The 72,089-nt window shown below is 40.0% G+C and overlaps 2 protein-coding genes and 3 pseudogenes across 3 annotated transcripts; 3 read left to right on the forward strand and 2 right to left on the reverse strand.

Annotated features, from left to right (window-relative positions):
* Positions 1–5,736: 5,736 nt before the first annotated feature.
* LOC120094002 (small nucleolar RNA SNORA17) lies at positions 5,737–5,844 on the reverse strand (annotated as a pseudogene).
* Positions 5,845–18,397: 12,553 nt separating this feature from the next.
* On the reverse strand, positions 18,398–19,687 carry Usp12-ps1 (ubiquitin specific peptidase 12, pseudogene 1; annotated as a pseudogene). The gene has a single exon (XR_015624426.1). The product of XR_015624426.1 is annotated as a ubiquitin specific peptidase 12, pseudogene 1 (transcript).
* On the forward strand, positions 23,949–24,893 carry Olr928-ps (olfactory receptor pseudogene 928; annotated as a pseudogene).
* On the forward strand, positions 38,203–50,060 carry LOC148004423 (uncharacterized). The gene is given in 8 exon segments (XM_087559901.1): positions 38,203–38,698; positions 38,701–38,897; positions 38,899–39,566; positions 39,680–41,720; positions 41,722–42,025; positions 42,028–42,352; positions 48,942–49,126; positions 49,129–50,060. Coding segments are annotated over 8 exon segments (5,148 nt in total).
* Positions 50,061–68,574: 18,514 nt separating this feature from the next.
* On the forward strand, positions 68,575–69,537 carry Or10u3b (olfactory receptor family 10 subfamily U member 3B). The gene has a single exon (NM_001000588.1). It carries the CDS (start codon positions 68,575–68,577, stop codon positions 69,535–69,537), a length of 963 nt encoding a protein of 320 aa, NP_001000588.1.
* The last annotated feature ends 2,552 nt before the right edge of the window (positions 69,538–72,089 follow it).

The raw sequence follows: 72,089 nt of genomic DNA on the forward strand, positions 1-72,089 counted from the left end.
CACTGGGATGTGGCTTCCTGGAGTCTTTTTCCATCCTTATAGGACATCATTGCTCATTCTTTAAATGGTGTTTTAACATTTACAAACATAGCCTGTCATTGACTCTCCTAAAATACTCACGTATGCATCATCCAGGCCTTACACAGCTATCCTACTGTGCATCATTTGTGCCTTATACAGCTGTCCTAGTGGGTATCATTCATCCATGCCTTGTACAGCTGTCCTACTGAGCATCATCTGTGCTTTACACAGCTGTCCTAGTGTGCATCACACATATCTTGCTGTCCTAGTGGGCATCATTCATCCGTGCCTTGTACAGCTGTCCTATTGTATAACATCTGTGTCTTACACAGCTGTCCTAGTGTGCATCATCCATGCCTTACACAGCTGGAATCCCTATTGATCTAAACACATTTGAGTCATAAAATATAAAGAAGTCAAGTTTATTCTCACCTGTAGATTTCATATCCATTGTATAGCTGTCAGTACTGTTCTTTTCACACTACTGAGGGAAATTTAATTTCCAGTCCTACCTAGCTGTGAACCCTGTAAGCTATAACAATTACCACCTTGGCAAGACATGTTCATTTATGCAACAGTATCATAAATGTCATGGAAATAACCAAACACTTTCTAATTGGATTTTAACCATGTTCCACCATACCCAGTACTGCTTTCATTGTCAAGAATTTATAGTGAGGCCTCAAGGTAGAAACGAGTAGTATGGTTCTGCTAAGTGAATATAGTGGAAAATTTAGTCCTATTGAGATCATAATAAGCATAGATAAATTCTCATCAAAGAAACTTCATTTTGTAAGAGATAGTGGTCGGCACAGAGACCCACAACTAGTCAAGGTGCAGATAATAGAAGACTACTATTATTATTCTTGAACAGAAAATATGTATGGTATACTATCTTTCCAAGCTTTATTATTATTGTGGAACACAGGGAGGAAAGATTGTAAGAGCCAGAATCATTGGCTGAATATAAGGAAAATATACAGATATGGCTCCTGGTGTAATAGTTACCCTAGAGAGAAGGCTCTACAAGTAAGCACATGTTTTTTTTTTTACAAAAATAAAAATGAGGAAGAAAGATGCATGTGTGTGTGCTCACACTCTCATGTGTTTGTGTATGTGTGTGTGTGTATATATATTTATATGTGTGTGTGTGCATGTGTGTATATGTGAGTATATGTGTGTGTATGTGTGCTTGTGTGTAAGTGGGAATGAAAGTCATGGAAGGGGTGAATATAATCAAAATACATTGCATGTAATCTTCTAAGAATCAATAAGAATGAATAAAAAACAATTAAATTACATTAAATTACTTTATAGCTGTTCTGTGTTTCTATTGCACTTAGGATATACCTGCACATTTGAAACATAGTGGTTGAGAAGTACAGAATAAGAGAAAGGGTAAGAATCCAAGCTTTATTTGTAGGCACTGTTTCTGGAGAACATACCATGTCATTTTTCAAATAGTGAATCATCCACACTAAACTGTAGGAGCTGCATGGAACTGGGACATCAGTGGCTGAATATTGCAGGAAGCTTGAATTTGCTTCTTAGTTTTAGGTTGCTCTGCCTGCAGCTATATTTAATACTTTTATCTATCTTTTCTTCTTTTTCTTCTTCCTTTGTCTGATACAAGAAGTTTTTCGATCTGATGCTAGAAAGAACTAAAAAGAATGTATAGCATAGATCAGTTTCAAATCAGGATGGTGACAATGGATGAAAACATTCTGGCTTTGACTCAAATGCCTATCTAAAATTTAAATAAACTGTCCCTATGACAGTTTAAACGCTGAAAATGATGTAAACATAGTATTTGTATAGGAAATAATAAAAATCAATTTTCAAATTATTCTATTGAAAATAGATTTGTTCATACAATATATTTTTACTATGGTTTCCTTTCCTTCAATTCCTCTAGAACCTCCCAACTTGATTTCCATCTAAATCCACTGTCAATTCCAGGAGTTCAGCCCTGAAACTACATATAAAAATAACATTATATATCCTTAATGGCATTGAGAAAATTCCAATTAAAGCAATGTTTATTTTAGAGAGTCATCTGGGATTGGCCAACCTGCTGTCTCACTCTAACTTGGGATTTTAGAGAGCAGACCCTTCAGGCCTTTTTAAAGTCCTTTCATGAGGGAGAGGCAAAGGTTTATCATTGTGTTTATAGGTTGCAAGAAAATTTGCTGTTAAGGATTGTTAAAAAAATACAGTGAAAGAAGAAGTCAAGGGTATACATCATGTAAATGAGGTCAAAATACGAATGAAATATGTTGAAATGGAAGGAAAAACTTCCAATGAACATGGATTAGTATAACTGATGTTTTGGAAATAGTTATATTGCCAAAAGCAGTCTACCGACCAATACAATCCCGCTCAAAATCCAAATAGCATTCTTTTCAGAACTAGAAGCAAACAAACCCATATACCAAATTGAATTAATAAGACTCCAAATTTGAAAGAGTAGGGACTCTAACCCCCTTCAGTTGTTCTACAAAGTCACAATTATAAATACATACACCCAGTTAAACAACCCCATAACTCCTAAGGAAAACAAAGCAGTCATAAAAGGTCTCCCAACCAAAAAGAGCCCATGTCCAAAAAGGTTTAGTGCAGAATTCTATCAGACCTTCATAGAAGACCTCATACCAATATTATCCAAACTATTTCACAAAATTGAAACAGATGGAGCACTACTAATTCCTTCTATGAACCCACGATTAGTCTTATACCTAAACCACACAAAGACCCAACAAAGAAAGAGAACTTCAGACCAACTTCCCGTATGAATATCAACGCAAAAATACTCAATAAAATTCTGGCAAACCAAATCCAAGAGCACATCAAAACAATCATCCACCATGATCAAGAAGGCTTCATCCCAGGCATGCAGGGAGGGTTTAATATATGGAAAACCTCAATGTGATCCATTATATAAACAAACTGAAAGAACAGAACCACATGATCATTTCATTAGATGCTGAGAAAGCATTTGACAAAATTCAACACCCCTTCATGATAAAAGTCCTAGAAAGAATAGGAATTCAGGGCCGATACCTAAACATAGTAAAAGCCATATACAGCAAACCAGTTGCTAACATTAAACTAAATGGAGAGAAACTTGAAACAATCCCACTAAAATCAGGGACTAGACAAGGCTGCTCACTCTCTCCCTACTTATTGAATACAGTTCTTGAAGTTCTAGCCAGAGCAATCAGACAACAAAAGGAGGTCAAGGGGATACAGATCAGAAAAGAAGAAGTCAAAATATCACTATTTGCAGATGATATGATAGTATATTTAAGTGATCCCAAAAGTTCCACCAGAGAACTACTAAAGCTGATAAACAACTTCAGCAAAGTGGCTGGGTATAAACTTAACTCAAATTAATTAGTAACCTTCCTCTACACAAAAGAGAAACAAGCCGAGAAAGAAATTAGGGAAACGACACCCTTCATAATAGACCCAAATAATATAAAGTACCTTGGTGTGACTTTAACCAAGCAAGTAAAAGATTTGTACAATAAGAACTTGAAGACTCTGAAGATAGAAATTGAAGAAGACCTCAGAAGATAGAAAGATCTCCCATGCTCATGGATTGGCAGGATTAATATAGTAAAAATGGCCATTTTACCAAAAGGGATCTACAGATTCAATGCAATCCCCATCAAAATACCAATCCAATTCTTCAAAGAGTTAGACAGAACAATTTGCAAGTTTATCTGGAATAACAAAAATCACAGGGTAGCTAAAACTATCATCAACAATAAAAGGACTTCAGGGGGAATCACTATCCCTGAACTCAAGCAGTATTACAGAGCAATAGTGATAAAAACTGCATGGTATTGGTACAGAGACAGGCAGATAGACCAATGGAAGAGAATTGAAGACCCAGAAATGAACCCACACACCTATGGTCACTTGATTTTTGAAAAAGGAGCCAAAACCATCAAATGGAAAAAAGATAGCATTTTCAGCAAATGGTGCTGGTCCAACTGGAGGTCAACCTGTAGAAGAATGCAGATCGATCCATGCTTATCACCCTGTACAAAGCTTAAGTCCAAGTGGATCAAGGACCTCCACATCAAACCAGATACACTCAAACTAATAGAAGAAAAGCTAGGGAAGCATCTTTAACACATGGGCACTAGAAAAAATTTCCTGAACAAAACACCAATGGCTTATGCTCTAAGATCAAGAATCGACAAATGGGATCTCATAAAACTGCAAAGCTTCTGTAAGGCAAAGGACACTGTGGTTAGGACAAAACGGCAACCAACAGATTGGGAAAAGATCTTTACCAATCCTACAACAGATAGTGGCCTTATATCCCAAATATACAAAGAACTCAAGAAGTTAGGCCGCAGGGAGACAAATAACCCTATTAAAAATGGGGTTCAGAGATAAATAAAGAATTCACAGCTGAGGAATGCCTAATGGCTGAAACACGTAAAGAAATGTTCACATCTCTCTTCATAAGGGAAATGCAAATCAAAACAACCCTGAGATTTCACCTCACACCAGTGAGAATGGCTAAGGTCAAAAGCTCAGGTGACAGCAGATGCTGGCGAGGATGGGGAGAAAGAGGAACACTCCTCCATTGTTGGTGGGATTGCAGACTGGTACAACCATTCTGGAAATCAGTCTGGAGGTTCCTCAGAAAATTGGATATTGAACTGCCTGAGGATCCAGCTATACCTCTCTTGGGTATATACCAACAAGGTGCCCCAACATATAAAAAAGTCACGTGCTCCACTATGTTTATCGCAGCCTTATTTATAATAGCCAGAAGCTGGAAAGAACCCAGATGCCCTTCAACAGAGGAATGGATACAGAAAATGTGGTACATCTACACAATGGAATATTACTCAGCTCTCAAAAACAATGACTTTATGAAATTCGTAGGCAAATGTTTGGAACTGGAAAATATCATCCTGAGTGAGCTAACCCAATCACAGAAAAACACACATGGTATGCACTCACTGATAAGTGGCTATTAGCCCAAATGCTTGAATTACCCTAGATGCCTAGAACAAATGAAACTCAAGACGGATGATCAAAATGTGAATGCTTCACTCCTTCTTTAAAAGGGGAACAAGAATACCCTTGGCAGGGAATAGAGAGGCAAAGATTAAAACAGACACAGAAGGAGCACCAATTCAGAGCCTGCCCCACAAGTGGCCCATATATATACAGCCATCCAATTAGACAAGAAGGATGAAGCAAAGAAGTGCAGGCCAACAGGAGCCGGATGTAGTTCGCTCCTGAGAGACACAGCCAGAATACAGCAAATACAGAGGCGAATGCCAACAGCAAACCACTGAACTGAGAACGGGACCCCCGTTGAAGGCATCAAAGAAAGAACTGGAAGAGCTTGAAGGGGCTCGAGACCCCTTATGAACAACAATGCCAAGCAATCAAAGCTTCCAGGGACTAAGCCACTACCTAAAGACGATACATAGACTGACCGCGGACTCTGACCTCATAGGTAGCAATGAATATCCTAGTAAGATCACCAGTGGAAGGGGAAGCCCTTGGTCCTGCTAAGACTGAACCCCCAGTGAACGTGATTGTTGGGAGGAGTGTGGCAATGGGGGGAGGATGGGGAGGGGAACACCCACAGAGAAGGGGAGGGGGAGGGATTAGGGTGATGTTTGCCCGGAAACCGGGAAAGGAATAACATTCGAAATGTAAATAAGAAATATTGAAGTTAATGAAAAAATAATTGAAAAAAAAAAAAGAATTAGCCTCTCTCTTCTCTGCCACCTACTGATGCACATGTGACACAGTAGCCATACCTGCAACACTTATAGGGCCAGGCAGAAAATATAAAAAAAATTAAACACAGAAATGCTAAACTCTTACTCTGTGTGGATTACACACTCACACACACACACATATTGTATATATGTATCATATATATTTAAAATAATATTTGCTATAATGACCATTGTCTATGTCTCTTTATACTACTATGTACTATTGTATATACACTGATATCTCATAAATGTTAGTTGAATTTTAATTTTTAGCTAACATATTCCATTTGATGCTTCATTAAAAAATTATAACACCAGTAATTGGTTTCACTATGATATTTTCAATCATAATTTGCATTTTTTTCTTTCTTTTGTTGTTGTATGCTCTTTTTTCTTTTATTGGATATATATTTATATATAAATCCCCTGTCCTGTCTCCATTCCCTTCTTCAATAAATGTTCCCCTCCCAAACTAACCACATTCCTTCCATCTTGACATTCCTCTACACTTGGTTCCAGCCTTGGCCGGACCAAGGGCTTCTCCTTCCATTGGTGCCCCAAAAGGCCATCCATTGCTACATATGCACCTGGAGCCATGGGTCAGTCCATGTACAGTTTTTGGGTAGTTGTTTAGTCCCTCGGAGCTCTGGTTGGTTGGCATTGTTATTCTTATAAGGTTGCAAGTCCCTTCAGCAATTTCAATCCTTTCTCTAGTTCCTCCATCAAGGATCCCATTCTCAGTTCAATGATTTCCTGCTAGCATTTGCCTCTGTATTTGATATGCTCTGTGATTCTCCAGAAACAGCTATATCCTGCTCCTGTCAGCATGTACTTCTTAGCTTCATCAATCTTATCTAGAGTTGGTGACTGTATATGTATTGGCTGTATATCAATGTGGGGAAGACCCTAAAAGGCCATTCCTTCGGTATATGCTTGAAACTTTGCCTCCATATCCCCTCCTATGAATATTTTTGATTTCCCTTTTAAGAAGGAATAAAGCATCTGCACTTTGGTGTTGGGAGCGATGCCCTCGGAACTCTCCATTATTGATGTTATTATTATGGTTAGAATTAAGTATGACTAGGTTCATGGAAAATCTCCAGCCAGCTGCAGAAGACTAATACAAATCTGGTGGTCAGGATCAATAATGATATGATAAAGTTCTGACCTTGCTGAGAAATACATCTGACGTCAAGATGCCCAATGTGATAACCTGTAACCTTTCTGAAAAACCAACATCCTGCTGACTAATAGGTATGAAAAACATGTGATCTTTCTGACATCCTGTCAACATCAGCTGATTCCCTCACCATACAAATATTGTGTCCTTGGCCTGAGTAAATGTTTCTTACTTCCCCCTCCCTCTGTTACTCCTGTTATGGTATAAATTCAGCGTTGGGGAAAAATAAAATTGTCGCCTTGATCAGACTCTTGTCTTGGCGTACTTTTTCGTGTCTCTTGTCCCCCAATTCTCTTCCACGTATTCTCAGCCCCGTCGTTGACACTTTGATCATCCACCTTCTTGAGCTTCATGTGGTCTATGGTTTGTATCTTGTGTAATTTGAGCTTTTATGCTAATATCCACTTACCAGTGAGTTCATACAAGGTGTGTTTTTCTGTGATTGGGTTACTTCACTCAGGATGATATTTTCTAGTTCATTCCACTTGCCTACGAATTACATGAAGTCATTGTTTTTGATAGCACTCAATTTTGTAGATGTACAACATTTTCTGAATCCATTCCTCTGTTGAAGGACATCTGGGTTCTTTCCAGCTTATGGCTATTATAAATAAAGCTGCTATGGACATAGTGGAGCATGTTTCTTTGTTGTGTGTTGGAGCATCTTTTGGGTATATGCCCATGAGAGGTATAGCTTGGTCCTCAGGTAGTACAATGTCCAGTTTTCTGAGGAACCTACAGAATGATTTCCAGAGTGGTTGTACTAGTTTGCAATCCCACCAACAATGGAGGAGTGTTGCTCTTTCTCCACATCCTCACCAACATCTGTTATCACCTGAGTTATTGATTTTAGCTATTCTGACTGGAGTGAGGTGGAATCTCAGGGTTGTTTTGATTTGCATTTCCCTGATGGCTAAGGATGCTGAACATTCTTTTAGGTAATTGTCAGCCATCCGATATTCTACAGCTGAGAATTCTTTGTTTAGCTCTGTACACAATTTTAATAGGGTTATTTGTCGCTCTATTGTATAACTTCTTGAGTTCTTTGTATATTTTGGATATTAGCCCTCTATCAGATATAGGATTGGTAAAGATCTTTTTCCAATCTATTGGTTGCCATTTTGTCCTAATGACAGTGTCCTTTACCTTACAGAAACGTTGCATTGTTATGAGGTCCCATTTGTTGATTCTTGATCTTAGAGCATAAACCATTTGTGTTCTGTTCAGGAAATTTTCCCTACTGCCCATGTGTTCAAGGCTCTTCCCCACATTTTCTTCTATTAGTTTGAGTGTATCTGGTTTGATGTGGAGGTCCTTGATCACTTGGAAGTAAGTTTTGTACAGGATGATAAGTATGGATCGATCTGCATTCTTCTACATGCTGACCTCCAGTTGAACCAGCACCAATTGTTGAATTGTTATCTTTTCCCGTTGAATGGTTTTAGCTCCTTTGTAAAAGATCAAGTGACCATAGATGTGTGGGTCCATTTCTGGGTCTTCAATTCTATTCCACTGATCTACCTGCCACATAGTACCAATACCATAGAGTTTTTATCACTATTGGTTTCTAATACTGCTTGAGGTCAGGGAAGGTGATTCCCCGAGAAGTTCTTTTATTGTTGAATATAGTTTTCCTTTTCCTGTTTTTTTCTTTTGTTATTCCAAATGAATTTTCAAATTGCTCTTTCTAGCTTGATAAAGTATTGAGTTGGAATTTTGAATGGGGATTACATTGAATCTCTAGTTTGCTTTCAGAAAAAATGGCTATTTTCACTGTCTTAATCATGTCATTCCATGAGCATGGGAGATCTTTCAATCTTCTGAGATCTTCTTCAATTTCTCTCTTCAGAGACTTGAAGTTCTTGTCATACAGATCTTTCACTTGCTTGGCTAGAGTCACACTCAGGTATTTTATGTTATTTGGGACTATTGTGAAGTGTGTCATTTCCTTAATTTCTTTTTCAGCCTGTTTATCCTTTGAGTAAAAGAAAGCTACTTATGTGTTTGAGTTAATTTTATACCCAGCCATTTTGCTGAAGTTGTTAATCAAGCTTAGCCTTTCTCTGGTGGAACTTTTGGGGTCACTCAAGTATACTATTATATCATCTGCAAAAAGTGATATTTTGACTTCCATAATTTGCATTTTTAGCTACTTCCCTAACAAACAACCCCAACCTCTAACCTTCCTTCCCTACTAGGCCAGTTTTTCTTTAATGTCTCATATATTTTTTCATCTCTTGTGCCTTTACTACCTCTTTTCTCACCTCTTGTGGTACCTTTTTAATTATATGGTGTTGATGCACATTCACAGCCTCAAATGAATGTACAGATTCATATGTATGTGACTAGACATCTGAATATTTAAAAAAATTAAAATAGGATATGCATGAAAACAATCACTTTGTGCTTTTTTTCTGAGCCTGACTTACTTTATTTAACATAATAATTTCTAGATCAAATTGTTTTCCTACAAACTTTACTATTCAATTTTTTATTTATGGCTAAATAAAACTTTTTTGTGAGAGTACCACAAATGCATCTATTGTTGAACAACTAAGTCGGTTCTAGTTTCTTGGTATTGTGGATTGAGCAAATGCAACACGAATGGTCAAGTACCTTTGTGGTAGTATTTTGAGTCCTTTGAGTATATGCCTATGAATGGGTCACGTGCTAGTTTTAATTTTAGATTTTTGAGAAAGCTCCATAATGATTCCATAACAAATGCAACATGTCATACTCTCACCAGGAGCAAATAAAATTTGCCGATATGTAAAGATATTAAGTTAGTTTTATTTGTTTATTTTTCTGTGCCCTTGAGGTATATAGATGAATAAAATTATAATACTACTCTTAACAAAGCATCCTTTACAATATAGTTCACTCAGTTTCAACCAATCCCCCAGATAATTAAGAATAAATTATGTCCCGAGTGTAGAGTGCATGTGTTTATTAGGAAAGTTGTTTGACTGAAGGAAAAGCGAGTTTATTGCATCAGCTCATTGGCTTACAATGTTTTTATCTTCCTATACAGCCATGATATCTAAACAGGTATGCCATGACTGCATCACCTCTCCTGATTTAACCTTTCCTTGCCTCCTTCCTTTCTTCAAACTAGCCTTTCAGGGATTTATAGTGAAGAGAAGGTAAAGTTGTCTTATCCTTATGTAATAGTCATTCTTTCCCTTCTACAGAGAACTTTAAAATGTGTCACTATACATGTTTCCCTAGATTTAAAGAATTATTGTGATGCAAGACAGAAGCTTTTTTTTATTATCTTAAATCTATTTTTTTAAAGTACAATCATTACCTTCCTCCTAGTCTGCCCACCAGCCATTCCTCAGCCAATTCCTTCTCTCCCATGTCTAAGAGGATGTCCCCCTCACCTCATACCCCCTTACCCCAATCAGGCCTCCTCACTCCCTGAAGTCTCAAATCTCTCAAGGGTTAGATGCACAGACCAGGCAGTCTTCTGCTGTATAATTGTTGGGAGCCTCATAACAGTTACTGTATGCTGTCTTGTTGGTGGCTCAGCAAGACAGAAGGTTTTATAGTGTAATTCCTAGTCATGTTTCTGTTCATACGGAAGGATTTATAATATTATATGGAGAGGCATGCATATCTCCATGAGTTTAAGGCCTGTCTTTTCTACATAGTGAATTCCAGGCCAATAAGAGGTACAAAGTAAGACCCTCCCAATATACATCTATACATACACATATATTCATATATACACATATTAAAGCAATTTATTTTATTTCTATGTGAGACTACTAGAGATCTTTCTTGCAGTTAAGCATGTGCTTAATCTATGTGAGGGGATTTTATGTAGTATATAGACACAAGGTAAAAATTGAATGACAAAAAATAACTGAAGAGTGTCACAAAATATATATCATACTTTGGGACATATAAAATTACATTGCTAATGGGCATTATATGTTTTTAATATATGGTTATACAGTATAGGGAAAAGTTTTTTTAATTTAATTTAATTTTTTTAATTAGATATATTACTTTACTTACATTTCAAATGTTATTCCCTTTTTTGGTTTCCTGTGCATAAGCCCCCATACCTTCCCTCTCCCCCATAAGGGTATTCCCCCTATCCATCCTTCTTACTGCTCCCCCATATTTCCCTGCACTGGGGGTCCAAACGTGGCAGGACCAAGGGCTTACCCTTCTACTGGTGCCCCGACAAGGCTATTCTCTGCTACATATGTAGTTGCAGCCCTGGGTCAGTCCATGTATAGTCTTTCGGTAGTGGTTTAGTCCCTGGAAGCCTTGGTTGTTTGTCATTGTTGTTCTTACTGGGTTGCAAGCTCCTTCAACTCTTTCAATACATCCTCTAATTCCCACAAGGGGGGTGTTTGGTTCTCAGTTTAGTGGTTTGCTGCTAGCATTGACCTCTGTATTTGACATCCTCTGGATGTGTCTCTCAGGAGAGATCTATATCCAGTCCCTTTCAGCATGCATTTTTTTTAATAGCTTCATCAATCTTATCTACTTTTGGTAGCTGTATGGGCCACATGTGGCACAGGCTCAAAATGGCCATTCCTTCAGTTGCTGCTCTAAACTTTGCTTCCATATCCCCTCCTATGGTTATTTTTCCCCCTTTTAAGAAGGAGTAGAAACATCTGCATTTTGGTCATCCTTCTTCTTGAGCTTCCTGTGGTCTGTGGATTGCATCTTGTGTAATTCGAGCTTTTTGGCTAATATCCTCTTATCAATGAATGCATACCAAGTGTGTTTTTCTGTTATTGGGTTATCTCACTCAGGATGATATTTTCTAGTTCCATCTATTTTCCTGTGAATTTCATGAAGTCATTGTTTTTGATAGCTGAATACTACTCCATTGTGTAGATGTACCACAGTTTTTGAATCCATTTCTCTGTTGAAGGTCATCTGGGTTCTTTCCAGCTTCTGAATATTATAAATAAGGCTGCTATGGACATAGTGGAGGATGTATCTTTGTTGTATGTTGGAGCATCTTTAGGGTATATGTCCATGAGAGGTATAGCTGGGTCCTCAGGTAGTGGAATGTCCAATTTTCTGAGGAACCTCCAGACTGATTTCCCGAGTGAAGAAAGAATATTTTGTGTTTAGAATAAACTCATGTTGTTTGTTATTCAAAAAATAACAAAAGAATTCAAGAATTCTTCCAATTATTTTTTTAACATTTATTCTTAGTAGTTACATATTTAATATAGCTCAACAATTTCTCAAATAATAATAAGTTGGCTTTTGACTTACATGTCTGATTATAAATTACTAACAAATATGTATATTGTAAAGAAATATAGCATGGATTATTGAAAATATTATGTGGAAGAGGGAAAAAGTCCATTATCATTTTTAATAGTTACCTCTTGCTAAGTAAGACATCTAGTTCCTGTTATAGAGAGATGGCAATATCACATAATAGTGGAGAACTTATGCCACAGACATTATGTTGTTTACTGGGTATTATTATTAAAGAGAACATGTAGACATCATGTAGCTTACCCCTTACAACTTCAATAAAGTAAAACTAATAATTTTTTATTTATTCTGAATAGTTAGTCTTCCACTAGGGAAGCAAACCAACCAGAGCTTCCAGGACTAAGCCACTACCTAAAGACTATACATGGACTGACCCTGGGCTCCAACCTCATAGGCAGCAATGAATAGCCTAGTAAGAACACCAGTGGAAGGGGAAGCCCTTGGTCCAGCCAAGACTGAACCCCCAGTGAACGTGATTGTTAGGGAGAGAGAAGGGGTAGGATGGGGAGGGGAACACCAATATAGAAGGGGATGGGGAGGGATTAGGGGGATGTTGGCCCAGAAATTGGGAAGGAGAATAACAATCAAAATGTAAATAAGAAATACTCAAGTTAATAAAGATAAAAAAAAAGCTCTACAGCTGGATTTCAAGTGAGACTCCTTTCTCTGTGATAACTCCACCTCATGTCAAGTTGACACACATAACCAGCCAGTACAACTATTTATGTGATAATCATAAAGGCGTTATTTATTATAGTATTATGTTTCTGTCTTCTAGCTCTCTGATTAATATTACCTTTCTTATAATCAATACAAGGACACTTCTTCATTTCTGTAGTTGCAAGTACACATGTACTTGTGGCTATATATATAAAGGATTTTTGTAAGGATATAAATTTTTACATAACTATGTATTATGAATTTGTTCAGTGAATTGTATGAATAAATTCTGTAAGTTTCAAATGGCATCAGAATTTACTTTAAATATTAGATATTTCAGTTTTAAAAGCAGACAATTTCAGAAATTGGAAAGTAATATATGTATTTTCCAGGTAGCTGTTTCATGGCAGTGTTCAAATTACAGGTAAAGTTAATAATTACCATAGAGCAATCTGTTTTTCAACATTGTATAACACATATAAGGTTTCATATAAAATCATTAATAAAGGGATTTTAAATGAAGATTAATGAATGTATCTTTTTCAATGTGTATACAGTCTTCATTACAATGGTAACGAACAAATATTGGCTTTGACCTGCATGCTTTGATGATAAGTTAATGATATCTATATGTATTTATAAAGGAAACTAATACTGATTTTCAAAATGTTATATGAAAGAAGGTGAATGCACATATTAAAAATAAACACAATCCCTTGTTAGTCGACATCTTTGATCCACATGGCAATAGTGGAATCTATTCATCTTAGTGGTAGCTGGTTACAGGGCACCAAGCCATGCTACCTCTAGCTATTCTTTGGTCCATTGGTGGCTACCCTCCTGGTTCTTTGCTGCCCAACTCTGCTCCCATTTCCTGCAACAACCCCCATGGTCACTGTCACAACCCACACCAGTCTGACCAAATCAATATTCCATAGCTTTTAACTTAATAAACAGATTTATCTCAGTAATTTAACTCAGTAAATTTATAATCCACAAAATGTCCACACAATAAACTCAGAGCCAATTGATACGATGTAATTTGCCCACTTAGGCAAGAAACACTGTCTTGTAATAATCCATCCCTTATATGATAGTCATAGCTACCTGTGGTCAATTAAAGCCACATGGAGAATGATCCTCCTTATGCTCCTCTATCTTGCCTCTCTTCTTTTCTTATCCTCTCTCCCTCCTCCATTCAAAACTCTGTGCTTGCCTTGCCTTTTCACTGTCTAGTCACAGGCCTTGCCTTAACTTGTGCCAGCCCTCACCTGCATGAAGACAACGATCTACACACATGTAGTAATTCTTACTGGGAATGGAAATCATTGCATTGTTTTGTTGGAGATGGAAATGTCAATATATAAAATTTCAATTCCAACCCATTAAATAAACTCTCGGTTTCTTTCTCATCAATATATTTTATTATAAGAGAAAATAAGTATGAAAAACTACACTATAATTACCAAGTTTATGTTCTTGAGAGAAAGATGGCTTAAGGTTAGATAGGTGAGGATGTGGGGAGGATCTAAGAAGAGTTGGGAAAACAGAAACCATGACTACATTGTTTAAAAGTTATTTTGAAATCAAAACATAAAAAATAAAATGAAATGAAAAACAAGCAAAAGAGTGTAAAAAATAGTCTTCCCCAGGGAGCAGCATGCCAGTAGTTAGGCCAATATCAAATGGTCATCTCTGCAGAAAAACATAGGCATTTTTTAGTAGCATTATGCAGACTGACAGGTTGCATTTATATATTTGGGAATATATTCATATATATTATTATACATATATGTATATAATAACAACTAATGAAAAACGAGGCCATAAACTTGAAAGAGAGCAAGCAGGGGTATATGGTTGGTTTTGGAGGGAGGGAAGTATAGGGGGCAAATCATATAATTATATTATGATTTCAAAAACTAAAATAAATAATGTAAAAATCCAACAAAAAGCAAGCAAAAGAACCTCAATCAAAATCCCTTAATCATTTTTACTTTAATATTTTGGATGACATTAGCTAAAGTCTTGAACAATATTATTGGTTGTTAATATTATTGTCATAACACTATAATTATAGACTCCCTGTGGAAGATGATTCTAATATATTCAACACATAAATTATAACATTTATCCATTGTCTTTGGGCAATTGAGTGAACAGAGAAAAGAAGCACAAAGTGTTAGAAGTTTTAATGTAGTCAAACCTTTAAAGGTAGGTGGATTTTAAACTGCATGAAACACCATCATGATTTCTTCCAAATGATCTTACTCTGCTTCTCTGGACAGTGTCCCCAAGCTTCTTTCTGTTTTGATAACAATGCAATCAATTATAGTTGATATTCTCTAGTGTTTTGTGCATATTCCCTTGCTGGCAATTTTGATTCAGTGAGTTGGTCCCTTGAGCCAATTTCAGAGTGAATGGATAAACATATAAGTATTCTTTGTCTCATGAGGTAATGAATAAATCCAGATTATTTTAAAACATTTACTGGAACAGTTTCTGTGTCCACCTTAATTCTTTCTTATCTCTCTGCAATCAAAGGAATAAACTCACTTTGGGTAAAATGAGAAAATGTAGATGAAAATAGTTACAATGTATCTTTAACTTGTTACCTGGGGGGAGGAATTTTCAAAGAAATCAGTGGAGGATGCAGCCACTCTTCTAGCGGTTCTGAGAATCTGTATGTAATTGCAGGTAAGTTGAACTTAAAGAGGGCAGTGCACATTTCTAAAACTTAAACATCAATTAAGAACTCAACTTTGTCAGATTTAAGATTTACTGCAATTATATTTAGAAATGTGGCATGACTGCTTATGCTAATTTACATATTTTCTGTTGGTTAAAAGCAAAGATTCATTATCTCCACAGATCTCATTTTATTTATTTTTTTAATAGATATTATTTTGTATTTATATAGCGCCTTCTTCAAGAACCTTTTAAATGCTTTACAGACTTCCTCTCTAATTAATCCCCACAACGACCCTGTGAGGTAGGTATTACTCCCATTTACAAGAGGGAGACTGAAGCACAGAGAGGTTAGGTGACTTGCCCAAGGTCACACAGCTAAGTTCACTGCAGTCCCTTGCCTCCCAGCTCCCAGCCACATCCCTCAGGAGAGACTGCTTATGAAGAACATCTTTACAGAAAGCATCAGGAGGAGCATGTTATCAAAGTGAGGTCTTCTATGGCCATCACGGAAAGAAAACCCCGAGGGACGCTGATGGCTGAGGCCACAGGCCGCTACCTTTCCTTGCCCCTTCCTAAGCCACCGGCTCCTGTCTTGAGTAACCTTCTAAAGGTAAAATCCTCGTGACAGAGGCTGATGATCGCAAGTGGGCTCCACTTAGAATATTTACTTTAGTTATGATAATTCATAGAAACTCTTGTTCTAATATACAAAATTTGGGACGGCTGCCCAAGCAAACATGTACATAATTACAGAGCAACCAGCCTTGTCCAAACTCGCATCTGCCCTCATCATAATCACAGGCAAACAATCACCTGAAATGTGTGCTGGGTGGGTCACCTTTCTTTCTCACTTCCTATACCTGCTATCCCAGTCCCCAACCCAAACCCTATATGTTTTTTTAAATTTACTGAGTTTCTGATAAAATTCAAAATGTCTTACTCAGATCCATCTGCACTAAGGATAAAAAGTAAATTTAGAGCCAACACCCAGGATTCCGTCCCCTGCAAACCGTACAGCACAGACCTGAGCCAAGCAAGGCTGCCTGCCTGGAGCTTGGCCCCCTGCTATAACTTGCCTTGTGGAGAACTTAACTAGGCTTTTCCTGCTTCAAAATAACGTGTGCAAGCAGACACAGTACTTCAGGGCTGCGCACGGCAGCCTCAAGGCCTCAGCCCTACTTTATGCCTTTTCTTTGAACACAAAGCTGCAGAGAACGCAGTTCTGAATTCCAAGACAGTTTGGTGTGGGCCCGACGGGCGTGTGCTCTCTCGCGCAGCTCTAACCCCCGTGCTCTTGGTTGCCGTTCTCTGTGCAATGCTGGCAGATCACGAAACCCAGCCAGGGTAAGGCTTCAGAAACTATCAAAATGAGTTTGCCAAAAGGTCATCTTTTTCTCCCAGCACATCTGTCTACGAAGCCTGATTAGCTAAGTGACCCCGTTGCAAATCTGCTTATGGGATGAATAGATGAAGTCATTTCCTGAGCTAAAGGTAGAAAATAAATGTTAATCATAGCAGCACAAAAAACATTTCTTTTTGGTGTTTTCTTCTCAGTCAACAGTTTTAGTAAAATAGCTTTAGAAAACCAGGGGCTTTATCAACAGGCCGCCACCACACTATGAGGAGGGTGTGTGAGGCTGGCTACCCAGAGTCTGAAGCTGGACTTTGAGTAGAATCCTCAACCACTTACTGCAAGTTACATTCAGCCACTGTCATACACTTGATGCCTGGCCATATGTGGAGACTCCCGTACTGTTCCCTAAACTCCCAACAGATCTAGCTGTAAGTGTCTGAACAGCGCTCTAATAGGACGTTCAGGTCAGGAGGGCGAGGGGCTTCTTTTTGAGATTACTACACTACCAAAATGTAATCTTCCAAAGGGCTTGAGCTGCCCTGGCTGATGGGGTTCTGGCTGCTCTATTAGTCCTTCCCAAGGCTAAAAGGGGACTAAAGACTGCCACAGCTGCACGCACCAATGTCCTGGGGTTCAGGCTGGCAGCACGCCGGCCTCATGCTGGGGCTTCCTTTATCACTCTAGCAACAGGGAACTCCTACTTCACTGCGTTTAAAGCTTTAAAAAAAAGTGACAAACTATAACCAAGGAGCAAGTGCTCAGCCAGAGACAGTCCCTCGGGACAGCACTGACCCCGCTCACTATGATCCTCTCATGATTACCTTAGTGATTCAGTTACAATGTTCAGTTCACCTTGAAAACAGAAACGGACAACAGGACTGCCTCAGCTGACAAGCTAATCAAATACGCCAAGACTAGCTGGTAGAATCACGGGCACTTCATACAATGCTTGGACTCAACCAGTTTAAGTAAAATAAATAAGGAAAAAAGATCATTACAAAGCCAGTCTCTCCCCTTGGGGAATCAAGAAGCCAGTTTTGACCAGCTGTTCCCTCCATGTACATACACTGTATATGATCACACGCTTCTCCAGAGAAGCAGGGTATCTTTGACCTCCTGACACTGGGCTCCGTGTCTGTGCTCTGTGCGTCAGGAAGGCAACTGCAAGTGTTGGGCCCAAAGGTACTTTCCGGGATGCTTGAAGAGACCGTCACTGCTCCATGCACAGTGCACGCACGCATCCCGCGCGCTGGCGCACAGTGCGGTGTGCTCAATCACCCTAGCACATCCTAACTCCTCCACTGCCCTCCCGAGGAACTCACATCATCCTTGGTGCGATGACTACGGAAACCGTGTCGGCAGCTGGCAGCTGCTTCACAAGAGCTGGTATCTCTGATCACGTCCTTGTGTGGAACTGCAGACAGCAGGATTCCTGAGCAAAAAATTCAACTAATGTGACCGGAAGGGCGTGTTAATCCAGCCTTTGCTTTATTGTATGCAAAGTGAGCTACTGCCCTGAGCGTCCTGCGTCTGTCTCTTTCTCTCTTCTTAAACATCAGCTCGATCCTTTCGGAAGCAACCAGAGAAGCAAGCAGAAGCTTCTCCACTGCGGCACCTTTCAGTCCCGAGACTGATAGAAAAGGATGTACCCAGACTCGGAGTTCTTGGAGATTTCAGATGTCAGTCGGTAGAATTCTTCAATAGCTTGTGCGTCTATTTTTTCTACAATGTCGTCATCAAATAACAACCAAAAATCATGACTCTTAACTATTGCAATATAATGGCCTCGATTGGGACCACTTCCACAGTGAACCACAACAGCGACCAGGTCATACATTCTGTCAGGGTTGGTTGCGTCTCCTGAAGTGTTAAACAGACGGAGTTCTAAAGGAAACACCACCCGGTAAGAAAGCTTTGTATATCGATGAAGCTGGTCCATGTACTTAAACCTCTTCAGGTGCAGAGCCAGGATCATGGGTAGTTTCTTAACTTTCATCCGTTTGTGTGCCTCCTGCTTGCTCCGGCATTCTTCACAGTAGTATTTGTATTCACTGCACAGAGTCTCCGTGTTACTGAACCCTCTTAGGCAGTGAGTGATTGATGTGTTTTGTTCCACGTCAACAGAAAGGTCTAAAAAATCTTCATCTTTGCTGCTTATAGTTTCACAAGTAAGACACCTGGTTTCATTAGTTAATGTTCCCTGAAAAATCTCGTGGACCCACGTTGGGTCTGGTGTGCTGTTGTTATCCTCGCTGTCTACATCCCCGTTACGTAATCGGCCATTTTGCTTCTCCTGCTTTCTTTCTTCTTGTAGAATATCAGCAATTGTATTGAGTAGGTAATTTAAGAATTCATGGGCATCTTGTTGCATGTAGTTATCAAACAGCTCGTTTTCCTTCCGCAATCTGGTGATGAACTTGTTGGGCGGGATCACACCGACCTTCTTCTTCTGGGTGGCTATGCTGTGGAAGAGGTCTGCCAGGCAGGTGAGGAGGCTTTCCTTTTTTCTAGGCTGACTCTTGTATGCCAGAACTTTGTCCCGAAACGGACGACAAAAATAAAGTGCTTGGAGAACGGAGTTGCAGTAGCAGGTATTCCCAAAATTGACTAATCCAAAATAGTGCTCGTTGACCGGAAACTGTTCTGGACCAATCTCTTTCTCTAATGCCGAGGCATTGGCGCCCATGGTACAGATGGAGGCGAATTTGGAGACTGTCATTAGGATTTCCATCCGCCCGGCGCCATCTTCCAGACAGTAGCGGCGGGCGGGGGACGCGGGGAGCCGGGCCGCCCGCTCGCTCCGCAACCCGCGGCGGCGGACCCGCGCTTCTAGCCTGCTGGGCCGCCGCTGCTGTCGTCCCTCATTTTATTTTTGACAGGTATTTCATGCTCTTTTGAAGAAACATTCTTTAATTGCAGATATCTGATTTAACTGTAAGATATCTGTTGAAATCTGACATTTGACATTTTCATAAATGAATGAAAGTTGCCTAATCTGAACCTCAATGCTCCTTGAGAATAAGATTGAAAGTTCTACAAATATTTTAGCATGACTAAATGAAAAAAATATACATATGTTTGATGACTGAAATGAACAGGCCCCTTAATAAATTATTACTACTATGAATGTGCTGTCAAAATGAGAATTCATTCATTTTAAATGAATCTACAGTTTATTAGTATATACCTTAAACTGTCTGTCATGATGTATTAGTTATTATTTTTCTAACATTTCTTTGTAAGTTATCCTTACAGTTCAATTCATGTTTTTCTAGAGCATTATTTTCAAAGGCAGTTATGGATGTGAGATTTTGTATTAGATTCAACTTAGTTTACACACACACACACACACACACACACACACACACACACACATACATACATATCCTTCAATGTTAAAGGTTGATCCTTCACTATTATTAAGCTAATTAATCTATTCTATTCATATTTTCCTGGAAAGAAAACCACATAAGTGTAAAAAAGTAAAAAAAAAGGGGGGGGGTTAGTGAAAAATAAGTCTAATCACCCATTCAGTGAATTCTGAGGAGTCTGATAAAGACAAATGAAAAAAAAATCTCAAATGAATCTATGTGGCATGTTTCAGAACATACAATAAGAGTATACTGATATAAGATTACTTTTATGATTTGTTGTTTAGTTATTTGGATATTTAAATCTTTTGTTCATAATACATTTTGATCAAACTCTTTCCCCTTACCCCAATCCTCACTTCTTCACTATCCAACTCCGTGTATATAGAGTGTTTTATTTTCCAATTGAAAACTTGAGGCAGAGCTAGATATAACTCGTACTTCAAATTAAATAATTATCCTTTCCTATCTTCCAATCACAAACATTATGAATGACTCTATAAATTTGAATGTGTAAAGAATGAGGACAGTGTGATCAATAAAATGTATTTGGAGATGTGTTTTGTGTAATTTGTTGAAAACCTTCTACTTAATGAGGTTTGACTGAAGAAAAAAATAGATAAATTTGGGGAAAGTTGAGAAAACGGTGGTCTTCCAAAGACAATGTCTCATAGAGAAAGTTGATCATCCATGGCATCATGTAATATTACTAACATATTCAAACAAACATACCAAAAATAAAATGCAATTAGTCAATCTCCCTTATGTATCTCTCAAAAGAGCATTCTTTAACCTTTCCATCTAATTTAACTTTCAATATAGTTTTTTCCTATGAGTATTATATAAATCACCCATACTTTACCTAGTTTTACTGTAAGAGGCATGGTTTTTCATAATTAGAGAGACTTGGGAAAATCGTGATTTGAAGATATTTTCATAGTGAAAACCCATAAAATTAATTGCATTCAAAAAATTGAACAAATATTATCATCGTTCACTTTTATTTTGAATTGTTCAGAGTATTTATAAAGTAAGTAAGAAGTAATTTTGGTGAAATGAGTGGAAGAAAATGAGATGTTATAACCTATCCTGTGTCCTGGAGTGATGGCTCTGTGGTTAAGAGCATTGGCTGCTCTTCTAAAGATCCTTAGTTTAATTCAAAGCAGCCACATGGCAGCTCACAACCTTCTTTAATGAGGTCTGATGCTTTCTCTGGAATGCAGATATACAAGCAGGCAGAGCACTCATATTCAAACTAAATAAATAAATAAATAAGCAAATATTAAATAGATCTTTAATTAAATAAATAACCTAAATCATTTAACATTCTGAACCTAAAGAGACGAATTAAATGCTTGGACACAATCTTATTTCCTTTCCTTAAAAAGTTATATAATCTTATTTTTACAGTCCAGATTTTATTCCCTCCCAGTCCAACCCCTGACACTTACACATGCCTTAATTCCTCCTGGCCTCCATGTCTCCACAAGGATGTCCCCACCCCCCCAGACCTCTGCATTCCTTGGGAACTCCTGTCTCTTGAGAGTTAGAAGTATCTTTATTACATTGTTACCTGTAAATGTTAAATGTTAAAATCAAAGGACATATAAGAAGAAACGTAGATATAACTTTAAAAGTGGATGAAATATAATGTATTGGTGGATTTTCACATCCAAAATCGTACTAATCTAATGTGTATTTATATAGCTTTAATTTGAAAAAGAATTTTATTCATCAACAAATATACATTTTAGAATTAAGGCATAAAATGGGCAAGTTTCTCAGTCATTTCAAATTTTAGCATGTTACTTTTACAGTTTTAGGAACAATAAATCAGTCAATAAATCAGAAATTTCCGTGTTATGATTATTTAAAACATACTTATAGTACTCTTCTCACATTATGATTTAAATAACTAAAATTTATGTTTAAAGAATAAAATACACTAACTTTAATAGGACTTAAAAGAGCTACAGCATATGGAAAATTAAAAAAAATAAGTCAGTATGTAAAAGTCAGCTCTTCCAGTTCCATAGCAGCTCAAATATAATCACATGTGGACAATGCCCAACTAAGAATTTATTTTATTTGAAAATATTCTATGCCATGGGAGAACATTGGGCTGACATGAAAAAAATATATGTATATGAAGTCATTTGTATCTATATTAACTTTAGTGTCTATTTTAAAATATGAGTCTTAATATCATTATTTTAGTGCGAGAATATCACCTAGAGATTGCAATCAAATCTTATCTATTTGATGATAAGGTAATTTTAGCTAAAGATTTAAGAATTAGCATATAATTTTGATCAAATCCAAACTCAGGTCTACTCAGCATAATGCTACTAAAAACAGTAAAGTAAGCCAAATAATATTTCACAGTTTTTTAAAATTGTTTGTATATATGTATGTATGTATGTATATACATATGTATGTATGAAACTATGTATGTATAGATATATATTTCAGATTTCCTTACATACATTTCACTTGAAAAAATTTCAAAATAGAGATTTTGAAACAAGTGCTTATGGACTCTGAATACAGTAAATAATTGAGAAAACACATCATTATGCAAAGATAATATCCTAAATAATGCACATGCACAGTATAGCCTAAAGTAGAGAATGATGTCAAAAAGTGATTAAATAAAAGCCAATATTAACTGGTCAATTCTCCTTTCAGCCAACATTACACTGAGAAAAAATATAATAAAATAGTATTGATAATGAAATCTTGTCCTTCTCTGAATGCACTAAGTCAGATAGGACTTATGTGAATTGATAGCATAGTCTAGGTGGAAAATATTGACATGCATGAATATAAGGTTTTATGTATGTGAACAGCAAGTGTTACTGCTAATGTCATGGGAAAAAGGAGTAAGAAAAGGTGATTTGGGTGTCATTACACTGAGCTACATGTACTCAGAATCATGCATACACACATACATATATATGACACATAATTTTCAAGTGTCTAACATATATTAATATGCATAACTGAAAATTGTTCTTTAGTAGTGACTTGTCTGCAGAAGAAACTGTATATTTACAAGAAAAGAAAATGAAGCAAACAGGGTTAACCTATTTTCAGGCTAGTAAGGTGTTCAGATTGATCATAGGGCAGCCTTAATATTTCCTGGTTGTATATCAGTTGCTAGATCATCCCACTTTATATGAAAACTAAAAACAAGTTTTTGATAGCATCAATTGGATATAAACCTTGGAACAGGACCACAAGAATGTATGCTAAGTCCTTAAGTCCTATTTGGGGAACCTCTATTTTATTCTCATACTAGATGTACCAAGTTAAATATCACTACTGGAATGTCTTAGAGAACTTTTCTCTCCACATCCCCAACTAAACACTTTCTATAATGTCTTTGCTCATTGACATGAGAGGCATTGCATTATATTTTTGATATGAAACTGTTTTTCAAACTGACTTGAATGTGGAGTTGTTCAAAGAAAGGTAATTAAAGAATCACTAGTATTTAAAAGATTTAAATTTACCTTAAAGATGGAAACAGCATACTTCTTGAACAATGTAGCAGCCCCTTGTTTTGGCTTTCGTGAATCATCAATTCTACTTGATTCTTTCTGGCTTTGCATCCAGATTTGGCAGAAGGAATAATAAGTAACTGCAGAATAAGCAACCAAACAGAAACCACAGAGTTTATTCTTCTGGGATTGTCAGATGACCCTAAGCTCCAGGTTGTGATATTCATTTTTCTTTCCAACACCTACACACTCAGCATCACAGGGAACCTGACCATCATCACTCTCACATTGCTGGATTCTCACCTCCAGACCCCCATGCATTTCTTTCTCAAGAATTTGTCTGTTTTAGAAATATCCTTCACAACTGCCATCATACCAAACTTCTTGAGCTCCATTATCTCAGGGGATAAAACCAATTCCTTCATCAACTGCAAAACACGGTTACTTTTTCTTATTCTATTTGGAGAAATTGAATTTTACCTTCTAGCTGTCATGTCCTATGACCATTACACTGTCATCTGCAAGCCTCTGCATTTCCTGACCATCATGAGTCAGAAGGTCTGCACAATGCTGGTGTTTGCTTGCTGGCTGGTTTCTTTCCTAGTCATCTTCCCCGCACTCATGTTGGTCCTACAGCTTGATTATTGTGGGCCCAATATCATTGATCACTATGCCTGTTATTATTTCCCCCTGCTTCAACTTTCCTATTCAGATTCAAGATTCCTGGAGAGGAAGGGGTTTTCTTGTGATGTCTTTATCCTAATGTTCACTTTAGTGTTAATATTCCTGTCCTACACATACATCATCAGAACAATTGTGGAGATTCCTTCTGCTAGTCAGAGGTCAAAGACCTTTTCCACATGTGCTTCCCACATGATTGTCATCTCCATCTCTTATGGAAGCTGCATTTTTATGTACATTAAACCCTAAGCTGTATATAGAGCATCATTGACCAAGGGAGTTGCCATACTAAATACCTCAGTAGCCCCCATGCTTAACCCCTTCATTTATAGCCTGAGAAATCAACAAGTCAGGCAAGCCTTTATGAACATGGCAAGGAAGATGGTGTTTTTTCACAGATACATGAAATGATGTTGCCTGTAAACAAGAGGTATATTTAAGGCCAAGTAATATAATAAAGTATAAGATTTCAGTGGCGTACTTAACATGGTTGTGTCTCTCTGTCTTTGATCATTTGTTTTTCATAACATTATTAAACTATTTATGTAATTTTTACTCATGCAATTAAAATCGCTTTCCTAAACAGTTCTAACACAATTTTCTAGTATAGTATTACTGCAATTTTTAAACTTTATTAATTTATAGCTCTCAGTTATATTATAATATTGTTCCACAGAATGGAGTTATGTTTATAAACATTTATATATTATTCACTACACATTAAAATGCCACTTTGTAGTTCCTAAGCTTTTTATGTTGATAATTTAGAGTAATTTGTATCATTTTTTCCCTTCTCTATGTTCCTTTCAAATTCACCCATATATACCTTCTCAGTCTTTCAAATTCAGGAACTCTTTTTTCATAATATGAATACATATTCTTAAATACATAAGAACAACCTGCTTACTGTGTATGAAGTCACTTCTATTTCCTTTCTTAAGGATTACCATTTTGTATTGGTTAATCAATTACTGTGTGCCAAATTTTTTAAATAAAATTTCCAAATTTAACTTTGAAAAATGATTGAAATACCACATCACTGTAAGAAACCTAAGTTTTATGTATTATCCAAGCCATGTTCGCTGATGCTCACTCTCATAATTTATGCTCCAGTGACTTGATTGTTGAGATGAGACAGCATAGACCATTCCTCATTTAAACTTTAGTGACAAGTGTAAAGTAGATGTTTACATTATTAAATTTTCTAAGTGCTTAACATATAATTAACATTATTTCTCTGAATGTAATTGATATTCATATATATATGTGTGTGATTAAATTAATAAAATTTTAGACAATGATACACAACATACATGTTTAAAAATCTGTGAAGAACCAGTGAGAATGGCTAAGATCAAAAACTCAGGTGACAGCAAATGCTGGCAAGGATGTGGAGAAAGAGGAACACTCCCCCATTGTTGGTGGGATTGCAAACTGGTACAACTATTCTGGAAATCAGTCTGGAGATTCCTCAGAAAATTGGATATTGAACTGCCTGAGGATCCAGCTATACCTCTCCTGGGCATATACCCAAAAGATGCCCCAACATATAAAAAAAGACACGTGCTCCACTATGTTCATAGCAGCCTTATTTATAATAGCCAGAAACTGAAAAGAACCCAGATGCCCTTCAACAGAGGAATGGATACAGAAAATGTGGTACATCTACACAATGGAATATTACTCAGCTATGAAAAACAATGACTTCATGAAATTCGTAGGCAAATGGTTGGAACTGGAAAATATCATCCTGAGTGAGGTGACCCAATCACAGAAAAACACACATGTTATGCACTCATTGATAAGTGGCTATTAGCCCAAATGCTTGAATTACCCTAGATGCCTAGAACACATGAAACTCAAGATGGATGATCAAAATGTGAATGCTTCACTTCTTCTTTAAAAGGGGAAAAAGAATACCCTTGGCAGGGAATAGAGAGGCACAGACTAAAACAGACACAGAAGGAACACCTATTCAGAGCCTGCCCCACATGTGGCCCATAAATATACAGCCACACAATTAGACAAGATGGATGAAGCAAAGAAGTGCAGGCAGACAGGAGCCGGATGTAGATCTCTCCTGAGATACACAGCCAGAATACAGCAAATACAGAGGCGAATGCCAGCAGCAAACCACTGAACTGAGAACAGGACCCCCATTGAAGGAATCAGAGAAAGAACTGAAAAGCTTGAAGGGGCTTGAGACCCCTTATGAACAACAATGTCAAGCAACCAGAGCTTCCAGGGACTCAGCCACTACCTAAAGACTATACATGGACTGACCCTGGACTCTGACCTCATAGGTAGCATTGAATATCCTAGTAAGATCACCAGTGGAAGGGGAAGCCCTTGGTGCTGCTAAGACTGAACCCACAGTGAATGTGATTTTTGGGGGGAGGGCGGCAGTAGGGGGAGGATGGGGAGGGGAACACCCATAAAGAAGGGGAGGGGAGAGATTAGGGGGATGTTTGCCCGGATACCGGGAAAGGGAATAACACTCAAAATGTAAATAAGACATACTCAAGTTAATAAAAAAAAAAGCTGTGAAGAAATCACTATTATATCTAGGAGTCAAATTTGCTATCACAGAGTCTAACAAGAGAAAATAATATTCTGAATATTTTCAGAAGAAAAACTTTAAATTTATATTTGTATGCATTGCTCAGAACTGTTTTGTAACTTGAGGGTTTATATGTATACATATATATACACATATATATATATAAATCATAAAAACATTAAGTATAGTTTATAATAAATATGGATATATATATATATTTCATAGTTCTAGAGTGGTTAAACTATGGTATGCATTTAACTTATAACAATCTTACAATCGGTTTTTTTATGTTGTTTTTTTTTATATAAATCATTTTTTGGGAGACATATTTCCTTATTTATATTTCAAACGTTATTTCCTTTCTGGGTTTCCTGTCCATAATCCCCCATCACCTCCCCCTCCCCATAATGTGTTTCTATCCCCATCATCCCACCTTTACCACCACACCCCGTGCCCCGACATTCCCCTGCACTGGGGGTTCAACCTTGGCAAGACCAAGGGCTTCTCTTTCCATTAGTGCCCAACAAGGCTATCCTTGGCTACATATGCAGTTGGAGCCTGGGTCAGTACATGTACAATATTTGTGTAACGGTTTAGTTTCTGGGAGCTCTGGTTGGTGGGCATTGTTATTCTTATGGGGTTGCAAGCCCCTTCAGCTCTTTCAATCGTTTCTCTAATTCCTGCATAGGACATCCCATTTTGAGTTCAGTGGTTTGTTGCTAATGTTCACATCTGTATTTCATATGCTGTGGTTATGTCTCTCAGGAGAGATCTATATCTGGTTCCAGTCATCATGTACTTCTTAGCTTAATCAATCTTACCTAGTTTTGGCATATATATATATATATATGTGTGTGTGTGTGTGTGTGTGTGTGTGTGTGTGTGTGTGTGTGTGTGTGTGTTTGTATGTATGTATGTGTATGTGTATGTGTATGTGTATATGTATGTGTATGTGTATGTGTGTGTACACACACACACACACACACACACACACACACACACACACACGTGGGGCAGGCTCTGAATGGCTGTTCCTTCAGTCTCTGCTCTAAACTTTGCCTCCATATCCCCTCCTTTGGATATTTTTGTTCCCCATTTTAAGAAGGAGTGAAGCTTCCACATTTTGGTCATCCTTCTTCTTGAGCTTCCTGTGGTCTGTGAATTGCATCTTGGGTAATTTGAGCTTTTGGGCTAATATCCACTTATCAGTGAGTGCATACCATGTGTCTTTTTTCTGTGATTGGGTTACCTCTCTCAGGATGATATTTTCTAGTTCATTCCATTTGCCTATTAACTTCAGAAAATCACTGTGTTGAGAGCTGAGTAGTACTCCATTGTGTAGATGTACTACACTTTCTGTATCGATTCCTCTGTTGGGCATGTGGGTTCTTTCCAGCTTCTGGCTATTATAAATGGGGCTGCAATGAACATAGTGGAGCATGTTTCATTGTTGTATGTTGGAGCATCTTTTGGGTATATGCCCAGGAGATGTATAACTGGTTCCTCAGGTAGTGCAATGTCCAATTTTCTGAGGAACCTCCAGACTGATTTCCAGAGTGGTTGAACCAGTTTGAAATCCCACCAACAGTGAAAGAGTGTTCTTCATTCTCCACATCCTTGCCAGCATCTGCTGTCACCTGAGTATTTATCTTAGCCATTCTCACTGGTTTCAGGTGGAATCACAGGGGTGTTTTGATTTGCATTTCCCTGATGACTAAGGATGTTCAATATTTCTTTAGGTGCTTTTCAGCCATTCAGTATCACTCAGCTGAGAATTCTTTGTTTAGCTCTCCACCCCATATTTGATTGGGTTATTTGGCTATCTGGAGTCCAACTTCTTGAGTTCTTGGTATACTTTGGATATTAGCCCTGTGTCTGATATAGGATTGGTAAAGTTCTTTTTCCAATCTGTTGGTTGCCGTTTTGTCCTAATGACAGTGTCCTTTGCGTTACAGAAGCTTTGCAGTTTTATGAGGTCCCATTTGTCGATTCTTGTTCTTAGAGCATAAGCCATTGGTGTTTTGTTCAGGAAATTTTCCCTAATGCCCATGTGTTCAAGACTATTTCCCAGTTTTTCTTCTATTAGGTTTAGTGTATGTGGTTCGATGTAGATGTCTTTGATCCACTTAGACATAAGGTTTGTACAGGGTGGTATGAATGGATCAATTTGCATTCTTCTACATGCTAACCTCCAGTTGAACCAGCACCATTTGTTGAAAATGCTATCTTTTTTTTCCATTGGATGGTCTTAGCTCATTTGTCAAAGATCAAGTGACCATAGGTATGTCAGTTCATTTCTTGGTCTTCTGTTTTGTTCCTCTGATCTACCTGCCTCTTCTCTATACCAATGCCATATATATTTTTAAAATCATTATTGCTCTGTAATACTGCTTCAGGCCAGGGATGGTGATTCCTCCAGAAGTTCTTTTATTGTTGAGTATAGTTTTCGCTATCCTGTGATTTTTGTCATTCCAAATGAATTTGAAAGTTGCTCTTTCTGTCTCTATGAAGAATTGAGTTGGAATTTTTATGGTGATTGCATTGAATCTGTAAATTGCTTTTGGCAAAATGGCCATTTTACTAAATTAATCCTGCCAATCCATGAGTATGGGAGGTCTTTCCATCTTCTGAGATCTTTTTCAATTTTTTTCTTCAGAGATTTGAAGTTCTCGTCATACAGATCTTTCTCTTGCTTTGTTAAAGTCACACTGAGGTATTTTATATTATTTGGGATGATTGTGAAGTGTATTATTTCCCTAATTTCCTTTCTCAGCCTATTTATCCTTTGAGTATAGGAAGGCTACTGATTTGTTTGAGTTAATTTTATACCCGGCCACTTTGCTGAAGTGTTTATCAGGATTAGGAATTCTCAGGTGGAACTCTTGGGGTCACTTAAATGTATTTTCATATCATCTGAAAATAGTGATATTTTGACTTCTTATTTTCCAATTTGTATCCCTTTCACCTCCTTTCATTGTCTGATTGCTCTGGCTAGGACTTAGAGTACTATATTGAATGAGTATGGAGAGAGTGGGCAGCTTTGTCTTATCCCTATTTTAATGGGGTTGTTTCAAGTTTCTCTCCATTTTATTTGATGTTAGCTACTGGTTTGCTGTATATTGCTTTTACTATGTTAGGTATGACCCTTGAATTCCTGAGTTTTCCAGAACTTTTATCATGAAGGGGTGTTGAATATTGTCAAATGCTTTCTTAGCATCTAATGACATGATCATGTGGTTTTTATCTTTGAGTTTGTTTAGATAGTAGATTATGTTGATAGATTTCTGTATATTGAACCATCCCTTCATCCCTGGAATGAAGCCTACATGAACATGATGGATGATGTTTGAAGTGTTCTAGGATTTTGTTTGCAAGAATTTGAGTATTTTTGTGTCAATATTCATAAGGGAAATAGGTTTGAACTTTTCTTTCTTTGTTGTGTATTTGTGTGGTTTTGGTATAAGTACAATGGTGGCTTCATAGAAGGAATTTGGTAGTGCTCTGACTGTTTATATTTGTGGGATAATTTGGACAGTATTGGTATGAGTATTCTATGAAGTTCTGATAGAATTGTGCACTAAACCATTCTGGTCCCGGGCTCTTTTTGGTTGGGAGACTTTTAATAACTCTTCAATTTCTTTAGGAGTTATGGGGTTGTTTTTCTGTTCATGATTTAACTTTGGTACCTGGTATTTGTTTAGGAATTGTCCATTTCCTCCAGATTTTTCATTTTTGTTTAATATGGCTTTTGTAGTAGTATCTGATGATATTTTGAATTTCCTCAGATTTTGTTGTTATGTCTCCCTTTTCATTCCTGATTTTGTTAATTTGGATACCCTCTCTGTACTCTCTGCTTAATCTGGCTAAGGGTTTATCTATCTTGTTGATTTTCTCAAAGAACCAGCTCCTGGTTTTGTTGGGTTTTTTTTATAGTCATTTTTGGTTCTACTTGCTTGATTTCAGTCCTGATTTTGATTATTTCCTGCCTTCTACTCCTCTTGGGTATGTTTGTTTCTTTTTCTTCTAGAGCACTTAGGTGTTAAGCTGCTGATGTTTGCCCTCGCCTTTTTCTTTTTGCAGGCACCCAGAGCTATGAGTTTCCCTCTTAGCACTGCTTACATTTTGTCTTATAAGTTTGGGTATGTTGTATCTTCATTTTTATTAAATTCTAAGAAGTTAATTTCTTTCTTTATTTCTTCCTTGATCCAGTTTTCATTGAGTAGAGCATTGTTCAACTTCAATGTATATGTGGGCATTCTGTCATTATTGTTATTGAAGACCAGCTTTAGTCCATGATTGATCTGGTAGGATGCATGGGATTACTTCTATTTTCCTGTATCTTTTGAGGCCTGTTTTGTGACTGATTGTGCCAGTTTTGGAGAAGGTACCATGAGGTCCTGAGAAGAAGGTATATCCTTCTGTATTAGGTTGGAATGTTCTATAAATATCTGTTAAATCCACTTAGTTCATAATGCTATTAGTTTTTGTATGTCTCTTTAATTTCTATTTCCATGATCTGTCTGTTAATGAGAGTGGGCAGTTGAAATTTCCTACTCTTATTGTGTGATGTGCAATGTGTGATTTGAGTTTTAGAAAGGTTTCTTTTAGGAGTGTAGGTACCCTTGCATTTGGACCATAGATATTCAAGATTGAGAATTCATCTTGGTGGGCTTTTTCCTTTCATGAATATGACGTGTTCTTCCTTATCTTTTTTTTTTATTTCCCCTTCCCAGTTTCCCGGCCAACATCCCTCAACCCCTCCCCCTCCCCTTCACTATAGATGTTCCCCTCCCCATCCTCCCCCCATTACCACCCCCCCAACAATCACGTTCACTGGGGGTTCAGTCTTGGCAGGACCAAGGGCTTCCCCTTCCACTGGTGCTCTTACTAGGCTATTCATTGCTACCTAGGAGGTTGGATCCAAGGGTCAGTCCATGTATAGTCTTTGGATAGTGGCTTAGTCCTGGAAGTTCTGGTTGGTTGGCATTGTTGTTCATATGGGATTTCAAGCCCCTTCAAGCTCTTTCAGTCCTTTCTAAGATTTCTTCAACGGGGGTCCCATTCTCAGTTCAGTGGTTTAATGATGGCATTCGCCTGCTGTATGCTGACTGTGTCTCTCAGGAGAGAACTACATCCGGTTCCTGTCGGCCTGAACTTCTTTGCTTCATCCATCTTATCTAGTTTGCTGGGCTGTATATGTATGGGCCACATGTGGGGCAGGCTCTGAATAGGTGATCCTTCAGTCTCTGTTCTAAACTTTGCTTCCCTTTTCCCTCCCAAGGGTATTCTAGTTCCCCTTTTAAAGAAGAAGTGAAGCATACCCATTTTGGTCATCCTTCTTGAGTTTCATGTGTTCTATGCATCTAGGGTAATTCAAGCATTTGGGTTAATAGCCACTTATCAATGAGTGCATACCATGTGTATTTTTCTGTGATTGGGTTACCTCACTCAGGATGATATTTTCCAGTTCCATCCATTTGCCTACGAATTTCATAAAGCCATTGTTTTTGATAGCTGAGTAATATTCCATTGTGTAGATGTACCACATTTTCTGTATCCATTCCTCTGTTGAAGGGCATCTCAGTTCTTTCCAGCTTCTGGCTATTATAAATAAGGCTGCTATGAAGATAGTGGAGCGTGTGTCTTTGTTAATTCATCTTGGTGGTCTTTTTCCTTTCATGAATATGACGTGTCCTTCCTTATCTTTTTTGATGACTTTTGGTTGAAACTCAATTTTATTCAATATTAAAGTGGCTACTTCAGCTTGTTTCTTCTGACCATTTGCATGGAAAGTTGTTTTCCAGCCTTTTACTTTGAGGTAGTGTCTGTCTTTGTATCTCATGTGTATTTTCTGCATGTAGCAAAATTCCGGGTCCTCTTTATGCATCCTGACTGTTAGTCTGTGTCTTTTTATTGGAGAATTGAGCTCATTGATTTTGAGAGATGGTAATTGTTGCTTCCTGTTATTTTCATTGTTAGAGGTGGAGTTATGTTTGTGTGTCTCTCTTCTTTGGGTTTCTTCGCAAGAAGATTACTTTCTTGCTTTTTCTACTGAGTAGTCCCCCTCTTTGTGTTGGGCTTTTCCATGTATTACCCTTTGTAAGGCTGGATTTGTAGAAAGATATCGTGTAAATTTGGTTTTGTCGTGGAATATCTTGGTTTCTCCATATATGTTAACTTAGAGTTTTGCTGGATATAGTAACCTGGGCTGGTGTTTGTCTTCTCTTAGGGTCTGTATGGCTTTCATAGTTTCTGGTGAGAAGTCTGGTGCAATTCTTGTAGGTCTGCTTTATATGTCACTTGACTTTTTTCCCTTACTGCTTTTAATATTCTGTGTTTATTTTGTGCATTGGGGTTGTGACCATTATGAGATGGGAGGAATACCTTTTCTGTCCCAATCTGTTTTAGTTCTGTAGGCTTCTTATATGTTTATGGGCATCTCTTTCTTTAGGTTAGGGAAGTTTTCTTATATAATTTTGTTGAATATATTTACTGGCACTTTAAGTTGGGCATCTTTACCCTTTTCTATATCTATTATTCTTCGGTTTGATCTTCTCATTGTGTCCTGGATTTTCTGGATGTTGTGGGATAGGAGCATTTTGTGTTTTATCTTAGACAGTTGTGTTGATGTTTTCTATCATATCTTCTGCCCCTGAGATTCTTTCTTTTGTCCCTTGTATTCTATTTGTAATGATTGCATCTCTGACTCTTGATCTCTTCTCTAGGTTTTCTATCTCCAGGGTTGTCTCCTTTTGTGCTTTCTTTATTGTTTCTATTTCCATTTTTAACTCCTGGATGGTTTTGTTCAAAATTCTTTTTCCTGTTTGGTTGTGTTTTCCTGTAATTTTTAAGTGATTTTGTGCTTCCTCTTTAAAGGCTTCTATCTATTTACTTGTGTTGTCCTGTATTTCTTCATGTCCTTCTTTAAGTCCTCCATCATCATCATAAAATGTGATTGTAAATCTAAATCTTGTTTTTCCAGTGTGTTTGGATATCCAGTATTTTCTTTGGTGCTCTGATGATGTCAAGTAGTCTTGGTTTCTGCTGCTTAGGTTCTCCTGTTTGCCTCTTGCCATCAGGTTGTCTCTGGTGTTCGCTTGTCTTGCTGTTTCTGACATTTGGTTGACTCTCCTGTAAGCCTCTGTGTCAGCATTCTTGTAGAATGGTTTTCCTGTTTTCTTTCAGCAGTTTCTTGGAACAGGTGCTCTGCTCTCAGGTGTGTAGGTGCTCCTGGTGCCTATCTTTCAGCTCCTGGTACAGGCAGGAATCAATAGGGTTCCTGACCCTGACTGCTCCTAGGTCCCTTTGACAAGGAGGCACAGATGGCAGTAGGAATTCCCTCTTGGGTCAGGAATGCGGACAGAGGGTAGTCTCCTCTGATTCCTTGGGAGTGTCTGAATTTCTGAGGGTTGAGCTCTCTCCCCCATGGGATTTGGGTGCATGGAGTTGTTTGACCAGTTCAGTTCAGTTCAGTTCCAGGTGCAGACCAGAACCACAGGTACCTGCTGATGGCTGTTCCTATATTCCTGTGTCCAGAGGTACTATGCAATTTCTTCTTGGACCAGGGATATGGGCAACTGTGGGCAGAAGTAGCAGTTTGTCCTGCAGTCTCAGTATGGTCATCACTCTTGGGTGTTCAGCTCTCTTCTCCATGGGATTTGGGAGCAGGGAGCTGTGGGATGGGACCAGTTCAGTTCCAGGCACAGTCAGCAACTTATAACAATCTTAAGTATTTAAGTGTGTGATTTATATAAATAAATATTTAGGAGCTAAAATGTTTAAGAATTCAGTGCTTCCAGGAGTGGTGTGTTCAGTTACCAGTAACCATTTCAGATGGGTCATAAACACCTGTAGTACTGGTTCCAAAGATACTCAACTACTATATCTTCTATGGCCCCTGAGTTCATGCACTCACAAGCATACCAACACATGTACATAATTAAAATGACAAAAATATATCTTAAAATATCTACAAAATTTTCATATGTATGAAGTTATTGTTCCAGTTTTGATATAAGTAAAAGCTTGGCACAGGACACAAGAACTGCGCAGCAACCAGGGACAGGATCCTTCTGGTCTCCATCTGGAGCCCAGATCTAAGGCTGTGCCACAGCCCTCCATACCCAAATACTGCCTGGAGAGAGCTGTACTCCCAGGAGTGCTGTCACTCCTAAGCTCACAGGTGAGACCACCACTTTTGCTCCAATAACTGCCCAAGGAGGGACCCGATAGGAGCACACAGGGCACAGAAATCAAAGAGAAGCCTGGGACTGGATCTTTAGCTCTCCATCAGTGCCCCAGACCTAACCCTGTGACACAGGACTTCACACCCCAATCCCACCTGGAGAGTGCTGCACTCGTTTATTCCCCTTCTTTTATTGGATATTTTATTTATTTACATTTCAAATGTTACCCTGTTTCCCAGTTTCCCCTCTGGAAACCCACGTCCGATACCTCCACCCTCTGCCTCCATGAGGGTGCTCCCCTTACCCATTCCTTCCTGCCTCCCTGCCCAGGCATTCCCCTACTCTGGGCATCAAGCCTTCATAGAACCAAGGACCTCTCCTCCCATTGATGCCTAACAAGGTCCATCATCTGCTACATATGCAGTAGGAGCAATTTGTCGCACCCTGTTTTCCTTTGGTTGGTGGTTTAGCCCCTGGCAGCTCTGGGGTATCTGGTTGGGTGATATTGTTCTTCCTATGGGGTATCACACCCCCTCAGTTACCTCATTGCTTTCTTAACTCCTACAGTGGGGATCCCATTCTCAGTCTAATGGTTGGCTGTCAGCTTATGCCTCTGTATTTGTCATTTTCTTGCAAAACTTCTCAGGAGACAGATATTTTAAGCTCCTGTCAGCATGCACCTCTTTGCATCCCCATTAGTGACTGGGTTTGGTGACTTCATGTGGGATGAATCCCCATGTGTGGCAACTCTGAATGGCCTTTCCTTCAGTCTCTGCTCCACACTTTGTCTCAGTATTTCCTCCTGTTCTGTATTCCTTTGTTCACAAGCAAGATGAACACTTCAGCTCAAATAGCTGCACAAAGCGAGGTGATAATCAAAATTCTGTAACACCTTTCTGGGGGATAGTCAGGAAGACCAAGACAAAAGGACTGCCATACGTTTCCAATGAGCCTGCTCTGAGCTTTGCATTAACTCAAATGTAAATATTCTCAATCAAGGTCCATTTCCTGAGTCCACACCCAAAGGCAGATTCCTGCCCTGGGCTTCTTTCTTTTGTCCCAATAAGGTCAGATTCCTGCCAAGTGTCTAGAAACTAAGCAAGTGGCACCAAAAGGCTCTCTACAGCTAATATCCAATATATACAAAGAACTCAATAAGCTAGACTCTAGAGAATCAAATAATCTTATTAAATGGGCTACAGAGCTAAACAAAGAATTCTCAACCAAGGAATATCAAATGCTGAGAAGCACATAAGGGAATGTTACAGCCTGTGTCTAGAGCTGAAAGCCAGTCCCCAGGATCGCTGACACATCTGAAAGTAGAGGTAAGACAACCACTTCTGTTCCGAGGGACCCACCTGGAGCCTTCAAAGACACAGGAATGCAGGAGCCCTCTGAGACAGGGCCCTTGCAGTTTCTGCCTGTGCCCAGTCCTGGTCAGGCCCCACATCTCTCTGTACACAAATCCCTTGATGGAGAGAGTTGGACTTTCAAAAATGTGGAAAATTCTGAGATATCAGGAGAGACCATTCCTTCTGCTTACATTCCTGGCCTGAGATGAGCACACCTAGAGCCCTCTGGACACAGGAATTTATGATCATTCAGGAACAGAATCCTTCCAGTCTCTGCCTGATCCCAGAGCTGAAAGCCAGTCAACAGGAGTGATGGCACACCTGAGAGCAGAAGTAAGACCACAACTTCTGCTCCACCCGACTGGAGCCCTCAGGACAGAGGAACAGAGGAGCAGTCTGGGACAGGATCCTTCTGCTTTCTGCCTGGCCTAGAGCTGACCCAGTCCCATAGCACTCTGTACCCAAATCCTGCTGGCAGAGGCCAGTCTCCAGGAGTGCTAACACACAGACTGACAAGAAGGTCAAGCCACTGTCACAGACAGCAAGACCAGCTAACACCAGAGAAAACCAGATGGGGAGATGCAGGTATGGGAACTGAAAGAAAATTATACGAATTTAAGGTTTAAAAATACAAAATTAAAAGAGTAAGCCCTGCCACGAGGACTAGCAGCCATAAAGATAAAGGAACACAGAAAACACTGTCCAGGCAGGACTAGCAAGCCATAAAGATAAGGAAAAGGAATGCAGGAACCAGTCCGAGTTAATGGGACTGATTCATGGGACATCTGGCAGGAAGACATCTCCCCCCAGCTCACTCAGGGCCATATTTAACTAGGTGTCCTTCAGATCCTGGTAAGCCCCTGACATCCAGCTCGTACTCTTTCTGCTTTGTTCTCACTGCTATGTTTGAATGAGCCAGTTGTATGTAACCGCGCCAAAACCCCATAGCTTTCTCTATATTAACCTCTGACTTTTGAGTTTCGGGGTCAACCCCTCCGTCTTCTGCGTGAGACACGTGTTGGCCCGGAGTTTCGTTATTATTAAACGACCTCTTGTAAAACATTAAGACCGGTCTCTCGTGTTTCCTGGGGTGCGCCGTGCTGAGACTAGAGCAAGGGTCTTTCATTTGGGGGCTCGTCCGAGATCTGTGCGTAGCCCCTGGGGACCCGAAGACCCCTTGGAGGTACGTTAGTGTGAGTGCTGAATGTGAAGGGGTGGCCGCCATGTGTATGTGTGCATGGTTCTGTCTTGATACCGGTCAGTATTAAGAAGCTGGATGAGTATCCCCACCTGGGTGGATGAGTATCCCCACCCCGTGCTAGGAGAGTGGCTGCGGAAGGGGAGACGTCCCAGTCCCACATGCTGCATCCCTGGAAGACGTTCCACGGGAGGAGAACGGTCGGGAGAGTCTGACTGTGGGCAGTCAGGAAGACCTGACTGTGGTTTTCTGGAACCAAGGAGACAGAAGGCTCCTTCTACCCAGGCGGGAGCAGACGCAGGGTCCCACCCTATCTGAGGTAGCATTTGGCTGGCTATATAAGTCCAAACGGGGGCGAGAGTGTCTGAACACGTTGGTGATTAGTATCTCTGTCTTTCTGCTGTCCCTGTATTTGTTCTTCATTATGGGTCAGACTGTGACGACCCCTCTGTCTTTGACTCAGGGCCATTGGACAGACGTTAGGGCGAGAGGACGGAACCTATCAGTGGTAGTTAAAAGACAACCTTGGCTGACTTATTGTTCCTCGGAATGGCCCATGTTTGGAGTGGGATGGCCATCTGTGGGGACTTTTGATTTACCAACTATCAGGGCCGTGAAGGCTATTGTTTTTCAGGAAGGAGCAGGGTTCCACCCGGACCAACAGCCATACATCATAGTATGGGAAATTTTGGCATGATCCCCACCCCCATGGGTCCGCCCATTCATCCCGCCCCTTTGTACCAGCACTAAAATCCTGACAATCTGGGAAGATGATGTAAAGGAGAAAACAACACCGAAATCTGATGAGGAGATCAAGCGTAGCCCACCGCCTGCGTGCCCCCCTAAGATCTACCCCGAGATTGAGGAGCCCCCTACGTGGCCAGATATCCCCCGGCCCCCTCCCTACCCGCAAGCTCCCCAACCCTTGCCGCTCCCATGGCTCTGCCCTCTGCCCCTCCTACAGCTCAAGCCCCGGGGATTGGGGGGGTGGGGCCCTCAGCTGGAATGAGAAGCCGACGAGGAGCCTTCCTGGAGGGATCAGCAGATTCAACTGTAGCACTCCCTCTCAGAGCAGTCGGAGCTCCCCCTACTGACCAAAACGATTTACAGCTATTACAGCTATTGGCCTTTTTCCTCATTTGACCTTTATAATTGGAAAACTAACCACCCCTCTTTCTCTGAGAACCCCACAGGGCTCACAAGCCTAATTGAATCACTGATGTACTCCCACCAGCTGACGTGGAACGACTGTCAACAGATTTTACAAACCCTTTTCACCACCAAGGAGGGGGAGGGGATTCTCCTCCAGGCTCGAAAAAATGTCCGAGACAAGGCCGGACGACCAGTCCAGACCCCAGTTGATATAGAAGAAGGATTCCCATTGACCTGTCCCCTTTGGCATTATAACACCACACAAGGTAGGGAACGGCTATCCAATTATCGCCGGGCTCTGGTGGCGGGTCTCAGAGGTGCTGCACGTCGGCCCACCAATCTGGCCAAGGTAAAGGAAGTCATGCAAGGGGTAACAGAACCCCCTTCAGTTTTTCTTGAGAGGCTTATGGAGGCATATAGGAGATATACCCCGTTTGACCCTACGTCTGAGGGACAATGGGCTTCAGTGATTATGACTTTTATTGGACAGTCAGCCCCAGACATTAGAAGGAAGCTACAATGGATCGAGGGGCTACAGGACTACACCGTAAGAGACGTGGTAAAGGAGGCAGAGAAAGTGTATCATAAGAGAGAGACAGAGGGAGAGAAGATAGAGAGAGAAAGAAGAGAAAAGGGGTTGGGGATTTAGCTCAGTGATAGAGCGCTTGCCTAGCAAGCGCAAGGGCCTGGGTTCGGTCCCCAGCTCCGAAAAATAGAAAAGAAAAAAAAAAAGAAAGAAGAGAAAAGAGAGAAGACGAAGTTAGAAGGGATCAGAGACAAGAGAAAGTTTTGACTAGGATTCTGGCCACAGTAGGAGAGAGAGACAGGAGAGACAGGACTAGACAGCTAGGGAACCTGGGAGACAGAAAAAGGCAGGAGCCAAGGAGGCCGTGAGGAGATCGACCGAGTCTGGAACGAAATCAATGTAGGCTCTGCAAAGGTATTGGCCATTGGGCATTTGAATGTCCCAAGAAGAAGCAGGAGGTGAAAGCATTGTCCCTAGGAGATGATGAAGACTAGGGGAGACGGGGCTCGGTCCCCCTCCCAAAGCCTAGGGTAACTTTAGACGTGGAGGGGACTCCCATACATTTCCTGGTCAACACAGGTGCTGAGTTTTCTGTTCTGCGAACGCCTTTGGGAAAGTTAAGAAGGGGTGAAAAGACTGTAGTAATTGGGGCCACCGGACAAAAATTGTACCCATGGACCACCTCTCGAACAGTGGGTCTAGGACGGAGCAGAGTGACTCGTTCATTCCTAGTCATACTGGAGTGCCCTATGCCCCTGCTAGGAAGAGACTTGCTAACTAAACTAAAAGCAAACATATCTTTTGCCTCTCACCAACCAGAAGTAACCTGGACAGGAGGAGAGCCTCGGGCCCTGACGTTGTCCCTACAATTAGGAGAAGAATACCGGCTCTACCAAAATAAACCAAGACTTCCTGAGGGAATCCAAGACTGGCTTGACCAATTCCCTAGTGCATGGGCAGAGACGGGGGGTATGGAGATGGCAAAACAAGTTCCCCCAGTGGTAATTGAGCTTAAGTCCGGAGCCACCCCCATAAGGGTCCGACAATACCCCATGAGTAGGGAAGCTAGGGAGGGCATACGCCCTCATATTACCAGACTTATTCAACAAGGAATTTTGGTTCCATGCAAGTCTCCATGGAACACCCCCCTCCTCCCTGTAAAAAAATCAGGGACCAATGACTATCGCCTGGTACAAGATCTCAGAGAAGTTAATAAACGAGTCCAAGACATTCACCCGACAGTGCCAAATCCCTACAACTTACTCAGCACACTACCACCTGAGCGAATCTGGTATACTGTCTTAGACCTTAAGGATGCTTTCTTTTGTCTGAGATTACATCCCAACAGCCAACCTTTGATTGCCTGTGAATGGCGCGATCCCGAGAGTGGACAAGTTGGACAGCTGACATGGACGAGGCTGCCCCAAGGATTCAAAAACTCACCTACACTGTTTGATGAGGCCCTGCACCGTGACTTAGCCTCTTTTCGAGCCAAAAATACACAAAAATACACTCTCTTGCAGTATGTTGATGACCTCTTAGTGGCCGGGAAAACCCGTAAAGACTGTGAAATTGGGACTCAAAACCTCCTAGTCGAGCTAAGCAAACTGGGATACCGGATCTCCACCAAAAAGGCACAGTTATGCCAAAAAGAGGTAACTTACTTGGGATACACCCTAAGAGATGGACAGAGATGGCTCACAGAGGCCAGAAAGCAGACGGTGATGCAGATTCCAACCCTGACCACATCTCGCCAGGTGAGAGAATTTCTGGGCACTGCGGGGTTCTGTAGACTGTGGATCCCAGGGTTCGCGACTATGGCAGCCCCACTATACCCCTTAACTAAAGAAAAAGGAGAGTTCACCTGGACTAGAGACCATCAATTGGCTTTTGAGAGTCTCAAGAGGGCACTGCTACAGGCCCCGGCACTAGCCCTACCAGATCTAAGTAAACCTTTTATCCTATATATTGATGAGAGAAGTGGCGTGGCCAGAGGAGTCCTAACCCAGGCCTTAGGGCCTAGGAAACGACCAGTGGCCTATCTATCAAAGAAACTGGACCCGATGGCTAGTGGGTGGCCTTCTTGTAGTGTAGCAACAGCTACACTGGTCAAAGGTGCTGACAAGCTGACCATGGGACAGAATGTTACGATAGTGGCCCCACACTCGCTTGAGAGCATTATCCGACAGCCACCAGACCGCTGGATGACCAACGCTCGGATGACTCACTACCAGAGTCTATTGTTGGCTGAACAGGAAACTTCGCCCCCTCCCCCCCCCACCAGCTATCCTCAATCCTGCTACCCTGTTACCTGAGGCTGATGACGCCCCTATACACAAATGTGAGGAGGTGCTGGCAGAAGAAACCAGAGTCTGGTCAGACCTCATAGATCAACCATGGCCAGGGGCAATGACTTGGTACAATGACGGAAGCAGCTTCATGGTAGAAGGTAAGAGGAGGACTGGGGCAGTGGTGGTGGATGGAAAGGCCGTCATATGGGCCAACAATCTGCCTGAGGGCACATCGGCCCAAAAAGTGGAGCTCATCGCACTGATCCAGGCCCTAAAGTTGGAGAAGGAAAGACTATTAATATTTACACAGACAGTCGATATGCCTTTGCTACAGCACATATCCATGGGGCAATATACCGGCAGCGTGGACTCTTAACATCTGCTGGAAAAGATATTAAAAATAAAGAAAAGATCCTTAGCCTGCTAGAGGCTGTTCACTTGCCCCATAAAGTGGCAATAATACAATGCCCAGGACACCAAAAAGGGACCAGACCCATAGAAAAAGGAAATCAAATGGCAGACTAGGAGGCAAAGAAGGCAGCTCAGGGACCTATGACTTTGACAATAAAAACTCAATCTCGAGCAGCTCTCTGCCCCCAGACCCTGTGAGAGAGACCCAACGGCCTGGTCAGGTGGGCACTCCTGAGGCTGCAGAGCGGAAGAGACCACCAACACTGCTCACCCCTGCCCACATCCCTGGCCCAAGAGGAAACTGTATAAGGCCTCTGGGCTCCCATAGGGGAGGGCCCAGGAGCGGCAGGACCCCTGTGCCTGAGACACCACCAGAACCAGAAGGAAACAGACTGGATAAACAGTTCTCTGCACCCAAATCCCGTGGGAGGGAGAGCTGAACCTTCAGAGAGGCAGACAAGCCTGGGAAACCAGAAGAGACTGCTCTCTGCACACACATCTCGGACGCCAGAGGAAAAAGCCAAAGACCATCTGGAACCCTGGTGCACTGAAGCTCCTGGAAACGGCGGCACAGGTCTTCCTGGTTGCTGCCGCCCCTGAGAGCCTGTGGGCAGCACCCCACGAGCGAACTTGAGCCCCGGGACCACAGGTAAGACCAACTTTTCTGCTGCAAGAAAGCTGCCTGGTGAACCCAAGACACAGGCCCACAGGAACAGCTGAAGACCTGTAGAGAGGAAAAACCACACGCCGGAAAGCAGAACACTCTGTCCCCATAACTGACTGAAAGAGAGGAAAACAGGTCTACAGCACTCCTGACACACAGGCTTATAGGACAGTCTAGCCACTGTCAGAAATAGCAGAACAAAGTAACACTAGAGATAATCTGATGGTGAGAGGCAAGCGCAGGAACCCAAGCAACAGAAACCAAGACTACATGGCACCATCGGAGCCCAATTCTCCCATCAAAACAAACATGGAATATCCAAACACACCAGAAAAGCAAGATCTAGTTCCAAAATCATTTTTGATCATGATGCCGGAGGACTTCAAGAAAGACGTGAAGAACTCCCTTAGAGAACAAGTAGAAGCCTACAGAGAGGAATTGCAAAAATGCCTGAAAGAATCGCAAAAATCCCTGAATGAATTCCAGGAAAACATAAATAAACAAGTAGAAGCCCATAGAGAGGAGACACAAAAATCCCTGAAAGAATTCCAGGAAAACATAAATAAACAAGTAGAAGCCCATAGAGAGGAGACACAAAAATCCCTGAAAGAATTCCAGGAAAACACAATCAAACAGTTGAAGGAATTAAAAATGGAAATAGAAGCAATCAAGAAAGAACACATGGAAACAACCCTGGATAGAGAAAACCAAAAGAAGAGACAAGGAGCTGTAGATACAAGCTTCACCAACAGAATACAAGAGATGGAAGAGAGAATCTCAGGAGCAGAAGATTCCATAGAAATCATTGACTCAACTGTCAAAGATAATGTAAAGCGGAAAAAGCTACTGGTCCAAAACATACAGGAAATCGAGGACTCAATGAGAATATCAAACATAAGGATAATAGGTATAGAAGAGAGTGAAGACTCCCAGCTCAAAGGACCAGTAAATATCTTCAACAAAATCATAGAAGAAAACTTCCCTAACCTAAAAAAAGAGATACCCATAGACATACAAGAAGCCTACAGAACTCCAAATAGATTGGACCAGAAAAGAAACACCTCCCGTCACATAATTGTCAAAACACCAAACGCACAAAATAAAGAAAGAATATTAAAAGCAGTAAGGGAAAAAGGTCAAGTAACATATAAAGGGAGACCTATCAGAATCACACCAGACTTCTCGCCAGAAACTATGAAGGCCAGAAGATCCTGGACTGATGCTATGCAGACCCTAAGAGAACACAAATGCCAGCCCAGGTTACTGTATCCAGCAAAACTCTCAATTAACATTGATGGAGAAACCAAGATATTCCATGACAAAACCAAATTTACACAATATCTTTCCACAAATCCAGCACTACAAAGGATAATAAATGGTAAAGCCCAACATAAGGAGGCAAGCTATACCCTAGAAGAAGCAAGAAACTAATCGTCTTGGCAACAAAACAAAGAATATGAAAGCACACAAACATAACCTCACATCCAAATATGAATATAACGGGAAGCAATAATCACTATTCCTTAATATCTCTCAATATCAATGGCCTCAACTCCCCAATAAAAAGACATAGATTAACAAACTGGATACACAACGAGGACCCTGCATTCTGCTGCCTACAGTAAACACACCTCAGAGACAAAGACAGACACTACCTCAGAGTGAAAGGCTGGAAAACAAGTTTCCAAGCAAATGGTCAGAAGAAGCAAGCTGGAGTAGCCATTCTAATATCAAATAAAATCAATTTCCAACTAAAAGTCATCAAAAAAGATAAGGAAGGACACTTCATAGTCATCAAAGGAAAAATCCACCAAGATGAACTCTCAATCCTTAATATCTATGCCCCAAATACAAGGGCACCGACATACGTAAAAGAAACCTTACTAAAGCTCAAAGCACACATTGCACCTCACACATTAATAGTGGGAGATTTCAACACACCACTCTCATCAATGGACAGATCATGGAAACAGAAATTAAACAGTGTTGTCGACAGACTAAGAGAAGTCATGAGCCAAATGGACTTAACGGATATTTATAGAACATTCTATCCTAAAGCAAAAGGATATACCTTCTTCTCAGCTCCTCATGGTACTTTCTCCAAAATTGACCATATAATTGGTCAAAAAACGGGCCTCAACAGGTACAGAAAGATAGAAATAATCCCATGCGTGCTATCGGACCACCACGGCCTAAAACTGGTCTTCAATAACAATAAGGGAAGAATGCCCACATATACGTGGAAATTGAACAATGCTCTACTCAATGATAACCTGGTCAAGGAAGAAATAAAGAAAGAAATTAAAAACTTTTTAGAATTTAATGAAAATGAAGATACAACATACCCAAACTTATGGGACACAATGAAAGCTGTGCTAAGAGGAAAACTCATAGCGCTGAGTGCTTGCAGAAAGAAACAGGAAAGAGCATATTTCAGCAGCTTGACAGCACACCTAAAAGCTCTAGAACAAAAAGAAGCAAATACACCCAGGAGGAGTAGAAGGCAGGAAATAATCAAACTCAGAGCTGAAATCAACCAAGTAGAAACAAAAAGGACCATAGAAAGAATCAACAGAACCAAAAGTTGGTTCTTTGAGAAAATCAACAAGATAGATAAACCCTTAGCCAGACTACCGAGAGGACACAGAGAGTGCGTCCAAATTAACAAAATCAGAAATGAAAAGGGAGACATAACTACAGATTCAGAGGAAATTCAAAAAATCATCAGATCTTACTATAAAAACCTATATTCAACAAAACTTGAAAATCTTCAGGAAATGGACAATTTCCTAGACAGATACCAGGTATCGAAGTTAAATCAGGAACAGATAAACCAGTTAAACAACCCTATAACTCCTAAGGAAATAGAAGCAGTCATTAAAGGTCTCCCAACCAAAAAGAGCCCAGGTCCAGACGGGTTTAGTGCAGAATTCTATCACACCTTCATAGAAGACCTCATACCAATATTATCCAAACTATTCCACAAAATTGAAACAGATGGAGCACTACCGAATTCCTTCTACGAAGCCACAATTACTCTTATACCTAAACCACACAAAGACCCAACAAAGAAAGAGAACTTCAGACCAATTTCCCTTATGAATATCCATGCAAAAATACTCAATAAAATTCTGGCAAACCGAATTCAAGAGCACATCAAACAATCATCCACCATGATCAAGTAGGCTTCATCCCAGGCATGCAGGGATGGTTTAATATACGGAAAACCATCAACGTGATCCATTATATAAACAAACTGAAAGAACAGAACCACATGATCATTTCATTAGATGCTGAGAAAGCATTTGACAAAATTCAACACCCCTTCATGATAAAAGTCCTGGAAAGAATAGGAATTCAAGGCCCATACCTAAACATAGTAAAAGCCATATACAGCAAACCAGTTGCTAACATTAAACTAAATGGAGAGAAACTTGAAGCAATCCCACTAAAATCAGGGACTAGACAAGGCTGCCCACTCTCTCCCTACTTCTTCAATATAGTTCTTGAAGTTCTAGCCAGAGCAATCAGAGAACAAAAGGAGATCAAGGGGATACAGATCGGAAAAGAAGAGGTCAAAATATCACTATTTGCAGATGACATGATAGTATATTTAAGTGATCCCAAAAGTTACACCAAAGAACTACTAAAGCTAATAAACAACTTCAGCAAAGTGCCTGGGTATAAAATTAACTCAAATAAATCAGTTGCCTTCCTCTATACAAAAGAGAAACAACCCGAGAAAGAAATTAGGGAAACGACACCCTTCATAATAGACCCAAATAATATAAAGTACCTCGGTGTGACTTTAACAAAGCAAGTAAAAGATCTGTACAATAAGAACTTCAAGACACTGAGGAAAGAAATTGAAGAAGACCTCAGAAGATGGAAAAATCTCCCATGCTCATGGATTGGCAGGATTAATTTAGTAAAAATGGCCATTTTACCAAAAGCAATCTACAGATTCAATGCAATCCCCATCAAAATACCAATCCAATTCTTCAAAGAGTTAGACAAAACAATTTGCAAATTCATCTGGAATAACAAAAAACCCAGGATAGCTAAAGCTATCCTCAACAATAAAAGGACTTCAGGGGAAATCACTATCCCTGAACTCAAGCAGTATTACAGAGCAATAGTGATAAAAAACTGCATGGTATTGGTACAGAGACAGACAGATAGACCAATGGAATAGAATTGAAGACCCAGAAATGAACCCACACACCTATGGTCACTTGATTTTTGACAAAGGAGCCAAAACCATCCAATGGAAAAAAGATAGCATTTTCAGCAAATGGTGCTGGTTCAACTGGAGGGCAATATGTAGAAGAATGCAGATCGATCCATGCTTATCACCCTGTACAAAGCTTAAGTCCAAGTGGATCAAGGACCTCCACATCAAACCAGACACACTCAAACTAATAGAAGAAAAACTAGGGAAGCATCTGGAACACATGGGCACTGGAAAAAATTTCCTGAACAAAACACCAATGGCTTATGCTCTAAGATCAAGAATCGACAAATGGGATCTCATAAAACTGCAAAGCTTCTGTAAGGCAAAGGACACTATGGTTAGGACAAAATGGCAACCAACAGATTGGGAAAAGATCTTTACCAATCCTACAATAGATAGAGGCCTTATATCCAAAATATACAAAGAACTCAAGAAGTTAGACCGCAGGGAAACAAATAACCCTACTAAAAATGGGGTTCAGAGCTAAACAAAGAATTCACAGCTGAGGAATGCCGAATGGCTGAGAAACACCTAAAGAAATGTTCAACATCTTTAGTCATAGGGAAATGCAAATCAAAACAACCCTGAGATTTCACCTCACACCAGTGAGAATGGCTAACATCAAAAACTCAGGTGACAGCAGATGCTGGCGAGGATGTGGAGAAAGAGGAACACTCCTCCATTGTTGGTGGGATTGCAGACTGGTAAAACCATTCTGGAAATCAGTCTGGAGTTTCCTCAGAAAATTGGACATTTAATTGCCTGAGGATCCAGCTATACCTCTCTTGGGCATATACCCAAAAGATGCCTCAACATATAAAAGAGACACGTGCTCCACTATGTTCATCGCAGCCTTATTTATAATAGCCAGAAAATGGAAAGAACCCAGATGCCCTTCAACAGAGGAATGGATAAAGAAAATGTGGTACATCTATACAATGGAATATTACTCAGCTATCAAAAACAATGAGTTTATGAAATTCGTAGGCAAATGGTTGGAACTGGAAAATATCATCCTGAGTGAGATAACCCAATCACAGAAAGACATACATGGTATGCACTCATTGATAAGTGGCTATTAGCCCAAATGCTTGAATTACCCTAGATCCCTAGAACAAACGAAACTCAAGACGGATGATCAAAATGTGAATGCTTCACTCCTTCTTTAAATGAGGAAAAAGAATACCCTTGGCAGGGAAGTGAGAGGCAAAGATTAAAACAGAGACTGAAGGAACACCCATTCAGAGCCTGCCCCACATGTGGCCCATACATATACAGCTACCCAATTAGACAAGATGGATGAAGCAAAGAAGTGCAGACCGACAGGAGCCGGATGTAGATCGCTCCTGAGAGACACAGCCAGAATACAGCAAATACAGGGGCGAATGCCAGAAGCAAACCACTGAACTGAGAATAGGTCCCCTGTTGAAGGAATCAGAGAAAGAACTGGAAGAGCTTGAAGGGGCTCCAGACCCCAAAAGTACAACAATGTCAAGCAACCAGAGCTTCCAGGGACTAAGCCACTACCTAAATACTATACATGGACTGACCCTGGACTCTGACCCCATAGGTAGCAATGAATATCCTAGTAAGAGCACCAGTGGAAGGGGAAGCCCTGGGTCCTGCTAAGACTGAACCCCCAGTGAACTAGACTATGGGGGGAGGGCGGCAATGGGGGGAGGGTTGGGAGGGGGACACCCATAAGGAAGGGGAGGTGGGAGGGGGATGTTTGCCCGGAAACTGGGAAATGGAATAACACTTGAAATGTATATAAGAAATACTCAAGTTAATAAAAAAAAATAAAAAATAAAAGAAAAATGCAGGATAGAAACTTCAAAAAAAAAAAAACTCAATCTCAACCAGAGACCAAAGAGACTGACAAAAGGACCCTCAAAGAAGAAGATTGGCGAGAATATTTGGCTGATATACATCGCCTTACCCATCTGGGGGTTAAAAAGTTAATAGAATTAGTTAAGAGGTCCCCTTACTATATTCCTGGATTAAAGAAAGCTGCTGAAAATCTAGTAAAAAACTGCCATGCCTGTGTGTTTACTAATGCTGGGTCCAACAAGCTCCTAGCAGGAAGCGTTTGAGAGGAGATAGGCCTGGAACCTATTGGGAAACTGATTTTGTGGAGGTAAAGCCTGCCCGGTATGGGAATAAATATCTACTAGTTTTTATAGACACTTTTACAGGCTGGGTTGAAGCATTCCCTACAAAAAATGAGACTGCAAATGTGGTGACCAAGAAGATCCTGGAAGAAATCCTACCCCGTTTTGGGGTACACAAGGTAATTGGGTCAGACAACGGGCCTGCTTTTGTCTCCCAATTAAGTCAGGGAATGGCCAGACAACTGGGGATCAATTGGAAATTACACTGTGCATATAGACCCCAGAGTTCAGGACAGGTAGAGAGAATGAATAGAATATTAAAAGAGACCTTGACAAAATTAGTCTTAGAGACGGGCGGAAATGATTGGACAGCCCTTCTCCCTTATGCTTTATTTAGGGTCCGAAACTCCCCTGGCCCTTTTGGTTTGACCCCTTTTGAATTGATGTTTGGAGCCCCACCACCCATTTATATGTCTGTAACTGATAAATTTAGCCCCAACGTATCTTTCTCTCCCTCTTCCAATCTCCTGATTCGGCTCAAGGCCTTAGAAACAATAAGAAAAGAGATATGGTCACAATTAAGAGGAACCTATATTGCTGGTGATACACAGGTGCCACATCAGTTTGAAGTGGGAGACGTCGTCCTGGTGAGGAGACATTGAACAGGAAACTTAGAACTGAGGTGGAAAGGACCATATCTGGTATTGCTGACTATGCCCACTGCGATCAAAGTTGAAGGAATTCCCACCTGGATCCACGCGTCTCACGTTAAGAGAGCACCACCTGAAGCTGATCCAGATAGATGGACGCTAGAAAAGACTACTAATCCTCTTAAGTTACGCCTATGTCGAAGAGGCGACCTTCCACCAACCGGACAGGAGAAAGCCTTTTAACTGTGCTTGATTTTCAGACAAAAGGAAGGATGCTTTTTCTGTGGATGTTTTCATGTTTTACAGTCATGAGTGCTTCCCCGTATCAAGTCTTTAATTTTACCTGGGTTATTACTAATCAGGCAGGAGACATTGCAAACTCCTTCTCCACAGTTTCTGCTACTACACCCTGGCCTAGTTTAGAAGTAGATCTCTGTCGACTGGCCTTGGGAGCACATGAATATTGGGGTACTGCTGATCTCTTTGCCCCCTTGGACCGGGCCCCAGAGTTGAGCGACCCGGCCACAGACCCAGGTTTCAGTAACGCTGTGAGATGGGCAATAGTAGCGCTCCAGACCGGTGGAGTCTATGTATGTCCAGGTCCACATAGGGATCGCTCTAAGGCTAGAAGTTGCAGCTATGAAACTGACTTCTATTGTCACAATTGGGAATGTGTGACCACCGGGGACACTTACTGGGCTCCCAGGTCCAGCTGGGATTATATTACAGTTAAGAGAAAATACCCCAATGCAAGAGTTACAAAAGCAGGTAGACAGCCCCTAAATGCTAAGTGCCATGCCACTTCCGATCTCAAAGGATGTTGTAACCCCCTTACTATTGCTTTTATTGAGGCAGGAAAGAAAGTAACCCCAGAACAGTGGGAGAGGGGATTCCGATGGTGGATGCGGCTCTATAAATCCAACTGGGACCCTGGACTAACTTTTAAAATAAGATTATTTAAATCTATTCCAAATCAACAGAACAACATTGCTGTAGGTCCTAATTCAGAGTTACACCGGAATAACCCAGCCTAAAGTCCTAGAAAGATATTTGCTGGCCTTGTCACCCCTCAGGCTCCCCCTCCTCCCCATCCCATCTTTCAACCTACACTCCCTGAAGGCCCCCCTTCTACTGCTAATCTTATTTTGACCTTAGTTAATACCTCAGTACAAGCCATTCATGGTGCCAGCTTTACACTGTTAGAAGAATGCTGGGTCTGCTATTCCTCCACCCCACCATTTTATGAGGGGATTGCCAATTTTAAAAGATTATTGTTTACTAATGATACCTCTAGCTTACGGTGGAGCCCACCAGAAAAACAGGGTTTGACTCTCAGCAAAGTCTCAGGCCTAGGGTTATGTGTCATTGGGCCCAACATGTTACTTCCTAAAGCTCTGACAAAAGTCTGCAATCAGTTTCTGGTGGTAAATAGCTCCTCTCAATATATTTCAACTTCTAACAACACCTACCTTACTTGCTCGTCAGGACTGACCACCTTTATAGTTACCCACATTTTTCTCTTAAAACGTGATTATTGTGTACAAGTTGCCCTTCTTCCACACCGAATTTTTTATGAGGTTGAAGAGTTTTTAGGACTATGGGAAAAAGGGGCCGGAGCTCTGTCTAGAACTCAGAGAGAGCCCATAACCGCAATTACTTTGGCAGTCATTATTGGATTAGGAGCTGCAGGAGCCGGGACAGGGGTTGCCTCCTTGATCACTTCTAACCAACAATATAATTAGCTTAGCACTGCAGTTGATAAAGACATCCAGGAGCTACAATTGGGCCTAAAAAATCTTAAGGATTCAGTTACTTCTCTCTCTGAGGTAGTCCTACAAAACAGGAGGGGACTAGACCTCCTTTTCTTACAACAAGGAGGATTATGTGCTGCCCTTAAAGAAGAATGTTGTTTTTATACAGACAAAATGGGGTTAGTAGAAGACAGCCTACAAAAGGTCAGAGAAAGACTTGAAAAAAGAAAGAGAGAGAGAGAGAGGCACAAAAAGGGTGGTTCGAGTCTTGGTATTCCCAGTTACCATGGATGACTACATTGTTCTTAGCCCTGGCCGGACCTGTGCTTTTTGTCTGCCTAGCTCTAATTTTTGGTCCCTGTATAATTAACAAAGGCATAGCATTTATCCAAAACCGGATAAACGCAGTAAAACTCATGATCATACAGAGACAATACCAACCTATAGTTCAATATGAGGCAGAACTGAGAGATACTGGTGTTTAAATTCTAAGATTAGAATTATATAGTAGAAGAAGAAGGGAATGAAAGAAAATTATATGAATTTAAGGTTTAAAAATACAAAATTAAAAGAGTAAGCCCTGCTGCCAGGACTAGCAGGCCATAAGATAAAGGAACACAGGAAACACTGTCCAGGCAGGACTAGCAAGCCATAAAGATAAGGAAAAGGAATGCAGGAACCAGCCCGAGTTAATGGGACTGATTCATGGGACATCTGGCAGGAAGACATCTCCCCCCAGCTCACTCAGGGCCATATTTCAACTAGGTGTCCTCCAAACCCTGATAAGCCCCTGACTTCCAGCTCATACTCTTTCTGCTTTGTTCTCACTGCTATGTTTGAATGAGCCAATTGTATGTCACCGCGCCAAAACCCCATAGCTTTCTCTACATAAACCTCTGACTTTTGAGTTTCAGGGTCAACTCCTCTGTCTCCTGCATGAGACATGTGTTGGCCCAGAGCTTCGTTATTATTAAACGACCTCTTGCTTTTACATCAAGACTGGTCTCTCGTGTTTCCTGGGGTGCGCCGTCCTGAGACTAGAGCTAGAGTCTTTCAGGAACCTAAAAACAGAAACCAAGACTACTTGGCATCATCAGAACCCAGTTCTCTCACCAAAGCAAATAATGGATATCCTAACACACTGGAAAAGCATGATTAGGATTTAAAAATCACATGTCATGATGATGATGATAGAAGACTTTAAGACAGACATACAGGAAAACATAGGAAACAAGTAGAAGCCCTTAATGAGGAAACACAAAAATCCTTAAAATAACTGCAGGAAAACATAACCAAACAGGTGAGGGACTTGAATAAAAGCATCTAGGATCTAAATATGGAAATAGAAACAATAAAGTATTCATAAAGGGAGACAACCCTGGAGAGAAAAAACCTAGGAAAGAGATCAGGAGCCATATATGGAAGAATCACCAACAGAATACAAGAGATAGAAGACTGAATCTCAGGGGCACAAGATATCATAGAAAACATTGACACAACGATCAAAGAAAATGTAAAATGCAAAATCATTAAGGAAATTCAGGACTCAATGATAAGAGCAAACCTAAGGATAATAGGTGTAAAAGAAAATGAAGATTCCCAACTTAAAGGGCCAGTAAATATCTTCAATAAAATTATAGATGAAAAGTGCCCTAGCCCTCAAAAAGAGATGCCCATGAAATTATAAGGGGTATACAAAACTCCTGTCACATGCTAGACAAAACATCAAATGCACAAAAGAAAGAAAGAATATTAAAAGCAGTAAGGGAAAAAGGTCAAGTAACATATAAAGGCAGACTTATCAGATTTATACCAGCCTTCCCACCAGAGACTATGAAAGCCAGAAGATCCTAGGCAGATGTCATACAGACTCTAAGAGAACAGAAATGCCAGCCCAGGCAATTATATCCAGCAAACTCTCAATTAACATAGATGGGGAAACCAAGATAATCCATGACAAAACCAAATTTAAACAATATTATTCCACAAGTCCAGCCCTACCAAGGGAAAAAAATGAGAAACTCCAACACATGGAGGGAAACTACACCCTAGAAAAAGCAAGTCAGTAATTTTCTTGCAACAAAAGCAAGAGAGCCACACAAACATAATTCTCCCTCTAAAACTAAAATAAAAGGAAAAAACAATCACTATTCCTTAATATCTTTTAACATCAATGGATTCAATCCCCCAATAAAAAGACATAGACTAACAGACTGGATACATAAAGAGGACCCAGCATTTTGCTGCATTTGTCACCACAGTGACAAATAGAGACATTACTTCAGAGTAAAATGCTGGAAGACTAATTTCCAAGCAAATGGTCCCAAGAAAAAACTGGAGTAGCCATTCTAATACCAAATAAGATAGATTTCCTCCAAAATTTATCAAAAAAGATAAATAAAAACACTTCATATTCATCAAAGGAAAAATCCATCAAGATGAACTCTCAATCCTGAATATCTATGGTCCAAATCAAGGGCACTTACATTAATAAAAGAAACCTTACTTAAGCTCAAAGCATACATTTCTCCTCACACAATAATAGTGGGAGACTTCAACATTCCACACTCAGCAGTGGACAGATCATAGAATCAGAAACTAAACAGAGACACAGAGCAAGTAACAGAAGTTATGAACCCAATGGAATTAACAGATATTTATAGAACATTTCATCCTAAGACAAAAGAAAATACCTTCTTCTCTGCACCTCATGGTACCTTCTCTAAAATTGACTATATGTTCAGTCACAAGACAGGCCTCAAAAAATATGAGAAGAATTGAAATAATCCTGTGCATATTGTCATATCACCATGGACTAAGGCTGGTCTTCAGTAACAATAAAAAAAGACACGAAACCCAAATACACATGGAAGCTGAACAATGCTCTACTCATTGAGAACTTGGTCAAGGAAGAAATAAAGAAATGGAAGACTTTTTAGAATTTAAGGAAAATAAAAGCACAATATATCAAAACTTATTGGACATAATAAAAGCAGTGCAAAGAGGAAAACTCATAGTTCTGAATGCCTCCAAATAGAAACTGGAGAGAGCATACACTAACAGCTTGACAGCACACTTAAAAACTCTAGAACCAAATGAAGCAAATACACTCAAGAGGAGTAAATTTCAGGAAATAATGAAACTCAAGGCTAAAGTCAACAAAGTAGAAATAAAAAGAACTATACAAAAAAATAAAAAAAAAACCAGGAGCTGGTTCTTTGAGAAAATCAACAAGATATATTAACCCCTAGCCAGTCTAACCATAGGATACAGAGAGAATATCCAAATTAACAAACTGAAAAAGTAAAAATAACAACAGATTCTGAGGAAATAAAAAAAATCAGATCCTATTAAGATCGAGAGATATTGATAGAATGAATAGTGTAAAAATGACCATCTTACCAAAAGCAATCTTCAGATTCCTGGCAATCCCCATCAAAATTTCAACTCATCATAGAGTTAGAGTAATTTGCAAATTCATGTGGAATAACAAAAAACCCAGGATAGTGAAAATTATCCTCAATAACAAAAGAAGTTCTGGGAGGAACACTATAATTGACCTCAAGTAATATTACAGAACAATAGTGATAAAAAACTGTATGGTATTTGTTCAGAGACAGGTAGGAAGATCACTGGAATAGAATTGAAGACCCAGAAATGAATCCATACTTCTATGGTCATTTGCTCTTTGACAAAGAATCTAATATCATCCAGTTGAAAAAAGATAGCATTTTTCAACAAATGGTGCTTATTCAACTGAAGGTCAGCATGTAGAAGAATGCAAGCAAGTTGATTCATTTTTATCACCATGTACAAAGCTTAAGTTCAAATGGATCAAGGACCTCCACATCAGTTTGGGAGAATGACACCCTTCATGATAGTCACAAATAACATAAAATACCTTGGTGTGACTCTAGCCAAGCAAATAAAAGATCTGTATGACAAGAACTTCAAATTTATGAAGAAAGAAATTGAAGATCTCAGAAGATGGAAAGGCCTCCATTGCCCATGGATTAGCAATATTAATATAGTAAAATGGTTGTTCGGATCTCAGACTTGGTTCCATTGCCTGTCAGTTGTTGAGAGAAGAATGGCTGATCCTAAACTGTCCTCGGAAAGACTGAAAGGTAAAAGTTTTAAAGTTGACCCCCTAGACACAATGTTTAGAGCAGAAGAAAAAAACAGGTTAAGCCCCAGAATTGTATGTTCCAGGAAGCCTCTCCTAGGGTTATAGAATGGGTAATTACATTGGCCAGCTCAACAGCTTTCTCCTAGAAACTAGCTGACCATAAATCTTAGAGAACAATCTTGAGAAGCAAGCAGCTTCTCCTAGGAACTAGTGAACCATAAAGTTAAACAATCTTGAGACCCAGGAAGCAGCTTCTCCTAGGAAACAGAGTTTCTCCTTGTGATTTTTTCACTGGTATTCTTCACACTTTCCAATGACACCATCCCTGCCCCCTTGGGTTGTGGTTTCTTCCTTTAAATACCTCTTTTCCCAGCCTTTTGGGGTCGAACTCCCCTGCTCCTGTGTGGGATATGAGAACCAGTGCACTGGTTCCTATTGATAAACCTCATGTGATTACAGCAAGGATGGTCTTGTGTGAGTTCTTGGGGGGTCACGTCATCCTGAGACTTGAGTGAGGGTCTCTCTGCTCCTGGTGTCTTTCAAGACTGTGGCATTCTTGCTGCTATTGTAGCAGCTATTGCTGCTGCAGCCATTGTGTCTGCAGTGTCTGGAGTTACCCTCCCCCAATCTATTGTTAGGCAAAGCACAGTGGGTAAACCTTCTAGAGTAGTTGTTGACAATTGGGAATTTTAAATTTTATTGCAGGAGCAATGACAGCCCTTGTTGTTATGGCCCTTACAGTTAAGCCCTCAGGCCCTTCTGGTTCTTATCACATGCACAAACAGCACTTCCAGTCCTGGGCAGCAACTAAGCAGGTGTTGTTCTCCTTGGTAGGAGGCAAACCTTCTTCCCAAATTGGGCTCAGCCTTCACAAGAAGCAGTTAGCTGACATTGGGCAACTCTTTGGGACCAGGCCTCGCCTAAGGCAAGAAATTCTGAGGCTGGCAAAATATTCCAATGACAGGAAAGAGGCTTGCTATCTGAAAGTGACCTAAGACAGGCTGCTGCTTGAAATTATTATAGGGGGACTTGCTTAATAAAAAAAAATAAAATAGGGGGACTTGTCAGAGCCTCCTGGGTCCCTGCATTGTTTCACCCCACTTGTCAGACCCTTTTGGGTCTCTTGCAGTGTTTGACCCCTGTTGAGACATGCTGATGCATGTGGAAGCCTTTTGTTCCTAATAAAGGAGCAGTCTGGCCTGGTACCGACACACCTGGTCAGTGGTCAATTCGTTCTTGCCTTTTGTCTTCTCAGCCTTTGTCTTTAAGATTTAGGTTGGTCTTCCTGGATTTCTCCCTAGTTAATTCAGGGCATATAGTCAGTTTTTTGTTACTGAAGTCTGGAGCCAGGGTTTCCCAGTCTGCTTCCCAGATATCTTCTACCTGGTGAACTTGGGGTATATATTTGGTGGATAAAGCTACAGGAGCCCCTTCCTCCTCTGGCTTGACACAAATAACCTCTCTCTCTCTCTCTCTCTCTCTCTCTCTCTCTCTCTCTCTCTCTCTCTCTGTGTGTGTGTGTGTGTTTGTGTGTGTGTGTGTGTGTGTGTGTGTGTGTGTCTGTTCCTTTAATCCCACAGGCTTTCGCCTGATTCGAGGTACTGTGTTGGTGTGGGTATGGGGCATCTACACTTTGCCTGGCCTTTTCCTAGCATTTCAGCCTTCCTGGGCCCCTGTTCGAACTTCCTGATGTCAGCAAGAATCAGTTACAGAAAAAAAATCTGATGTTCATTATCCCAATTTACAGGCTGAAATGCTAAGTCAAAAAGGATCTTCCACCCCAGAAGGGCTCACACTGAAAAGGACCCTGTCTTGTGATCATGGCCACCCAGATGGCCATGCCAATCTGGATTCATCACTCTCATCTGAAGTTTGCCTCTGGAAACATTGGGACCCAGCCTGCAATGAGTCATCAGATTAACCCCCACAGGACTCATTAAAATTCAGACTGGTAAAAGACTCTAGAGACTAGTTTTCTATTTTGTGTTGCCTCAAGCTGCTGAGGCATACACTCCAGTACAACACATATGAACTTTGATTAGAATTATAGCTGGGAGCCTAATTATTAATATAATATCATTGCCTATGGTTCTTCCACCCTAACCTTGTAAATTATTGGGGCCAAAATGGAATAGGCATTCAAAGGCTGCAAACGTATACATTCCCTTATTTTCTAGGTCTTTTGGATATGGGATTCAGAATATTTGTTTGTCCCTCAAATGGAGACTCAGATTTTGGGGACAAGATATGTACCATTGTGCTATATGGGGCTATCAGCTCCCTGAGTAGCTGATAATGATAATCATTCAGTTACAGAGGGTTGAGAGCTACTTTGAAAAACTGGGAAAAATCAACCCTATTAAATTAAGATAATAAGAATGATATAAGTAATGTATAGGATACATGAGAGACTCTGCATCCGTATGTCTGGTAAGGGCTCTGGAATGATTTTCATCATCCAGAGATTCTAGGGTCTTAAACATCTTGGAACCCAACAAAGTGTCAAAGTCTTCAAAGAAAGAGCTAACCACCCACAGCAGTCTGCTTCTGCCACTACATTGCTGGCAGGCCTCTCCTCAACCCTGGACATCTCTCCCTCTCCCTCTATCTCAAGAGTTCTTTATCTTAACTTATACTATCCAAAACCTAAGTATGGAGGAAATGGGTATACAAGTAGATGAACTACGCTCTTGGGAGCATGAGCCCATCTTGACTGTGGAAGTGATGGAAGGACAAGTCCTCTGCTTATAAGCAGGGTCATATAAAATATCAGACCCACAGTACCTTCAACACTACAATGTCACAATTCATTTATAGATGTTAACTGCAGGAATTTCCCCTTATTATATAGCACCTCCAAAAGGCACTTGCTTTGCTTGTGCCTTGGGACTAACTCCATGTCAGTCCCTTTATCCACATTGAAACTTCTGACTTTAGATTACTTGTACATCTGTTGCTTCAGGTATAATATTATTCTAGAAGGGGGGAGGCTGGGAATACCTGGGACTTCTATTTTGATCCAGAATGAAAAGGGGAGCTCTAATACTAGTGCTCCTCCTAGCAGGCATTGGCATGGCAGTGTCTCCCAACATGGGAGCACAGGTTGGTATAAAAGTTTGTTTAACTGGTACCCCTGGCCTCAGAGAAAGATTAAGAATCAATGATTTGACTTACCAGAACAACTCAAAAGGGAGGAGGGAGATTGAAGTCTACTCCTTTTAACCTAATATTAGGTATTTTGTATTCGATTTCTATTTTGTTCATAAGGTGAAATTAAGTTCACTTTCTCAGAACTGACACTGACGAATGCTATTAAGACAAAAATTATGGTTGAATTTCTTATATGCTGTTTTCTCAGTGTACTGGATCTCTCCTGTATATGATTTGTATACCTACCTTCTTATCTCACTTTGGACCAATCAGTTTAAACATTAGGTAATAATACTCTAATAAGCCAAGATGTTGTGCTACTCCCTTGCTTGCCGTTTAATCTTTTGAACCTGTTTTTTCCTATAAAAATCCTGCTTTCAGGACAAACAGGAAACACAATTAGGCTTTTAAGTCTTTTTTATGGTTCTGAATGTTCAGCTTTGGGGTGTACATTCAATAAACTAGTCTTGCTTAACTGAAATGGAAGATCTTATGATTTGTATAGGGATTCCCGAACTCAAACACTAACCAGACATACATCCTCCCTTCTTGATTCATTCTCTCTCTTGAGACCTCTCTTTTAAGAACTCCAATATTTAATTGAAGCTGGTAGCTGTTGAAGAAGTAAAAATAGTTCTGTAGGTTGATGCCATTATGCAGATAAAGGCAGGTACAGGATAGAACCAGGCCTGTCAATGGATGAGAAAGAATCATGTATGGAAAAGTTTTGGAGAGTCAGAGGAAGCCAGAGTGAGGAGAAGGGGGAAGCCAAGAGAACATGGTGGCAGATGTTAATATTCCTCTCTGAACATTTACAGGTTGTTACAACTATTCTTAAGGGGTGCATGTATAGAGGATTTTCTGTTGTCTAGATGGGGAAATTATATCCTGTCTAGGTGGGTGATATTTTATCCCTATCACATGGTTGTAAATTTCTTGTGTGAATGTATTGTGCATTGAGAATTTAGCTTGTAAACTTGATTGTTGGGTTACAGTTTTCCGAATCTTGATTTTACCAGGTGGCTGGAACCAAATTGTTCATGGCTAACAGAGAGCGGCCTGGAGAGAAACTAATCTGAGATGAATTAGCCATAGTTTCAATGGCCCTCTGAAGCTGGTACTAGAAGGGGAGTGAGAATGCCAGAGAATATGTGGTAACCATTCCATCACATTTTTAGTTTTATGGGAACAATCTACTTAAAAAATGGTATTTTCAACACTCCTTTCTCTTGCAGAATATTTGACCAAAATGTGACCCCTGAGATTGTGTTATTTACTGAAAAAACTGTTTCTAGTTGTGTGGCAAGCTTTACCATACCCTTAATCTCTCTGGCTGGAAAATAAACACACCCTTAGTACACACCTTTAATTCCAAATAATGAAGGTAAAGTTAGTTTGCAGAAGGAAGCACTCCTGTTTGAAAGTGATACCTAACTGAGTGGCAGACAAAGTGATGATTCAAAGAAAGATTTGACAGAGTAGGATATGTACAACTCTCATGAGAAGAGAGAGGAAAGAGAAGCTACTTCAGGGACAGTGCAGATAAGAAAGGAGGAAGTTTTACAGAGACAGGCTGAAGAAAGAACAAGCTACACACAGTTGGATACAGAACCAACCAGAGAATGAGAAGGAGCCAGAAAATTTGAAAAGATTATTAGTATGAGGCCAAGCATAACAATCATGGAGGAGCTAAGGGAAGCCAGATGAAATCAGTTAGTATGAAGAGGAGTTTGAGCAAGAACGCTGAGTTGAACCAGCCAGCCAGAATTTAGAAAGAACTAGAGAGAGGAGAGTTCACTTAGCAGTAAGTCTCAGAAACTGAAGAAGCTTCCAGGACTAGGCTTAGGTTAACAGATTGAAGCAGTAGGCCTATAGACAACAATTATTTCAGAAGAATAAAAGATGATTTTACACCTTTTTTTTGCTTTTAGTTCTTATGATAGGAACTGAAAATGCTGTCAGTGATAAGATGTGCTTTAACCAAACATAAGCTTTGAAATAAAAATAATGTAATATATTATTTATTTATTTATTTATTTATTTATTTATTTATTTATGTGTGTGTCCTTGTGTTAATGTCTGTTCTGTGTACATACAAACATGTGTGGTTACTTCCTTTCTTTTACCATATTAGTTGAAGGATTCAACTTAAGTCATAAAGTAGTTACAGCAGTTGCTCTTATCTATTGAGACACGAAGCCTGACTCTCAGCTGTTCATTTCTTTTTTTTTTTTTTTTTTTGTCATAGAAATAAGGGATTTATTTTCTTTTTTTTTTTTCTTCCTTTTTTTTTTTTATTAACTTGAGTATTTCTTATATACATTTCGAGTGTTATTCCCTTTCCCGGTTTCCGGGCAAACATCCCCCTCCCCCCTCCCCTTCCTTATGGGCGTTCCCCTCCCAACCCTCCCACCATTGCCGCCCTCCCCCCATAGACTAGTTCACTGGGGGTTCAGTCTTAGCAGGACCCAGGGCTTCCCCTTCCACTGGTGCTCTTACTAGGATATTCATTGCTACCTATGGGGTCAGAGTCCAGGGTCAGTCCACGTATAGTCTTTAGGTAGTGGCTTATTCCCTGGAAGCTCTGGTTGCTTGGCATTGTTGTACTTTTGGGGTCTCGAGCCCCTTCAAGCTCTTCCAGTTCTTTCTCTGATTCCTTCAATAGGGGACCTATTCTCAGTTCAGTGGTTTGCTGCTGGCATTCGCCTCTGTATTTGCTGTATTCTGGCTGTGTCTCTCAGGAGCGATCTACATCCGGCTCCTGTCGGTCTGCACTTCTTTGCTTCATCCATCTAGTCCAATTGGGTGGCTGTATATGTATGGGCCAAATGTGGGGCAGGCTCTGAATGGGTGTTCCTTCAGTCTCTGTTTTAATCTTTGCGTCTCCCTTCCCTGCCAAGGGTATTCTTTTTCCTCATTTAAAGAAGGAGTGAAGCATTCACATTTTGATCATCCGTCTTGAGTTTCGTTTGTTCTAGGGATCTAGGGTAATTCAAGCATTTGGGCTAATAGCCACTTATCAATGAGTGCATACCATGTATGTCTTTCTGTGATTGGGTTAGTTCACTCAGGATGATATTTTCCAGTTCCAACCATTTGACTACGAATTTCATAAACTCGTTGTTTTTGATAGCTGAGTAGTATTCCATTGTGTAGATGTACCACATTTTCTGTATCCATTCCTCTGTTGAAGGGCATCTGGGTTCTTTCCATTTTCTGGCTATTATAAATAAGGCTGCGATGAACATAGTGGAGCACGTGTCTCTTTTATATGTTGAGGCATCTTTTGGGTATATGCCCAAGAGAGGTATAGCTGGATCCTCAGGCAGTTCAATGTCCAATTTTCTGAGGAACCTCCAGACTGATTTCCAGAATGGTTTTACCAGTCTGCAATCCCACCAACAATGGAGGAGTGTTCCTCTTTCTCCACAACCTCGCCAGCATCTGCTGTCACCTGAGTTTTTGATCTTAGCCAATCGCACTGGTGTGAGGTGAAATCTCAGGGTTGTTTTGATTTGCATTTCCCTTATGACTAAAGATGTTGAACATTTCTTTAGGTGTTTCTCAGCCATTCGGTATTCCTCAGCTGTGAATTCTTTGTTTAGCTCTGAACCCCAATTTTTAATAGGGTTATTTGTTTCCCTGCGGTCTAACTTCTTGAGTTCTTTGTATATTTTGGATATAAGGCCTCTATCTGTTGTAGGGTTGGTAAAGATCTTTTCCCAATCTGTTGGTTGCCGTTTTGTCCTAACCACAGTGTCCTTTGCCTTACAGAAGCTTTGCAGTTTTATGAGATCCCATTTGTCAATTCTTGATCTTAGAGCATAAGCCATTGGTGTTTTGTTCAGGAAATTTTTTCCAGTGCCCATGTGTTCCAGATGCTTCCCTAGTTTTTCTTCTATTAGTTTGAGTGTGTCTGGTTTGATGTGGAGGTCCTTGATCCACTTCGACTTAAGCTTTGTACAGGGTGATAAGCATGGATCGATCTGCATTCTTCTACATGTTGCCCTCCAGTTGAACCAGCACCATTTGCTGAAAATGCTATCTTTTTTCCATTGGATGGTTTTGGCTCCTTTGTCAAAAATCAAGTGACCATAGGTGTGTGGGTTCATTTCTGGGTCTTCAATTCTATTCCATTGGTCTATCTGTCTGTCTCTGTACCAATACCATGCAGTTTTTATCACTATTGCTCTGTAATACTGCTTGAGTTCAGGGATAGTGATTTCCCCTGAAGTCCTTTTATTGTTGAGGATAGCTTTAGCTATCCTGGGTTTTTTGTTATTCCAGATGAATTTGCAAATTGTTCTGTCTAACTCTTTGAAGAATTGGATTGGTATTTTGATGGGGATTGCATTGAATCTGTAGATTGCTTTTGGTAAAATGGCCATTTTTACTATATTAATCCTGCCAATCCATGAGCATGGGAGATCTTTCCATCTTCTGAGGTCTTCTTCAATTTCTTTCTTCAGTGTCTTGAAGTTCTTATTGTACCGATCTTTTACTTGCTTGGTTAAAGTCACACCGAGGTACTTTATATTTTTTGGGTCTATTATGAAGGGTGTCGTTTCCCTAATTTCTTTCTCGGCTTGTTTCTCTTTTGTATAGAGGAAGGCAACTGATTTATTTGAGTTAATTTTATACCCAGCCACTTTGCTGAAGTTGTTTATCAGCTTTAGTAGTTCTCTGGTGGAACTTTTGGGATCACTTAAATATACTATCATATCATCTGCAAATAGTGATATTTTGACCTCTTCTTTTCCGATCTGTATCCCTTTGATCTCCTTTTGTTGTCTGATTGCTCTGGCTAGAACTTCAAGAACTATATTGAATAAGTAGGGAGAGAGTGGGCAGCCTTGTCTAGTCCCTGATTTTAGTGGGATTGCTTCAAGTTTCTCTCCATTTAGTTTAATGTTAGCAACTGGTTTGCTGTATATGGCTTTTACTATGTTTACGTATGGGCCTTGAATTCCTATTCTTTCCAGGACTTTTATCATGAAGGGGTGTTGAATTTTGTCAAATGCTTTCTCAGCATCTAATGAAATGATCATGTGGTTCTGTTCTTTCAGTTTGTTTATATAATGGATCACGTTGATGGTTTTCCGTATATTAAACCATCCCTGCATGCCTGGGATGAAGCCTACTTGATCATGGTGGATGATTGTTTTGATGTGCTCTTGAATTCAGTTTGCCAGAATTTTATTGAGTATTTTTGCGTCGATATTCATAAGGGAAATTGGTCTGAAGTTCTCTTTCTTTGTTGTGTCTTTGTGTGGTTTAGGTATAAGAGTAATTGTAGATTCGTAGAAGGAATTCGGTAGGGCTCCATCTGTTTCAATTTTGTGGAATAGTTTGGATAATATTGGTATGAGGTCTTCTATGAAGGTTTGATAGAATTCTGCACTAAACCCATCTGGACCTGGGCTCTTTTTGGTTGGGAGACCTTTAATGACTGCTTCTATTTCCTTAGGAGTTATGGGGTTGTTTAACTGGTTTATCTGTTCCTGATTTAACTTTGATACCTGGTATTTGTCTAGGAAATTGTCCATTTCCTGAGATTTTCAAATTTTGTTGAATATAGGTTTTTATAGTAAGATCTGATGATTTTTTGAATTTCCTCTGAATCTGTAGTTATGTCTCCCTTTTCATTTCTGATTTTGTTAATTTGGACGCACTCTCTGTGTCCTCTCGTTAGTCTGGCTAAGGGTTTATCTATCTTGTTGATTTTCTCAAAGAACCAACTTTTGGTCCTGTTGATTCTTTCTATGGTCCTTTTTGTTTCTACTTGGTTGATTTCAGCTCTGAGTTTGGTTATTTCCTGCCTTCTACTCCTCCTGGGTGTATTTGCTTCTTTTTGTTCTAGAGCTTTTAGGTGTGCTGTCAAGCTGCTGACATATGCTCTTTCCTGTTTCTTTCTGCAGGCACTCAGCGCTATGAGTTTTCCTCTTAGCACAGCTTTCATTGTGTCCCATAAGTTTGAGTATGTTGTATCTTCATTTTCATTAAATTCTAAAAAGTTTTTAATTTCTTTCTTTATTTCTTCCTTGACCAGGTTATCATTGAGTAGAGCATTGTTCAATTTCCACGTATATGTGGGCATTCTTCCCTTATTGTTATTGAAGACCAGTTTTAGGCCGTGGTGGTCCGATAGCACGCATGGGATTATTTCTATCTTTCTGTACCTGTTGAGGCCCGTTTTTTGACCGATTATATGGTCAATTTTGGAGAAAGTACCATGAGGAGCTGAGAAGAAGGTATATCCTTTTGCTTTAGGATAGAATGTTCTATAAATATCCGTTAAGTCCATTTGGCTCATGACTTCTCTTAGTCTGTCGACATCACTGTTTAATTTCTGTTTCCATGATCTGTCCACTGATGAGAGTGGGGTGTTGAAATCTCCCACTATTATTGTGTGAGGTGCAATGTGTGTTTTGAGCTTTAGTAAGGTTTCTTTTACGTATGTAGGTGCCCTTGTATTTGGGGCATAGATATTTAGGATTGAGAGTTCATCTTGGTGGATTTTTCCTTTGATGAATATGAAGTGTCCTTCCTTATCTTTTTTGATGACTTTTAGTTGGAAATTGATTTTATTTGATATTAGAATGGCTACTCCAGCTTGCTTCTTCTGACCATTTGCTTGGAAAGTTGTTTTCCAGCCTTTCACTCTGAGGTAGTGTCTGTCTTTGTCTCTGAGGTGTGTTTCCTGTAGGCAGCAGAATGCAGGGTCCTCGTTGCGTATCCAGTTTGTTAATCTATGTCTTTTATTGGGGAGTTGAGGCCATTGATATTGAGAGATATTAAGGAATAGTGATTATTGTTTCCCTTTATATTCATATTTGGATGTGAGGTTATGTTTGTGTGCTTTCATTCTCTTTGTTTTGTTGCCAAGACGATTAGTTTCTTGCTTCTTCTAGGGTATAGCTTGCCTCCTTATGTTGGGCTTTACCATTTATTATCATTTGTAGTGCTGGATTTGTAGAAAGATATTGTGTAAATTTGGTTTTGTCATGGAATATCTTGGTTTCTCCATCAATGTTAATTGAGAGTTTGCTGGATAGAGTAACCTGGGCTGGCATTTGTGTTCTCTTAGGGTCTGTATGACATCAGTCCAGGATCTTCTGGCCTTCATAGTTTCTGGCGAGAAGTCTGTTGTTATTCTGATAGGTCTCCCTTTATATGTTACTTGACCTTTTTCCCTTACTGCTTTTAATATTCTTTCTTTATTTTGTGCGTTTGGTGTTTTGACAATTATGTGACGGGAGGTGTTTCTTTTCTGGTCCAATCTATTTGGAGTTCTGTAGGCTTCTTGTATGCCTATGGGTATCTCTTTTTTTAGGTTAGGGAAGTTTTCTTCTATGATTTTGTTGAAGATATTTACTGGTCCTTTGAGCTGGGAGTCTTCACTCCCTTCTATACCTATTATCCTTAGGTTTGATCTTCTCATTGAATCCTGGATTTCCTGTATGTTTTGGACCAGTAGCTTTTTCCGCTTTACATTATCTTTGACAGTTGAGTCAATGATTTCTATGGAATCTTCTGCTCCTGAGATTCTCTCTTCCATCTCTTGTATTCTGTTGGTGAAGCTTGTATCTACAGCTCCTTGTCTCTTCTTTTGGTTTTCTATATCCAGGGTTGTTTCCATGTGTTCTTTCTTGATTGCTTCTATTTCCATTTTTAATTCCTTCATCTGTTTGATTGTGTTTTCCTGGAATTCTTTCAGGGATTTTTGCCATTGCTCTCTGTAGGCTTCTACCTGTTTATTAATGATTTCCTGTGTTTCCCTAAGTGTGTTTTTGTCTTTCTTGAAGTCCTCCAGCATCATGATCAAATATGATTTTGAAACTAGATCTTGCTTTTCTGGTGTGTTTGGATATTCCATGTTTGTTTTGGTGGGAGAATTGGGCTCCGAGGATGTCATGCAGTCTTGGTTTCTGTTGCTTGGGTTCCTGCGCTTGCCTCTCGCCATCAGATTATCTCTAGTGTTACTTTGTTCTGCTATTTCTGACAGTGGCTAGACTGACCTATAAGCCTGTGTGTCAGGAGTGCTGTAGACCTGTTTTCCTCTCTTTCAGTCAGTTATGGGGACAGTGTGTTCTGCTTTCGGGCGTGTAGTTTTTCCTCTCTACAGGTCTTCAGCTGTTCCTGTGGGCCTGTGTCTTGAGTTCACCAGGCAGCTTTCTTGCAGCAGAAAATTTGGTCTTACCTGTGATCCCGAGGCTCAGGTTCGCTCGTGGGGTGCTGCCCAGGGGCTCTCTGCAGCGGCAGCAACCAGGAAGACCTGTGCCGCCCCTTCCGGGAGCTTCAGTGCACCAGGGTTCCAGATGGTCTTTGGCTTTTTCCTCTGGCGTCCGAGATGTGTGTGCAGGGAGCAGTCTCTTCTGGTTTCCCAGGCTTGTCTGCCTCTCTGAAGGTTTAGCTCTCCCTCCCACGGGATTTGGGTGCAGAGAACTGTTTATCCGGTCTGTTTCTTTCAGGTTCCGGCGGTGTCTCAGGCGCAGAAGTCCTGCCGCTCCTGGGCCCTCCCCCACGGGAGCCCAGAGGCCTTATACAGTTTCCTCTTGGGCCAGGGATGTGGGCAGGGGTGAGCAGTGTTGGTGGTCTCTTCCGCTCTGCAGCCTCAGGAGTGCCCACCTGACCAGGCGGTTGGGTCTCTCAGCTGTTCATTTCTTAAAAGAAACATTTCATTAAATTTTTCAACTAATGGGAAATTCAAAAGTTATTGTCTTCCACACCTTTTATGCTCCATCAAATGAAAAATTTATAGTGAAGGGATGGGAATATCTATGTGGGTTGTTTGGACTCCATTTATGCTCTAAACTAAACTTTATTGTATTACAGAGATCTGAGTGGTAGCTTTGTAATAGAGCTTCATAAAGACTGCTATAGCATAGTCCTTAGAGTCTCCAGACAATCTTGGGCATCAATTAGAAACTTTTAGATTATAGTATGTATCTTTAATGAAATAATTAATAACAATATCTTATGTTTGGAAATGTCTGTTTCCAAACAAAAGCCAAGTTGCATAAGAAACATGGTTATGTGTTGTTTTTGAACATATTCCTCCTGAGAATAACTATACAATATTGGGATGTAATCCCTATGGTCTTTCATGAAAATAAAAATGCTGCTTCATGTTGCTACTTGACATTGAAGAACACTTACAATACCAACACCAGGAAGAAGCTGTTCTTCTTAGATAGCCATCATAGCTACAATATCTGGAAAAAGGGTCATTAAAGTTGAAAAAGAGATCCTATATGCTTTTTATTTCTGTGAGTCTTACTTGTCCAATCATTAAAGTATTCAATTTAGGTCAAAATTAAATTGTTATTCAGATAAATGTTAAATAAGTGACAGGAATATCCTTTCTTTCTCCTGGATACTTAAATGGAGCATTAAGATGATAGCAGAGTTCAGAGATGAGAACATGACACTTTCTTATTCAATTTTCTGTTTTGTAATTGAAACACTTTTATATGTCAACTCTAAGAGAGCTTGTATGCATTATAAGGTAAAGGTGAATTCTTAATTTAGATGCATTTGTCTCCAAGTTTCTATAAAAATAGAAAAACGAAAATGTGCATCTGTTCAAATGGGTTGTTTGCCTCACAGGGGTTTTGAGGTCTCTAGCACACTGATAGTGGGAGATTTCCTTTGTGGAGAGTAATTAACATTTGTGGCTGCTGAGTGTGTTCTGTGCAACCCTCTGCCTGCACTGTTGTCTTCACAGATGTCTAATTCTGGCCTCAGGAAGAATGGAAGCCTGTCTTTCTGCAGTGAATTCACATTGGTAGCCTTTTCTTCTCTAGCAGAGCTGCAGCCTGTCCTCATTTTGGTGTTCTTGGTTACCTACTTGTTTACTGTGGGTGGAAACCTCACCATCATCTGTGTGATCTGGGTCACCCGTTCTTTGCACACACCCATGTATTACTTCTTGGCCAACCTCTCCTTTCTGGAGATGTGCTATATCAGTAGTGTGGTGCCTCAGATGCTGGTGCACTTGCTGGTGCAGATCAAGACCATAAGTGTGAGAGGTTGTGCAGTTCAGATGTATGTATTCACCATCTTGGGGCTGACAGAATGCTGCCTTCTGGCAACTATGGCTTATGATCGCTTTGTGGCTTTTTGTCATCCACTGCATTACCCTCTGCGGATGGGCCCTTCTGTCTGTTTGAAATTGGCTGGTGCATCCTGGATGACTGGGATCCTCGTAGAATCAGCCCAGACCACCTGGATCTTCACTCTGCCCTTTTGCGGAGCAGGAACAATTCAACACTTTTTTTGTGACATCATGCCTGTGGTAAAATTAGCTTGTGTGGATACTTCCCAGAATGAAATTGTGATATTTATTATTTCTCTTATCTTCATTATGAGCCCCTGTCTCTTCATTCTGTGCTCCTATATCCACATTATTCTGACCATCTTGAAAATGCCCTCAGCAGCAGGCAGACACAAAGCTTTCTCCACCTGCTCTTCTCATATCCTGTTTGTTTCTCTTTTCTATGGCACTGCCTTGTTTACTTATCTCCAACCCAAGTGTTCACACACCCCAGACACCGACAAGGCTACTGCTCTCATGTACACTGTGGTCACTCCTGCTCTGAATCCTGTTATCTACACTTTGAGAAACAAGGAAGTGAAAGAAGCCTTTCACAAGGTAACACAGAGGAAACTTCATAGACAAATAGACTAGTTTAGCCTCAGCAGCTGAAATTTTTACCACTGTGCAGGTTCTTCTCATGACTCCTTTATTACATGTTGTTATTGAATTGTTGATAGTCTAATAACCAGAAGATAATTGTGTTTGTTTTGTAGTTTTCAACGTGAACAACTAAAAATAACACATTCATTCAAGTATTTTAATGGCACTTGGAATTGAACTCAACCAACTCTATCAAACTAAATCTGGTCTTTTTTTTTCCCTTGACTTGAACTTTCAGATAAATATTGAACTCACTCTATATTCCAGTTAAGACTTGGATCATGGTTTTAACATCTCAGTTTCAAAAATCTGGGATTACAAAGCAGTACTAAATTTGCTATATTCAAATTTATTCAAATTTTCAACCTCACATCTGTGTCACATTGCTACGTTCATTTAAGAATTGTTAAGAGTATTGTAACCGTAATACAAAAAATATATTTTCCTTTAGATAATGATTGGGTATATTCCTCCTGCCATGAAAATTTGTTTAAAGCTTGATACTGAAGGTTAAGGAATCTCATCCCATCACTTGTTCACTCTTGACTAGTACAGATTTATGGAACTAGTCAGGAATTCTTGTAAGTGTAAAGCATTTGGATTTGAGCTTTGGAAATGGTAAATTAAATTGGAGAGATATAGAAGGTACAGTGTCAGTTAAAAATGGAAATAAACTAATTGATACAATTGATATGCCTGTATCTATTATTCGCAACATTCCACATCTGGAAGTAACTAAAACCCCAATCTATTGGGTATGCCTATGAGGTTTGCTTGTTCGGATGTTTGTTCTAAGTTAATCAGTGTAGAAAGACACAGTTGAAATACAGATCAATTAAGGTTGGTAAGACCCACATTTAGTCACACAACTTCTCATGGCATACTATATAAAATACAAGAAGAAAGAAGCTTTTACTCGTTGCTTGCTTGCCTGGCTCTCCTCCAGGTTCAGTTATTCACTGACCTTAGAACTTCTTTGTGATTCTAGTCTCCAGCTGAGACTTCCAGGCTTGAAGACTGAGTAGGACTAGATTCTTGACTTTCCTTTGGGAGACAGCCATTTTTGATTTGCTGGATCCCAACCTATGAGACACTTATAAATCAAGTATATGACCAGATGCAGAATGCAAATTTAGACACTTTATGCATAATATCTGATTGTCAGTCACTGCATGCTCTCCCTTCTGTTGCTAAAGGAATCCTCTCTGATGATAACTGGATAAGGTACCAGTCTATAATATAATATTATTAAGAGTCATTTAATTTATTTTTTTTCCAGTTGTGTTTGACCTACTCTAGGTGTCTAAGCTATTCAGTCTCTGGTTTCTGGCAATCTGGGCAGCGTGGAATATGGGCTTCTTCTAGTGGTCTAGGCCTCACTTTAAACTAAACATTGCTGGCCACTCCCACAAGTTCTATACCATCATTGTCTCGGCAGAAAAAATGTAGGTAAAGAGTTTTGTTTCTGGATTACTGTCCAGGTTTGGTTTTCTGTGTCCTGCAGAGTACCTTCCACTGTCAATGAGACTAGAACTAATGAGTGAAGGCTTCAAGTCTACACCAGTTCTACCTCTCTACTTTCAATGAGCTATATGGAATCCTCAGAATCTATCCCATTTCTTCTTCTCATGGAATCCATGCATCCCCTTTATAACCATCCTTTCTCTAACCTCTCTAGGTCTGTGGATTGTAGTAAGCCTATGATTTACTTAGCAGATATTATCCAGTTATATGTGAATACATACTAAATTTGTTTTTCTGGGTCTTAGTTACCTCACTTGGGATGATTTATTTTTCTACTTGCATTCATTTGTCTGTAAATTTAATGAGATAATTTTTAACAGTTGAGTAAATCACCATTGTGTAAATCTACCACATTTTTATAATTCATTCTTCAATTGATGGGCATCTAGGTTCTTTCTAGTTTCTGGCTATTGTGAATAATATTGCAATGAATAAAGAAGAGAAAATGTCCTTGTACTAGGGCAGAGAATCCTTTGGGTATATACTCCTAAATGGTGTAACCAGATATTGAGATAGATTGAACCAATCCCCCATTTTCTGAGGATCTGCCACAATGATTTCTATAGGGGCTGCACAAGTTGGCACTCCCACCAGCAATAGAGGAGGCTCCCATTGTTTCACATCCTCACAGCATGAACTGTCACTTGTTTTATTGATCTTAGCTATTCTGACAAGTGAAAAATGAAATTTGAGTCATTTTGATTTGCATTTCCCTGATGACTAATAATGTCGAACATTTCTTTAAGCTCAGCCATTTGAAATTACTCCATTGAGAATTCCGGGTTTTTTTTTTTTTTTCGTAATTATAGCTAGTGTTTATTTCCTTAATTTTTCCTGTTTTCTCTTCTTTTATTGGAATTTTTTTATTTACATTTCTTTTTTCTTTAGATATTTTTGTTTTATTTGTTTTTAATAATTTTATTTTTCTTGGATATTTTATATATTTATATTTCAAATGTTCTCCCCTTTCCTCCTTCTCCCATACTCTCTATCCCTGCTTCTATGAGGATGCTCCTATT

This window comes from Rattus norvegicus, chromosome 7 (genome assembly GCF_021556685.1).
Source record: "Rattus norvegicus strain SHRSP/BbbUtx chromosome 7, alternate assembly SHRSP_T2T, whole genome shotgun sequence".
NCBI lineage: Eukaryota > Metazoa > Chordata > Mammalia > Rodentia > Muridae > Rattus > Rattus norvegicus.

Coding starts and splice junctions, on each gene's coding strand:
- Or10u3b (NM_001000588.1), top strand. CDS start 68,575: ATGTCTAATTCTGGCCTCAGGAAGAATGGAAGCCTGTCTTTCTGCAGT.